This window comes from Mesocricetus auratus, unplaced genomic scaffold (assembly GCF_017639785.1).
Source record: "Mesocricetus auratus isolate SY011 unplaced genomic scaffold, BCM_Maur_2.0 Super-Scaffold_100047, whole genome shotgun sequence".
NCBI classification, from domain to species: domain Eukaryota; kingdom Metazoa; phylum Chordata; class Mammalia; order Rodentia; family Cricetidae; genus Mesocricetus; species Mesocricetus auratus.
This window is the reverse complement of record NW_024429224.1, coordinates 72,450-144,538: the sequence shown is the minus strand read 5'-3', so window position 1 is coordinate 144,538 and position 72,089 is coordinate 72,450. Positions and strand designations below refer to the sequence as shown.

The following is a 72,089-nucleotide window of genomic DNA, read 5'->3' as shown; positions in this document are numbered from 1 at the left end:
ATTTTGTATCGTTAGCTTTAGTGAAGTTAAGCACGTAGTTTCACAAACAGTGTTCTAGTGTTCGTGTTCATGAAGATAAGCACGTAGGTTCTCACACAGTGTTGTATCATTAGTTTTCATGATTTTAAGCACCTAGTTTCTCACAGGGAGATGCATCATTTGTTTTCTTGAAGTTAAGCACGTAGTTTCACAAACTGTGTTGTGTCTTTAGTTTTAATGAAGTTAAGCACGTAGTTTCACAATCAGTGTTGTATTGTTCGTTTTCATAAAGTTAAGCATGTAGTTTCTCACCGAGTGTTGTATCATTAGTTTTCATGACGTTAAGCACGTAGTTTCACAAACAGTGTTCTGTCCTTAGTTTAAATGAACTTAAGCAACTATATTCGCACACAGTGCTGTATCATTAGTTTTCATGAAGTTAAGCAGATATTTTCTCAGAGAGTGTTGTATCATTAGAGTTCATGAACATAAGAATGCAGATTATCACACAGTGTTATAACGTTACTTTTCATGTCGTTAAGCACATAGATTCTCACACAGTTTTGTATCGTTAGTTTTCATGAAGTAACACACATATTTTCACAGATTGTAATGTTAGTTTTCATAATGTTAAGCACGAAGTTTCTCAAAGAGTGTTGTATCATTTGTTTTCATGAAGTTTTCATGAAGGTAGATTATCACACAGTGTTGTGTCATTATTTTTCATGAAGTTAAGCACGTAATTGCAAAAACAGAGTTATATCGTTAGTGTTCATGAAGTTAAGTACGTGGTTTCTCACCGAGTCTTGTATCATGGTTTTTCATGAAGTTAAGCACGCAGTTTCACAAACAGTGTTGTAGTGTTAGTGTTCATGAAGGCAAGAACTTAGTTACTCACAGAGTGTTGTATCATTAGATTTCATGATGTTAAGCACCTAGTTTCTCACAGAGTGATGCATCATTAGTTTTCTTGAAGATTAGCACGTAGTTTCACAAACAGTGTTATATCTTTAGTTTTATTGAAGTTAAGCATATTGTTTCACAATCCGTGTCGTCTTGTTCGTTTTCATGAAGTTAAGCAGGAAGTTTCTCACTGAGTGTTTTATCATTAGTTTTCATGACGTTAAGGACATAGTTTCACAGTGTTGTGACCTTAGTTTAAATGAATTTTAGCAAGTATATTCTCACACAGAGTTGTATCATTTGTTTTCATGAATTAACCAGGTAGATTATCACACAGTGTTGTGTCATTCTTTTTCATGAAGTTAAGCATGCAATTTCAAAAACAGTATTTTATCATTAGTGTTCTTGAAGTTAAGCACGTGGTTTCTCACAGAGTGTAGTTTCATGGTTTTTCATGAAGTTAATCATGCAGTTTAACAAACAGTGTTGTAGTGTTAGTTTTCATGAAGGTATGAACGTAGTTTCTCACAGAGTGTTGTATCCTTAGTTTCATGAAGTTAAGCATGTAGATTCTCCCACAATGTTGTATCGTTAGTTTTAATGAAGTTAAGCATGGAGATTATCACACAGTGTTGTATTGTTAGTTTTCATAAAGTTAAGCTTGTAATTTCAAAAACAGTGTTGTATCGTTTATTTTTCATGAAGTTAAGTATGTGGTTTCTCACAGAGTGTTGAAATATGAGTTTTCAGGACGTTAAGCATGTAGTTTCACAAACAGTGTTGTATCTTTAGTTTTCCTGATGTTAAGCACGTAGATTCTCACACAGTGTGGTATTGTTTGTTTTATTGAAGGTACGTACGTAGTTTCACAAACAGTGTTGTAGTGTTAGTTTTCATGAAGTTAAGCACATAGGTTCACTAACAGTGTTGTGTCTTTAGTTTTCCTGAAGTTAAGCACGTAGTTTCACAATCAGTGTTGTATCCACAGTTTTCATGAAGGTAAGTACGATGTTTCCCAAAGAGTGTTGTATCATTAGTGTGCATGAAGCTAAGCACCTAGTTTCTCATAGAGTGTTTTATCATTTGTTTTCTTGAAGTTAAGCACGTAGTTTCACAATCAGTTTTGTAACCCCAGTTTTCATGAAGATAAGCACGAAGTTTCTCAATTAGTGTTGTATCATTAGCGTTCATGAAGATAAGAATGCAGATTATCACACAGTGTTGTATCGTTAGTTTTCATGTCGTTAAGCACATAGATTCTCACACAGTGTTGTATTGTTTGTTTTCATGAAGTTAAGCACGTAGGTTCACAAACAGTGTTGTGTCTTTAGTTTTCATGAAATTAAGCACGTAGTTTCCCACAGAGTGATGCATCATTAGTTTTCTTGAATTTAAGCACGAAGTTTCACAAACTGTGTTGTATCTTTAGTTTTAATGATGTTAACCACGTAGTTTCACATTCAGTGTTGTATTGTTCGTTTTCATGAAGTTAAGCAGGTAGTTTCTCCCCGAGTGTTGTATCAATAGTTTTTATGACATTAAGCACGTAGTTTCACAAACAGTGTTCTGTCCTCAGTTTAAATGTACTTAAGCAAGTATACTCTCACACAGTGCTGTATCGTTAGTTTTCATGAAGTTAAGCTCAAAGTTTCTCAAAGAGTGTTGTGCCATTAGTGTTTATGAAGTTAAGCATGCAAATTATCAAACACCATTGTATCACTAGTTTTCATGAAGTTCAGCACGTATTTTGAAAAATAGTGTTATATCTTTAGTTATCATGAAGTTAAGTACGTGGTTTCTCATATACTGTTATATAGTTAGATTTCATGTAGTTATGCACATGGATTCACACACCGTGTTATATCGTTACTTTTGAAGAAGTAAAGCATGTAGTTTCACACACAGTGTTGTATCGTTCGTTTTGAAGAAGTTAAGCATGTAGATTCACACACAGTGTTATATCGTTAATTTTGAAGAAGTTAAGCATGTAGTTTCACACACAGTGTTGTATTGTTAGTTTTCATGAAGTTAAGTACGTAGTTTCTCATATACTGTTATATAGTTAGATTTCATGAAGTTATGCACATAGTTTCACACACAGAGTTGTATCGTTAGTTTTGAAGAAGTTAAGCATGTAGTTTCACACACCTTGTTGTATTGTTAGTTTTGAAGAAGTTAAGTATGGAGTTTCTAATAGAGTGTTATATGACAAGTTCTCATGTAGTCATGCACATAGTTTCACACAAAGTGTTGTATCATTAGTTTTGAAGAAGTTAAGCATGTACTTTCACACAGTTTTGTATCGTTAGTTTTGCAGAAGTTAAGCATGTAGTTTCACACACAGTGTTGTATCGTTAGTTATGAAGAAATTGAGCACATCGTTTCACACACAGAGTTGTATACTTAATTTCGAAGAAGATAAGCACATAATTTCTAATACATTGTTATATGGTAAGTTCTCATGAAGTTAATCACATAGTTTCACACACAGTGTTGTATCGTTATTTTTGCAGAAGTTAAGCATGTAGTTTCACTCACCGTGTTTTATCGTTAGTTTTGAAGAAGTTAAGCACGTAGTTTCTAAAAAAGTGTTATATGGTAAGTTCTTATGTAGTTAAGCACATAGTTTCACACTCAGTGTTGTATCGTTAATTTTGAAGAAGTTAAGCATGTAGTTTCTAATACAGTGTTATAACGTAAGTTCTCATGTAGTTAAGCACATAGTTTCACACACGATGTTGTATAGTTAGTTTTGAAGAAGTGAAGCATGCAGTTTAACCCACATTGTTGCATCATTACTTTTGACGAAGTTAAGCATGTAGTTTCACACACAGTGTTGTATCATTACTTTTGACGAAGTTAAGCATGTTGTTTCACACACAGTCTTGTATCGTTAGTTTTGAAGAAGAAAAGCACCTAGTGTCTAATACACTGTTATATGGTACGTTTTCATGAAGTAGTTTCTAATACAGTGTTATATGGTAAGTTCTCATGTAGTTAAGCACATAGTTTCATGCACGGTGTTTTATCGTTACTTTTGAAGAAGTTAAGCATGTAGTTTCACACACAGTGTTGTATACTTAGTTTTGAAGAAGATAAGCACGTAGTGTCTAAAAGAGCATCATATGGTAAGTTCTCATGAATTTAAACACATAGTTTTACACAAGGTGTTGTATCATTACATTTGAAGAAGTTAAGCATGTAGTTTCACACACAGTGTTGTATCATTAGTTTTGCAGAAGTTAAGCATGTAGTTTCACACACCGTGTTGTATCGCTAATTTTGAAGAAGTTAAGTATGTAGTTTCAAATAGAGTGTTATATGGTAAGTTCTAATGTAGTTCTGCACATAGTTTCACACACAGTGTTGTATCGCTAGTTTTGAATAAGTTAAGCATGTACTTTCACACAGTTTTGTATTGATAGTTTTGAAAGTTAAGCATGTAGTTTCACACATGTGTTGTATATTAGTTTTGAAGAAGTTAAGCATGTAGTTTCACACACAGTTTTATCGTTAGTTTTGAAGAAGTTAAACTTGTAGTTTCACACACAGTGTTCTATCGTTATTTTTGAAGAGGGTAAGCATGTAGTTTCACACACAGTTTGTATCGTTAGTTTTGAAGGAGTTATGCACGTAGATTCTAATACTGTGTTATATGGTACGTTCTCATGTAGTTAAACACATAGTTTCACACACAGTGTTGTTTTGTTGGTTTTGAAGAAGTTAAGCATGTATTTTCATACACAGTGTTGTGTTGTTAGTTTTGAACAATTTAAGCATGTAGTTTCATACACAGTGTTGTATCATTAGCTTCCATGAAGTTGAGCACATAGTTTCACACACAGTGTTGTATTGTTAGTTTCGAGGCAGATAAGCACATAGTTTCTAATACAGTGTTATATGGTAAGTTCTCATGAATTCAACCTCATAGTTTCACACACAGTGTTGTATCGTTAGTTTTGAAGAAGTTAAGCATGTAGTTTCACACTCAGTTTTGCATCATTAGTTTTCAAGAAGTTAAGCATGTAGTTTTACACACAGTGTTGTGTCGTTAGTTTTGAAGAAGTTAAGCATGTAGTTTCACACACAGTGTTTTGTCGTTAGTTTTGAAGAAGTTAAGCACATAGTTTCACACACAGTGTTTATCGTTAGTTTCCAGGATGATAACCACGTAGTTTCTAGGACAGTGTTATAGGGTAAGTTGTGATGAAGTTATGCACATAGTTTCTCACACAGTGTTGTAACCTTAGTTTCGAAGAAGAAAAGCACCTAGTTTCTAATACACTGTTATATGGTTCATTCTCATGAAGTGAAGCTCATAGTTTCACACACAGTGTTTTATGGTTAGTTCTGAAGAAGTTAAGCATGTAGTTTCACAAACAGTGTTCTATCGTTAGTTTGAAGAAGTTAAACATGTATTTTCACACACAGTGTTGTATCGTTTGTTTTGAAGAAGTTAAGCACCTAATTTCTAATACAGTGTTATATGGTAAGTTCTCATGTAGTTAAGCACATAGTTCCATGCACGGTGTTTTATCGTTACTTTTGAAGAAGTTAAGCATGTAGTTTCACACACAGTGTTGTATCCTCAGTTGTCAAGAAGATAAGCACGTAGTGTCTAAAAGAGCATCATATGGTAAGTTCTCATGAATTTAAACACATATTTTCACACAAGGTGTTGTATCACTACATTTGAAGAAGTTAAGCATGTAGTTTCACATACAGTGTTGTATCGATAGTTTTGAAGAAGTTAAGCATGTAGTTTCACACACCGTGTTGTATCGTTAATTTTGAAGAAGTTAAGCATGTAGTTTCAAATAGAGTGTTATATGGTAAGTTCTAATGTAGTTCTGCACATAGTTTCACACACAGTGTTGTATCATTAGTTTGGAAGAAGTTAAGCATGTACTTTCACACAGTTTTGTATCGTTAGTTTTGAAAGTTAAGCATGTAGTTTCACACATGTGTTGTATGTTAGTTTTGAAGAAGTTAAGCATGTAGTTTCACACACAGTTTTGTATCGTTAGTTTTGAAGAAGTTAAACTTGTAGATTCACACACAGTGTTCTATCGTTATTTTTGAAGAGGGTAAGCATGTAGTTTCACACACAGTTTGTATCGTTAGTTTTGAAGAAGTTATGCACGTAGTTTCTAACACTGTGTTATATGGTACGTTCTCATGTAATTAAACACATAGTTTCACACACAGTGTTGTTTTGTTAGTTTTGAAGAAGTTAAGCATGTAGTTTCCCACACAGTGTTGTATCGTTGGTTTTGAAGAAGTTAAGCATGTACTTTCATACACAGTGTTGTAATGTTAGTTTTGAACAATTTAAGCATGTAGTTTCATACACAGTGTTGTATCATTAGCTTCCATGAAGTTGAGCACATAGTTTCACACACAGTGTTGTATTGTTAGTTTCGAGGCAGATAAGCACATAGTTTCTAATACAGTGTTATATGGTAAGTTCTCATGAATTCAACCTCATAGTTTCACACACAGTGTTGTATCGTTAGTTTTGAAGAAGTTAAGCATGTAGTTTCACACTCAGTTTTGCATCATTAGTTTTGAAGAAGTTAAGCATGTAGTTTTACACACAGGGTTGTGTCGTTAGTTTTGAAGAAGTTAAGCATGTAGTTTCACACACAGTGTTGTGTCGTTAGTTTTGAAGAAGTTAAGCACATAGTTTCACACAGTGTTTATCGTTAGTTTCGAGGATGATAACCATGTAGTTTCTAGGACAGTGTTATAGGGTAAGTTGTCATGAAGTTATGCACATGGTTTCACACACAGTGTTGTAACCTTAGTTTCGAAGAAGAAAAGCACCTAGTTTCTAATACACTGTTATATGGTTCATTCTCATGAAGTGAAGCTCATAGTTTCACACACAGTGTTTTATGGTTAGTTCTGAAGAAGTTAAGCATGTACTTTTACAAACAGTGTTCTATCGTTAGTTTGAAGAAGTTAAACATGTTTTTTCACACACAGTGTTGTATCGTTTGTTTTGAAGAAGTTAAGCACCTAGTTTCTAATACAGTGTTATATGGTAAGTTCTCATGTAGTTAAGCACATAGTTTCATGCACGGTGTTTTATCATTACTTTTGAAGAAGTTAAGCATGTAGTTTCACACACAGTGTTGTATCCTTAGTTTTGAAGAAGATAAGCACGTAGTGTCTAAAAGAGCATCATATGGTAAGTTCTCATGAATTTAAACACATAGTTTCACATTCGGTGTTGTATCATTCCATTTGAAGAAGTTAAGCATGTAGTTTCCCACACAGTGTTGTATCGTTAGTTTTGAAGAAGTTAAGCATGTAGTTTCACACACAGTTTTGTATCGTTAGTTTTGAAGAAGTTAAACTTGTAGTTTCACACACAGTGTTCTATAGTTATTTTTGAAGAGGTTAAGCATGTAGTTTCACATACAGTTTTGTATCGTTAGTTTTGAAGAAGTTATGCACGTAGTTTCTAATACTGTGTTATATGATACGTTCTCATGTAGTTAAACACATAGTTTCACACACAGTGTTGTATCGTTAGTTTTGAAGAAGTTAAGCATGTAGTTTCCCACACAGTGTTGTATCGTTGGTTTTGAAGAAGTTAAGCATGTAGTTTCATACACAGTGTTGTATTGTTAGTTTTGAACAATTTAAGCATGTAGTTTCATAAACAGTGTTGTATCATTAGCTTCCATGAAGTTGAGCACATAGTTTCACACACAGTGTTGTATTGTTAGTTTCGAGGCAGATAAGCACATAGTTTCTAATGCAGTGTTATGTGGTAAGTTCTCATGAATTCAACCTCATAGTTTCACACACAGTGTTTTATGGTTAGTTCTGAAGAAGTTAAGCATGTAGTTTCACAAACAGTGTTCTATCGTTAGTTTGAAGAAGTTAAACATGTTTTTTCACACACAGTGTGGTATCGTTTGTTTGAAGAAGCTAATCACCTAGTTTCTAATACAGTGTTATATGGTAAGTTCTCATGTAGTTAAGCACATAGTTTCATGCATGGTGTTTTATCATTACTTTTGAAGTAGTTAAGCATGTAGTTTCACACAAAGTGTTGTATCCTCAGTTTTCAAGAAGATAAGCACGTAGTGTCTAAAAGAGCATCATATGGTAAATTCTCATGAATTTAAACACATAGTTTCACACACGGTGTTGTATCATTCCATTTGGAGAAGTTAAGCATGTAGTTTCACACACAGTGTTGTATCGTTAGTTTTGAAAAAGTTAAGCATGTAGTTTCACACACAGTTTTGTATTGTTAGTTTTGAAGAAGTTAAACTTGTAGTTTCACACACAGTGTTCTATCGTTATTTTTGAAGAGGTTAAGCATGTAGTTTCACACACAGTTTTGTATCGTTAGTTTTGAAGAAGTTATGCACGTAGTTTCTAATACTGTGTTATATGGTACGTTCTCATGTAGTTAAACACATAGTTTCACACACAGTGTTGTATCGTTAGTTTTGAAGAAGTTAAGCATGTAGTTTCCCACACAGTGTTGTATCGTTGGTTTTGAACAATTTAAGCATGTAGTTTCATACACAGTGTTGTATCATTAGCTTCCATGAAGTTGAGCACATAGTTTCACACACAGTGTTGTATTGTTAGTTTCGAGGCAGATAAGCACATAGTTTCTAATACAGTGTTATGTGGTAAGTTCTCATGAATTCAACCTCATAGTTTCACACACAGTGTGTATCGTTAGTTTTGAAGAAGTTAAGCATGTAGTTTCACACTCAGTTTTGCATCATTAGTTTTGAAGAAGTTAAGCATGTAGTTTTACACACAGTGTTGTGTCGTTAGTTTTGAAGAAGTTAAGCATGTAGTTTCACACACAGTGTTGTGTCGTTAGTTTTGAAGAAGTTAAGCACATAGTTTCACACACAGTGTTTATCGTTAGTTTCGAGGATGATAACGACGTAGTTTCTAGGACAGTGTTATAGGGTAAGTTGTCATGAAGTTATGCACATAGTTTCACACACAGTGTTGTAACCTTAGTTTCGAAGAAGAAAAGCACCTAGTTTCTAATACACTGTTATATGGTTCATTCTCATGAAGTGAAGCTCATAGTTTCACACACAGTGTTTTATGGTTAGTTCTGAAGAAGTTAAGCATGTAGTTTCACAAACAGTGTTCTATCGTTAGTTTGAAGAAGTTAAACATGTTTTTTCACACACAGTGTTGTATCGTTTGTTTTGAAGAAGTTAAGCACCTAGTTTCTAATACAGTGTTATATGGTAAGTTCTCATGTAGTTAAGCACATAGATTCATGCACGGTGTTTTATCATTACTTTTGAAGAAGTTAAGCATGTAGTTTCACACACAGTGTTGTATCCTTAGTTTTGAAGAAGATAAGCACTTAGTGTCTAAAAGAGCATCATATGGTAACTTCTCATGAATTTAAACACAAAGTTTCACACATGGTGTTGTATCATTCCATTTGAAGAAATTAAGCATGTAGTTTCCCACACAGTGTTGTATCGTTAGTTTTGAAGAAGTTAAGCATGTAGTTTCACACACAGTTTTGTATTGTTAGTTTTGAAGACGTTAAACTTGTAGTTTCACACACAGTGTTCTATCATTATTTTTGAAGAGGGTAAGCATGTAGTTTCACACACAGTTTTGTATCGTTAGTTTTGAAGAAGTTATGCACGTAGTTTCTAATACTGTGTTATATGATACGTTCTCATGTAGTTAAACACATAGTTTCACACACAGTGTTGTATCGTTAGTTTTGAAGAAGTTAAGCATGTAGTTTCCCACACAGTGTTGTATCGTTGGTTTTGAAGAAGTTAAGCATGTAGTTTCATACACAGTGTTGTATTGTTAGTTTTGAACAATTTAAGCATGTAGTTTCATACACAGTGTTGTATCATTAGCTTCCATGAAGTTGAGCACATAGTTTCACACACAGTGTTGTATTGTTAGTTTCGAGGCAGATAAGCACATAGTTTCTAATACAGTGTTATGTGGTAAGTTCTCATGAATTCAACCTCATAGTTTCACACACAGTGTTGTATCGTTAGTTTTGAAGAAGTTAAGCATGTAGTTTCACACTCAGTTTTGCATCATTAGTTGTGAAGATGTTAAGCATGTAGTTTTACACACAGTGTTGTGTCGTTAGTTTTGAATAAGTTAAGCATGTAGTTTCAAACACAGTATTGTGTCGTTAGTTTTGATGAAGTTAAGCATATAGATTCACACACAGTGTTGTATCCTTAGTTTTCATGAAGGTAAGTACATAGTTTCTCATATAGTGTTATATAGTTAGATTTCCTGAAATTAAGCACATAGTTTCACACACAGTGTAGTATCGTTAGTTTCGAAGAAGATAAGTACGTAGTTTCACACACAGTGTTGTATCATTAGTTTTCATGTTGTTAAGCACATAGTTTCACACACATTGTTTTATCCTTAGTTTAGAAGAAGAAAAGCAGCTAGTTTCTAATACACTGTTACATGGTACATTCTCAAGAAGTTAAGCACATAGTTTCACACACAGTGTTGTATCGTTAGTTTTGAAAAAGTTAACCATGTAGTTTCTAATACTGTGTTATATGGTAAGTTCTCATGTAGTTAATCACATAGTTTCACACAGTGTTTATCGTTAGTTTTGAAGAAGTTAAGCATGTAGTTTCACACACCGTGTTGTATCACGAGTTTTGAAGAAGATAAGTACGTAGTTTCTCATAGAGTGTTATATGTTAAGTTCTCTTGTAGTTATGCACATAGTTTCACACTCAGTGTCATATCGTTAGTTTTGAAGAAGTTGAGCACATAGTTTCACACACAGGGTTGTATCCTTAGTTTCGAAGTAGATCAGCACGTTGTTTCCAATACAGATTTATATGGTAAGTTCTCATAAAGTTAAGCACATAGTTTCACACACAGTGTTGTATCATTATTTTTGAAGAGGTTAATCATGTAGTTTCACAGACAGTTTTGTATGGTTAGTTTTGAAGAAGTTAAGCACGTAGTTTCTAATACTGTGTTATATGGTAAGTTCACATGTAGTTAAACACATAGTTACACACACTGTTGTATCATTAGTTTTGAAAAATTTAAGCATGTAGTTTCACACACAGTGTTGTGTCGTTAGTTTTGAAGAAGTTAAGCACCTAGTTTCAAACACAGTGTTGTATCGTTATGTTTGAAGAAGTTAAGCACCTAGTTTCAAACACAGTGTTGTTTCGTTAGTTTTGAGGAAGTTAAGCATGTAGTTTCACACACTGTGTTGTATCATTGGTTTTGAAGAAGTTAAGCATGTAGTTTCACACATAGTGGTGTACTGTTAGTTTTGAAGAATTTAAGCATGTAATTTCATACACAGTGCTGTATCGTTAGCTTCCATGAAGTTAAGCACATAGTTTCACACACAGTGTTGTATTGTTAGTTTCGAGGCAGATAAGCACATAGTTTCTAACACAGTGTTATATGGTAAGTTCTCATAAATTCAACCTCATAGTTTCACACACAGTGTTGGATCGTTTGTTTTGAAGAGGTTAAGCATGTAGGTTCATACACCGTGTTGTATTGTTAGTTTTGAAAAGTTAAGTATGTAGTTTCTAATAGATTGTTATATGGTAAGTTCTAATGTAATTTTGCAATTACTTTCACACACAGTATTGTATCGTTAGTTTTGATGAAGTTAAGCATGTAGTTTCACACACAGTGTTGTAACAACTCTGCTCTGCCAAGGAAGGTTTAGCCTTTTGCCTCCAATTTTAGGGCCAGGGTACATTTTCACTGACTCTGATTCCAGGGACAAAGTGTGTTCCTTTGGCACTGGTTTTAGGGTCAGGGTACATTTCTTTGGTTCTGGTTGCAGGGCCAAAGTGGCTCTGCTCAGGGTGTGTTTCTTTGACTGGTCCCTTTTCCCTACAGGCACCCCCCTGGCCACGGGCAGGCCTCTTGATGACCACCTCCTCGATGATACCGTACTTCTCGAAGGCCCGTCGGAGCTCCACCTCAGACACACTGTGGTCCAGGTTCCCGATGAAGAGCTTTTGAGTGGCTCTCTGGTGCATCCTCCGCCTCAGGGTGCGCCCGGTGCTAGCCCGGTGATTCGCATCCCCGGCAGCATGACAGTCGCGAGTCCCGCCGCTGCCACTGCCGCGGGGCTTGTCACGCGTCCACGCTGGAACTGGGTGCTTGGTGCTGCCTGAGGCCTCGTGTGCTGCTGGCCGCCCGCCCGCCTCTGCCTCCCCTTCGTGCTCCCGCGGCCCCTTTGCTGAAAAGAGCAAGCCAAGCCCGCTCGGGCTGGAGTCTAGCTCGTTCTGCCACATCATGGCCCAGGTGCAGTGGGCAGGCAGCCTGCAGGCCACTCACGGAGGCAGCAGCTGCAGCCCAGGAGGCAGCACACCCGGCGCCTTGGACAAAAGACCTCGGCCTGTGCTGTCAGTTTTAAAGAAGTTACTCAGGTAGATCTCACACAGTGTTTTATCGTTAGTTTTCATGAAGTTCAGCATGTAATTGCTCCAAAGTCTTGCATGGTTAGTTTTCATAAATTTAGGCACATAGTTTCTTACACTGTGTTGTATCGTTAGTTTTGAAGAAGTTAAGCATGTAGTTTCACACACAGTGTTGTATCGTTAGTTTTGAAGAAGTTAGGCATGTAGTTTCACACACAGTGTAGTGTCGTTAGTTTTGAAGAAGTTAAGCATGCAATTTCACACACAGAGTTGTATCGTTCGTTTTCATGATGTTAAGTACATAGTTTCTCATGTAGTGTTATATAGTTAGATTTCATGAAGTTAAGCACATAGTTTCACACACAGAGTTGTATCGTTCGTTTTCATGATGTTAAGTACGTAGTTTCTCATATAGTGTTATATAGTTAGATTTCATGAAGTTAAGCACATAGTTTCACGCACAGTGTTGTATCGTTAGTTTCAAAGAAGATAAGCACTTAGTTTCTAATACAGTGTTATATGGTAAGTTCTCATGAAGTTAAGCACATAGTTAAACACATAGTGTTGTATCGTTATTTTTGAAGAAGTTAAGCATGTAGTTTCACACACAGTGTTGTATCGTTAGTTTTGAAGAAGTTAAGCATGTAGTTTCTAACACAGTGTTATATGGTAAGTTCTCATGAAGTTAAGCACAAAGTTTAACACACAGTGTTGTATCGTTAATGCTGAAGAGATTAATCACGTAGTCTTACATACTGTGTTGTATAGTTAGTTTTCATGAAGTTAAGTATGTAGTTTCTCATATAGTGTTATATAGTTAGATTTCATGAATTTAAGCACATAGTTTCACACACAGTGTTGTATCCTAAATTTGGAAGAAGAATGGCACCTAGTTTCTAATACAGTGCTATATGGTAAGTTCTCATGTAGTTAAGCACATAGTTTCACACACGGTGTTGTATCGTTAGTTTTGAAGATGTGAAGCATGTAGTTTCATACACAGTGTTGTATCGTTAGTTTTGAAGAAGTAAAGCATGTAGTTTCACACACAGTGTTGTATCGTTAGTTTTCATGAAGTTAAATACGTAGTTTCTCATATAGTGTTATATAGTATGATTTCATGATGTTAAGCACATAGTTTCACACACAGTGTTGTATCATTAGTTTTGAAGATGTTAAGCATGTAGTTTCACTCACAGTTTTGTAACATTTGTTTTGAAAAAGTTAAGCATGTAGTTTTCCACACCGTGTTGTATGGTTAGTTTTGATGAAGTTAAGTACGTAGTTTCTAATTGAGTGTTATATGATAAGTTCTCATGTCGTTATGCACATAGTTTCACCACAGTGTTGTATCATTAGTTTTGAAGAAGTTAAGCATATAGTTTCCCACACAGTTTTGTAATATAGGTTTGAAGAAGTTAAGCATGTGGTTTCACACACAGTGTTTTATCGTTAGTTTTGAAGAAGTTAAGCACATAGTGTCACACGGTATTGTATCATTAGTTTCGAAGAAGATAAGCACGTAGTTTCTAAAACAGCGTTACATGGTAAGTTCTCATGAAGTTAACTCACAGTTTCACACACAGTGTTGTGTCGTTAGTTTTGAAGAAGTTAAGCATATACTTTCAAACACAGTGTTGTATCATTAGTTTTCATGAAGGTAAGTACGTTGTTTCTCATATAGTGTTATATAGTTAGATTTCATGAAGTAATACAGTGTTATATGATACGTTCTCATGTAATTAAGCACATAGTTTCACACACGGTGTAGTGTCGTTGGTTTTGAAGAAGTTAAGCATGTAGTTTTACGCACAGAGGTGTATCGTTAGTTTTCATGATGTTAAGTATGTAAATTCTCATATAGTGTTATATAGTTAGATTTCATGAAGTTAAGCACATAGTTTCACACACAGTGTTGTATTCTTAGTTTCGTAGAAGACAAGTACATAGTTTTTAATACAGTGTTATATGGTAAGTTCTCATGAAGTAAAGCACATAGTTTCACACACAGTGTTGTATCTTTAGTTTTGAAGAAGTTAAGCACGTAGTTTCTAATAAAGTGTTATATGGTAAGTTCTCATGTAGTTAAGCACATAGTTTCACACACAGTGTTGTATCATTAGTTTTGAAGAAGTTAAGCATGTAGTTTCACACACAGTGTTGTATCTTTAGTTTTGAAGAAGTTAAGCACGTAGTTTCTAATAAAGTATTATATGGTAAGTTCTCATGTAGTTAAGCACATAGTTTCACAGACAGTGTTGTATCGTTAGTTTTGAAGAAGTTAAGCATGTAGTTTCACACACAGTATTGCATCGTGATTTTTGAAGAATTTAAGCATGTAATTTCACACACAGTGTTGTGTCGTTAGTTTTGAAGAAGTTAAGCATGTAGTTTCACACACAGTGTTGTATCATTGGTTTTGAAGAAGTTAAGCATGTAGTTTCACACACAGTGTTGTATTGTTAGTTTTGAAGAATTTAAGCATGTAATTTCATACACAGTGCTGTATCGTTAGCTTCCATGAAGTTGAGCACATAGTTTCACACACAGTGTTGTACTGTTAGTTTCGAAGGCAGATAAGCACATAGTTTCTAATACAGTGTTATATGGTAAGTTCTCCTTAAGTTAACCACATAGTTTCACACACAGTGTCTGGATCGTTAGTTTTGAAGAAGTTAAGCATGTAGTTTCATACACCGTGTTGTATCATTAGTTTTGAAAAAGTTAAGTATCTAGTTTCAAATAGAGTGTTATATGGTAAGTTCTAATGTAGTTATGCAGTTACTTTCACACACAGTGTTGTATCATTAATTTTGATGAAGTTAAGCATGTAGTTTCACACACAGTTTTGTATCATTAGTTTTGAAGAAGTTAAGCATTTAGTTTCACACACAGTATTGTATCGTTAGTTTTGAAGTAGTTATGCACATAGTTTCACACACAGTGTTTATCGTTAGTTTCGAATATGATAACCACGTTGTTTCTAGGACAGTGTTATATGGTAAGTTGTCATGAAGTTAACCACATAGTTTCTCACTCAGAGTTGGATCGTTAGTTTTGAAGAAGTTAAGCATGTAGTTCCATACACGGTTTTGTATCGTTATTTTGAAAAAGTTAAGTATGCAGTTTCACACAGAGTGTTGTATCGTTAGTTTTTATGAGGTTAAGCATGTAGTTTCACACACAGAGTTGTATCGTTAGTTTTCATGATGTTAAGTACGTAGGTTCTCATATAGTGTTATATAGTTAGATTTCATGAAGGTAAGCACATAGTTTCACACAATGTTGTATCGTTACTATTGAAGAAGATAAGCACGTATTTCTAATACAGTGTTATATGCTGAGTTGTCATGTAGTTAAGCACATAGTTTCACACACGGTGTTGTATCGTTAGTTATGAAGAAGAGAAGCATGTAGTTTCCACACAGTTTTGTGTCGTTAGTTTTGAAGAAGTTAAGCATGTAGTTTCACACCCAGTGTTGTATCGTTAGTTTTGAAGAAGTTAAGCATGTAGTTTCACACACAGTGTTGTATCGTTAGTTTTGAAGAAGTTAAGAATGTAGTTTCACACACAGTGTTGTATCGTTAGTTTTCATGAGGTTAAGCATGTAGTTTCACACACAAAGTTGTATCGTTAGTTTTCATGATGTTTAGTACAAAGTTTCTCATATAGTGTTATATAGTTAGATTTCATGAAGTTAAGCACAAAGTTTCACACACAGTGTTGTGTCATTCGTTTCGAAGAAGATAAGCACGTAGGTTCTAATACAGTGTTATATGGTAAGTTGTAATGAAGTTAAGCACATGGTTTCACACACGGTGTTGTATCGTTATTTTTGAAGAAGTGAAGCATGTAGTTTCACACACAGAGTTGTATCGTTAGATTTGAAGAAGTTAAGTATGCAGTTTCACACACAGTGTTGTATCCTTAGTTTTGAAGAAGTTAAGCATGTAGTTTCACACAGAGTGTTGTATCGTTAGGTTTGAAGAAGATAGGCATGTAGTTTCACACAGAGTGTAGTGTCGTCAGTTTTGAGGAAGTTAAGCATGTAGTTTCACACACAGAGTTGTATCATTAGTTTTCATGATGTTAAGTACGTAGGTTCTCATATACTGTTATATACTTAGATTTCATGAAGTTAAGCATATAGTTTCCCACACAGTGTTGTATCATTAGTTTCAAAGAAGATAAGCACGTATTTCTAATACAGTGTTGTATGCTGAGTTCTCATGTAGTTAAGCACATAGTTTCACACACGGTGTTGTATCGTTAGTTTTGAAGAAGTGAAGCATGTAGTTTCACACTCAGAGTTGTATCGTTAGTTTTCATGATGTTTAGTATAATGTTTCTCATATAGTGTTATATATTTAGATTTCAAGAAATTAAGCACAGAGTTTCACACACAGAGTAGTATCATTAGTTTCGAAGAAGATAAGCACGTAGGTTCTAATACAGTATTATATGGTAAGTTCTAATGAAGTTAAACACATAGTTTCACACACGATGTTGTATCGTTAGTTTTGAAGAAGTGAAGCATATAGTTTTACACACGGTGTTGTAGCGTTAGTTTGAAGAACTTAAGCATGTAGTTTCACACACCGTGTTGTATCATTAGTTTTGAAGAAGATAAGTACGTAATTTCTCATAGAGTGTTATAATGTAAGTTCTCATGTAGTTTTGCACATAGTTTCACACACAGTGTTGTATCGTTACTTTTGAAGAAGTTAGGCATGTAGATTCACAGAGAGTGTAGAGTCGTTAGTTTTGAAGAAGTTAAGCATGTAGTTTCACACACAGGGTTTTATTGTTAGTTTTCATGATGTTAAGTACGTAGTTTCTCATATAGTGTTATATACTTAGATTTCATGAAGTTAAGCACATAGTTTCACAAACGGTTTTGTATCGTTAGTTTCGAAGAAGATAAGCAAGTATTTCTAATACAGTGTTATATGCTGAGTTCTCATGTAGTTAAGCACATAGTTTCACACACGGTGTTGTATCATTAGTTTTGAAGAAGAGAAGCATGTAGTTTCACAGACAGTGTTGTATCGTTAGTTTTGAAGAAGTTAAGCATGTAGTTTCACACACAGAGTTGTATCGTTAGTTTTCATGATGTTTTGTACAAAGTTTCTCATATAGTGTTACATAGTTAGATATCATGAAGTTAAGCACATAGTTTCACACACAGTGTTGTGTCGTTAGTTTCGAAGAAGATAAGCACGTAGGTTCTAATACAGTGTTATATGGTAAGTTCTAATGAAGTTAAGCACATAGTTTCACTCACAGTGTTGTATCGTTAGTTTGAAGAAATTAAGCATGTAGTTTCACAACCCGTTTTGTATCGTTAGTTTTGAAGAAGGTAAGTACGTAGTTTCTCGTAGAGTGTTATAATGTAAGTTCTCATGTAGTCATGTACATAGTTTCACACAGAGTGTTGTATCCTTAGTTTTGAAGAATTTAAGTATGCAGTTTCACACACAGTGTTGTATCGTTAGTTTTGAAGAAGTTAAGCATGTAGTTTCACACACAGTGTTGTATCGTTAGGTTTGAAGAAGTTAGGCATGTAGTTTCACACAGAGTGTAGTGTCGTTAGTTTTGAAGAAGTTAAGCATGTAGTTTCACGCACAGAGTTGTATCGTTAGTTTTCATGATGTTTAGTATAAAATTTCTCATGTAGTGTTATATATTTAGACTTCATGAAGTTAAGCACATAGTTTCACACACAGAGTTGTATCGTTAGTTTCGAAGAAGATAAGCACATAGGTTCTAATACAGTGTTATATGGTAAGTTCTAATGTAGTTAAGCACAGAGTTTCACACACGGTGTTGTATCGTTTTTTTGAACAAGTGAAGCATGTAGTTTCACACTCAGAGTTGTATTGTTAGTTGTCATGATGTTTAGTACAAAGTTTCTCATATAGTGTTATATGGTTAGATTTCTTGAAGTTAAGCACATAGTTTCACACACAGTGTTGTATCGTTATTTTTAAGAACTTAAGCATGTAGTTTGAAAAACCATGTTGTATCGTTAATTTTCAAGAAGATATGTACGTAGTTTCTCATAGAGTGTTATAATGTAAGTTCTCATGTAGTTATGCACATAGTTTCACACATAGTGTTGTATCGTTAGTTTTGAAGAAGTTAAACATGCAGTTTCACACACTGATTTGTAGCGTTAGTTTTGAAGAAGTTAAGCACAAGTTTCACACACAGTGTTGTATCGTTAGTCCTGAAGAAGGTAAGCAAGTAGTTTCACACAAAGTGTTCTATCGTTAGTTTTCATGAAGATAAATACGTAGTTTCTCCTATAGTGTTATATAGTTAGATTTCATGAAGTTAAGCACATTGTTTCACACAGTGTTGTATCGTTAGTTTTGAAGAAGTTAAGTATGCAGTTTCACAGACAGTGTTGTAACATTAGTTTGAAGAAGTTAAGCAGGAAGTTTCACACACAGTGTTGTATCATTAGTTTTGAAGAAGTTAGGCATGTAGTTTCACACAGAGTGTAGTGTCGTTAGTTTTGAAGAAGTTAAGCATGTAGTTTCACACACAGGTTTGAATCGTTAGTTTTCATGATGTTAAGTACGTAGGTTCTCATATAGTGTTATATACTTAGATTTCATGAAGTTAAGCACATAGTTTCACACACGGTGATGTATCGTTAGTTTCGAAGAAGATGAGCACGTATTTCTAATACAGTTTTATATGCTGAGTTCTCATGTAGTTAAGCACATAGTTTCACACACAGTGTTGTATCGTTAGTTTTGAAGAAGTTAAGTATGCATTTTAACACACAGTGTTATATCGTTAGTTTTGAAGAAGTTAAGCATGTAGTTTCACACACAGTGTTATATCGTTAGGTTTGAAGAAGTTAGGCATGTAGTTTCACACAGAGTGTAGTATCATTAGTTTTGAAGAAGTTAAGCATGTAGTTTCTCACACGGAGTTGTACGTTAGTTTTCATGATGTTTATTACAAAGTTTCTCATATAGTGTTATATAGTTAGATTTCATGAAGTTAAGCACATAGTTTCTCACACAGTGTTGTATCGTTAGTTTGAAGAATTTAAGCATGTAGTTTCACACACCGTTTTGTATTGTTAGTTTTGAAGAAGGTAAGTACGTAGTTTCTCATAGAGTGTTATAATATAAGTTCTCATGTAGTCATGCACATAGTTTCACACAGAGTGTTGTATCGTTAGGTTTGAAGAAGTTAGACATGTAGTTTCACACAGAGTGTAGTGTCGTTAGTTTTGAAGAAGTTAAGCATGTAGTTTCACGCACAGAGTTGTATCGTTAGTTTTCATGATGTTTAGTATAAAATTTCTCATGTAGTGTTATATATTTAGACTTCATGAAGTTAAGCACATAGTTTCACACACAGAGTTGTATCGTTAGTTTCGAAGAAGATAAGCACATAGGTTCTAATACAGTGTTATATGGTAAGTTCTAATGTAGTTAAGCACAGAGTTTCACACACGGTGTTGTATCGTTTTTTTGAACAAGTGAAGCATGTAGTTTCACACTCAGAGTTGTATTGTTAGTTGTCATGATGTTTAGTACAAAGTTTCTCATATAGTGTTATATGGTTAGATTTCTTGAAGTTAAGCACATAGTTTCACACACAGTGTTGTATCGTTATTTTTAAGAACTTAAGCATGTAGTTTGAAACACCATGTTGTATCGTTAATTTTCAAGAAGATATGTACGTAGTTTCTCATAGAGTGTTATAATGTAAGTTCTCATGTAGTTATGCACATAGTTTCACACATAGTGTTGTATCGTTAGTTTTGAAGAAGTTAAACATGCAGTTTCACACACTGATTTGTAGCGTTAGTTTTGAAGAAGTTAAGCACAAGTTTCACACACAGTGTTGTATCGTTAGTCCTGAAGAAGGTAAGCAAGTAGTTTCACACAAAGTGTTCTATCGTTAGTTTTCATGAAGATAAATACGTAGTTTCTCCTATAGTGTTATATAGTTAGATTTCATGAAGTTAAGCACATTGTTTCACACAGTGTTGTATCGTTAGTTTTGAAGAAGTTAAGTATGCAGTTTCACAGACAGTGTTGTAACATTAGTTTGAAGAAGTTAAGCAGGAAGTTTCACACACAGTGTTGTATCATTAGTTTTGAAGAAGTTAGGCATGTAGTTTCACACAGAGTGTAGTGTCGTTAGTTTTGAAGAAGTTAAGCATGTAGTTTCACACACAGGTTTGAATCGTTAGTTTTCATGATGTTAAGTACGTAGGTTCTCATATAGTGTTATATACTTAGATTTCATGAAGTTAAGCACATAGTTTCACACACGGTGATGTATCGTTAGTTTCGAAGAAGATGAGCACGTATTTCTAATACAGTTTTATATGCTGAGTTCTCATGTAGTTAAGCACATAGTTTCACACACAGTGTTGTATCGTTAGTTTTGAAGAAGTTAAGTATGCATTTTAACACACAGTGTTATATCGTTAGTTTTGAAGAAGTTAAGCATGTAGTTTCACACACAGTGTTATATCGTTAGGTTTGAAGAAGTTAGGCATGTAGTTTCACACAGAGTGTAGTATCATTAGTTTTGAAGAAGTTAAGCATGTAGTTTCTCACACGGAGTTGTACGTTAGTTTTCATGATGTTTATTACAAAGTTTCTCATATAGTGTTATATAGTTAGATTTCATGAAGTTAAGCACATAGTTTCTCACACAGTGTTGTATCGTTAGTTTCGAAGACGATAAGCACGTATTTCTAATACAGTGTTATATGCTGAGTTCTCATGTAGTTAAGCACATAGTTTCACACACGGTGTTGTATCGTTAGTTTTGAAGAAGATAAGCATGTAGTTTGACACCCAGTGTTGTATTGTTAGTTTTGAAGAAGAGAAGCATGTAGTTTCACACACAGTTTTGTATCATTAGTTTTGAAGAAGTTAAGCATGTAGTTTCACTGGCAGTGCTGTATTGTTAGTTTCGAAGAAGATAAGCATGTATTTCTAATACAGTGTTATATGCTGAGTTCTCATGTAGTTAAGCACATAGTTTCACACACTGTGTTGTATCGTTAATTTTGAAGAAGTGAAGCATGTCATTTCACACACAGTTTTGTATCGTTAGTTTTGAAGAAATTAAGTATGCAGTTTCACACACAATGTTGTATCGTTAGTTTTGAAGAAGTTAAGCATGTAGTTTCATACACGGTTTTGTATCGTTATTTTGAAAAAGTTAAGTATGCAGTTTCACACACAGTGTTGTATCGTTAGTTTTCATGAGGTTAAGCATGTAGTTTCACACACAGAATTGTATCGTTAGTTTTCATGATGTTAAGTACGTAGGTTCTCATATAGTGTTATATAGTTAGATTTCATGAAGGTAAGCACATAGTTTCATACAATGTTGTATCGTTACTATTGAAGAAGATAAGCACGTATTTCTAATACAGTGTTATATGCTGAGTTGTCATGTAGTTAAGCACATAGTTTCACACACGGTGTTGTATCGTTAGTTATGAAGAAGAGAAGCATGTACTTTCCACACAGTTTTGTATCGTTAGTTTTGAATAAGTTAAGCATGTAGTTTCCACCCAGTGTTGTATCGTTAGTTTTGAAGAAGTTAAGCATGTAGTTTCACACACAGTGTTGTATCGTTAGTTTTGAAGAAGTTAAGAATGTAGTTTCACACACAGTGTTGTATCGTTAGTTTTCATGAGGTTAAGCATGTAGTTTCACACACAAAGTTGTATCGTTAGTTTTCATGATGTTTAGTACAAAGTTTCTCATATAGTGTTATATAGTTAGATTTCATGAAGTTAAGCACAAAGTTTCACACACAGTATTGTGTCATTCGTTTCGAAGAAGCTAAGCACGTAGGTTCTAATACTGTGTTATATGGTAAGTTGTAATGAAGTTAAGCACATGGTTTCACACACGGTGTTGTATCGTTATTTTTGAAGAAGTGAAGCATGTAGTTTCACACACAGAGTTGTATCGTTAGATTTGAAGAAGTTAAGTATGCAGTTTCACACACAGTGTTGTATCCTTAGTTTTGAAGAAGTTAAGCATGTAGTTTCACACAGGGTGTTGTATCGTTAGGTTTGAAGAAGATAGGCATGTAGTTTCACACAGAGTGTAGTGTCATTAGTTTTGAGGAAGTTAAGCATGTAGTTTCACACACAGAGTTGTATCATTAGTTTTCATGATGTTAAGTACGTAGGTTCTCATATACTGTTATATACTTAGATTTCATGAAGTTAAGCATATAGTTTCCCACACAGTGTTGTATCATTAGTTTCAAAGAAGATAAGCACGTATTTCTAATACAGTGTTGTATGCTGAGTTCTCATGTAGTTAAGCACATAGTTTCACACACGGTGTTGTATCGTTAGTTTTGAAGAAGTGAAGCATGTAGTTTCACACTCAGAGTTGTATCGTTAGTTTTCATGATGTTTAGTATAATGTTTCTCATATAGTGTTATATATTTAGATTTCAAGAAATTAAGCACAGAGTTTCACACACAGAGTAGTATCATTAGTTTCGAAGAAGATAAGCACGTAGGTTCTAATACAGTATTATATGGTAAGTTCTAATGAAGTTAAACATATAGTTTCACACACGATGTTGTATCATTAGTTTTGAAGAAGTGAAGCATATAGTTTTACACACGGTGTTGTAGCGTTAGTTTGAAGAACTTAAGCATGTAGTTTCACACACCGTGTTGTATCATTAGTTTTGAAGAAGATAAGTACGTAATTTCTCATAGAGTGTTATAATGTAAGTTCTCATGTAGTTTTGCACATAGTTTCACACACAGTGTTGTATCGTTACTTTTGAAGAAGTTAGGCATGTAGATTCACACAGAGTGTAGAGTCGTTAGTTTTGAAGAAGTTAAGCATGTAGTTTCACACACAGGGTTTTATTGTTAGTTTTCATGATGTTAAGTACGTAGTTTCTCATATAGTGTTATATACTTAGATTTCATGAAGTTAAGCACATAGTTTCACAAACGGTTTTGTATCGTTAGTTTCGAAGAAGATAAGCAAGTATTTCTAATACAGTGTTATATGCTGAGTTCTCATGTAGTTAAGCACATAGTTTCACACACGGTGTTGTATCATTAGTTTTGAAGAAGAGAAGCATGTAGTTTCACAGACAGTGTTGTATCGTTAGTTTTGAAGAAGTTAAGCATGTAGTTTCACACACAGAGTTGTATCGTTAGTTTTCATGATGTTTTGTACAAAGTTTCTCATATAGTGTTATATAGTTAGATATCATGAAGTTAAGCACATAGTTTCACACACAGTGTTGTATCGTTAGTTTCGAAGAAGATAAGCACGTAGGTTCTAATACAGTGTTATATGGTAAGTTCTAATGAAGTTAAGCACATAGTTTCACTCACAGTGTTGTATCGTTAGTTTGAAGAATTTAAGCATGTAGTTTCACACACCGTTTTGTATTGTTAGTTTTGAAGAAGGTAAGTACGTAGTTTCTCATAGAGTGTTATAATATAAGTTCTCATGTAGTCATGCACATAGTTTCACACAGAGTGTTGTATCGTTAGGTTTGAAGAAGTTAGACATGTAGTTTCACACAGAGTGTAGTGTCGTTAGTTTTGAAGAAGTTAAGCATGTAGTTTCACGCACAGAGTTGTATCGTTAGTTTTCATGATGTTTAGTATAAAATTTCTCATGTAGTGTTATATATTTAGACTTCATGAAGTTAAGCACATAGTTTCACACACAGAGTTGTATCGTTAGTTTCGAAGAAGATAAGCACATAGGTTCTAATACAGTGTTATATGGTAAGTTCTAATGTAGTTAAGCACAGAGTTTCACACACGGTGTTGTATCGTTAGTTTTGAAGAAGTGAAGCATGTAGTTTCACACTCAGAGTTGTATCATTAGTTGTCATGATGTTTAGTACAAAGTTTCTCATATAGTGTTATATGGTTAGATTTCTTGAAGTTAAGCACATATTTTCACACACGGTTTTGTATCGTTATTTTTAAGAACTTAAGCATGTAGTTTGAAACACCATGTTGTATCGTTAATTTTCAAGAAGATATGTACGTAGTTTCTCATAGAGTGTTATAATGTAAGTTCTCATGTAGTTATGCACATAGTTTCACACATAGTGTTGTATCGTTAGTTTTGAAGAAGTTAAACATGCAGTTTCACACACTGATTTGTAGCGTTAGTTTTGAAGAAGTTAAGCACAAGTTTCACACACAGTGTTGTATCGTTAGTCCTGAAGATGGTAAGCAATAGTTTCACACACAGTGTTCTATCGTTAGTTTTCATGAAGATAAATACGTAGTTTCTCCTATAGTGTTATATAGTTAGATTTCATGAAGTTAAGCACATTGTTTCACACAGTGTTGTATCGTTAGTTTTGAAGAAGTTAAGTATGCAGTTTCACAGACAGTGTTGTAACATTAGTTTTGAAGAAGTTAGGCATGTAGTTTCACACAGAGTGTAGTGTCGTTAGTTTTGAAGAAGTTAAGCATGTAGTTTCACACACAGTGTTGAATCGTTAGTTTTCATGATGTTAAGTACGTAGGTTCTCATATAGTGTTATATACTTAGATTTCATGAAGTTAAGCACAGAGTTTCACACAAGGTGATGTATTGTTAGTTTCGAAGAAGATGAGCACGTATTTCTAATACAGTTTTATATGCTGAGTTCTCATGTAGTTAAGCACATAGTTTCACACACAGTGTTGTATCGTTAGTTTTGAAGAAGTTAAGTATGCATTTTAACACACAGTGTTATATCGTTAGTTTTGAAGAAGTTAAGCATGTAGTTTGACACCCAGTGTTGTATTGTTAGTTTTGAAGAAGAGAAGCATGTAGTTTCACACACAGTTTTGTATCATTAGTTTTGAAGAAGTTAAGCATCTAGTTTCACTGGCAGTGCTGAATTGTTAGTTTCGAAGAAGATAAGCATGTATTTCTAATACAGTGTTATATGCTGAGTTCTCATGTAGTTAAGCACATAGTTTCACACACTGTGTTGTATCGTTAATTTTGAAGAAGTTAAGAATGTAGTTTCACACACAGTGTTGTATCGTTAGTTTTGAAGAAGTGAAGCATGTAGTTTCACACACAAAGTTGTATCGTTAGTTTTCATGATGTTTAGTACAAAGTTTCTCATATAGTGCTATATAGTTAGATTTCATGATGTTAAGCACATAGTTTCACACACAGTGTTGTGTCATTCCTTTCGAAGAAGATAACACGTAGGTTCTAATACAGTGTTATATGGTAAGTTCTAATGAAGTTAAGCACATGGTTTCACACACGGTGTTGTATCGTTAGTTTTTAAGAAGTGAAGCATGTCATTTCACACACAGTTTGGTATCGTCAGTTTTGAAGAAATTAAGTATGTAGTTTCACACACAATGTTGTATCGTTAGTTTTGAAGAAGTTAAGCATGTAGTTTCACACACAGTGTTGTATCGTTAGTTTCGATGAAGATAAGCACGTATTTCTAACACAGTGTTATATGCTGAGTTGTCATGTAGTTAAGCACATAGTTTCACACACGGTGTTGTATCGTTAGTTTTGAAGAAGAGAAGCATGTAGTTTCCACACAGTTTTGTATCGTTAGTTTTGAAGAAGTTAAGCATGTAGTTTCACACCCAGTGTTGTATCGTTAGTTTTGAAGAAGTTAAGCATGTAGTTTCACACACAGTGTTGTATCGTTAGTTTTGAAGAAGTTAAGAATGTAGTTTCACACACAGTGTTGTATCGTTAGTTTTGAAGAAGTGAAGTATGTAGTTTCACACACAAAGTTGTATCGTTAGTTTTCATGATGTTTAGTACAAAGTTTCTCATATAGTGCTATATAGTTAGATTTCATGAAGTTAAGCACATAGTTTCACACACAGTGTTGTGTCATTCGTTTCGAAGAATATAAGCACGTAGGTTCTAATACAGTGTTATATGGTAAGTTCCAATGAAGTTAAGCACATGGTTTCACACACGGTGTTGTATCGTTAGTTTTGAAGAAGTGAAGCATGTAGTTTCACACACAGAGTTGTATCATTAGATTTGAAGAAGTTAAGTATGCAGTTTCACACACAGTGTTGTATCGTTAGTTTTGAAGAAGTTAAGCATGTAGTTTCACACAGAGTGTTGTATCGTTAGGTTTGAAGAAGATAGGCATGTAGTTTCACACAGAGTGTAGTGTCGTTACTTTTGAAGAAGGTAAGAATGTAGTTTCACACACAGAGTTGTATCATTAGTTTTCATGATGTTAAGTACGTACGTTCTCATATTCTGTTATATACTTAAATTTCATGAAGTTAAGCATATAGTTTCCCACACAGTGTTGTATCGTTAGTTTCAAACAAGATAAGCACGTATTTCTAATACAGTGTTGTATGATGAGTTCTCATGTAGTTAAGCACATAGTTTCACGCACGGTGTTGTATCGTTAGTTTTGAAGAAGTGAAGCATGTATTTTCACACACTGTGTTGTAGCGTTAGTTTCGAAGAAGATAAGCATGTATTTCTAATACAGTGGTATATCCTGAGTTCTCATGTAGTTAAGAACATAGTTTCACACATGGTGTTATATCATTAGTTTTGAAGAAGTGAAGCATGTAGTTTCACACCCAGAGTTGTATCATTAGTTTTCATGATGTTTAGTACAAAGTTTCTCATATAGTGTTATATAGTTAGATTTCATGAAGTTAAGCACATAGTTTCACACACGGTGTTGTATCGTTTGTCCTGAAGACGGTAAGCATGTAGTTTCACACACAGTGTTGTATCGTTAGTTTTGAAGAAGTTAAGCATGTAGTTTCACACACAGTGTTGTATTGTTAGTTTTGAACAAGTTAAACACATAGTTTCACACACAGTGTTGTATCGTTAGTTTTGGAGAAGTGAAGCATGTATTTTCACACACAGAGTTGTATCGTTAGTTTTGAAGAAGTTAAGCATGTAGTTTCACACACAGTTTTGTATCGTTAGTTTTGAAGAAGTTAGGCATGTAGTTTCACACACAGTGTAGTGTCGTTAGTTTTGAAGAAGTAAAGCATGTAGTTTCACACAGAGATTTGTATCGTTAGTTTTCTTGATGTTAAGTATGAACGTTCTCATATAGTGTTATATACTTAGATTTCATGAAGTTAAGCACATAGTTTCACACACAGTGTTGTATCGTTAGTATCGAAGAAGATAAGCACGTATCTAATACAGTGTTATATGCTGAGTTCTCATGGTGTTAAGCACATAGTTTAACACACGGTGTTGTTTCGTCAGTTTTGAAGAAGTAAAGCATGTAGTTTCACACACAGTTTTGTAACGTTAGTTTTGAAGACGTTAAGCATATAGTTTCACACACAGTGTTGTATCGTTAGTTTTGAAGAAGTTAAGCATGTAGTTTCACACAAAGGGTTGTATCATTAGTTTTCAAGATGTTAAGTACCTAGGTTCTCATATAGAGTTATATACTTAGATTTCATTTAGTTAAGCACATAGTTTCACACATGGTGTTGTATAGTTTGTTTCGAAGAAGACAAGCACGTATTTCTAATACAGTGTTACATGCTGAGTTCTCATGTAGATAAGCACATAGTTTCACACAGGGTGTTGTATCGTTAGTTTTGAAGAAGCTAAGCATGTAGTTTCACACACAGTGTTGTATCATTAGTGTCGAAGAAGATAAGCACGTATTTCTAATACAATATTATATGCTGAGTTCTCATGTAGTTAAGCACATAGTTTCACACACGGTGTTGTATCGTTAGTTTTGAAGAAGTTAAGTATGCAGTTTCACACACAGCGTTTTATCGTTAGTTTTGAAGAAGTTAAGCATGAAGTTTCACACACAGTGTTGTATCGTTAGTTTTGAAGAAGTTGGGCATGTAGTTTCACACAAAGGGTTGTATCATTAGTTTTCAAGGTGTTAAGTACCTAGGTTCTCATATAGAGTTATATACTTAGATTTCATTTAGTTAAGCACATAGTTTCACACATGGTGTTGTATAGTTTGTTTCGAAGAAGACAAGCACGTATTTCTAATACAGTGTTACATGCTGAGTTCTCATGTAGATAAGCACATAGTTTCACACAGGGTGTTTTATCGTTAGTTTTGAAGAAGCTAAGCATGTAGTTTCACACACAGTGTTGTATCATTAGTGTCGAAGAAGATAAGCACGTATTTCTAATACAATGTTATATGCTGAGTTCTCATGTAGTTAAGCACATAGTTTCACACACGGTGTTGTATCGTTAGTTTTGAAGAAGTTAAGTATGCAGTTTCACACACAGCGTTTTATCGTTAGTTTTGAAGAAGTTAAGCATGAAGTTTCACACACAGTGTTGTATCGTTAGTTTTGAAGAAGTTGGGCATGTAGTTTCACACAGAGAGTAGTGTCGTTAGTTTTGAAGAAGTTAAGCATGTAGTTTCACACAAAGGGTTGTATCATTTGTTTTCATGATGTTAAGTACCTAGGTTCTCATATAGTGTTATATACTTATATTTCATTTAGTTAAGCATATAGATTCACACACAGTGTTGTATCTTTAGTTTCGAAGAAGATAAGCACGTATTTCTAATACAGTGTTATATACTGAGTTCTCATGTAGTTAAGCACATAGTTTCACACACGGTGTTGTATCGTTAGTTTTGAAGAAGTTAAGCATGTAGTTTCACACACAGGGTTGTATCATTAGCTTTGAAGAAGTTAAGCATGTAGTTTCACACACAGTGTTGTATCGTTATTTTTGAAGAAGTTAAGCATGTAGTTTCACACACAGGGTTGTATTGTTAGTATTGAACAAGTTAAACACATATTTTCACACACAGTGTTGTATCGTGAGTTTTGGAGAAGTGAAGCATGTAGTTTCACACACAGAGTTGTATCGTTAGTTTTGAAGAAGTTAAGCATGTAGTTTCACACACAGTGTTATATCGTTAGTTTTGAAGAAGTTGGGCATGTAGTTTCACACAGAGTGTAGTGTATTTAGTTTTGAAGAAGTAAAGCATGTAGTTTCACACACAGAGTGGTATCGTTAGTTTTCTTGATGTTAAGTACGAAAGTTCTCATATAGTGTTATATACTAAGATTTCTTGAATTAAGCACATAGTTTCACACACAGTGTTCTATCGTTAGTTTTCATGAAGATAAGTACGTAGTTTCTCCTATAGTGTTATATAGTTAGATTTCATGAAGTTAAGCACCTTGTTTCACACACAGTGTTGTATTGTTAGTTTTGAACAAGTTAAACACATATTTTCACACACAGTGTTGTATCATTAGTTTTGGAGAAGTGAAGCATGTAGTTTCACACACAGATTTGTATTGTCAGTTTTGAAGAAGTAAAGCATGTAGTTTCACACACAGTGTTGTATCGTTAGTTTTGAAGAAGTTGGGCATGTAGTTTCACACAGAGTGTAGTGTCGTTAGTTTTGAAGAAGTAAAGCATGTAGTTTCACACACAGAGTTGTATCATTAGTTTTCTTGATGTTAAGTACGAAAGTTCTCATATAGTGTTATATACTTCGATTTCATGAAGTTAAGCACATAGTTTCACACACAGTGTTGTATCGTTAGTATCGAAGAAGATAAGCACGTAATTCTAATACAGTGTTATATGCTGGGTTCTCATGTAGTTAAGCATATAGTTTCACACACGGTGTTGTTTCGTGAGTTTTGAAGAAGAGAAGCATTTAGTTTCACACACAGTTTTGTATCGTTAGTTTTGAAGAAGTTAAGCATATAGATTCACATACAGTGTTGTATCGTTAGTTTTGAAGAAGTTAAGCATGTAGTTTCACACACAGTGTTGTATCGTTAGTTTTGAAGAAGTTGGGCATGTAGTTTCACACAGAGTGTAGTGTATTTAGTTTTGAAGAAGTAAAGCATGTAGTTTCACACACAGAGTGGTATCGTTAGTTTTCTTGATGTTAAGTACGAAAGTTCTCATATAGTGTTATATACTAAGATTTCTTGAATTAAGCACATAGTTTCACACACAGTGTTCTATCGTTAGTTTTCATGAAGATAAGTATGTAGTTTCTCCTATAGTGTTATATAGTTATATTTCATGAAGTTAAGCACCTTGTTTCACACACAGTGTTGTATCGTTAGTTTTGAAGAAGTTAGGCATGTAGTTTCACACACAGAGTTGTATCGTTAGTTTTCTTGATGTTAAGTACGAAAGTTCGCATATAGTGTTATATAGTTAGATTTCATGAAGTTAAGCACCTAGTTTCACACACAGTGTTATATTGTTAGTATCGAAGAAGATAAGCACGTATTTCTAACACAGTGTTATATGCTGAATTCTCATGAAGTTAAGCACATAGTTTCACACACGGTGTTGTTCGTTAGTTTTGAAGAAGAGAAGCATGTATTTTCACACACAGTTTTGTATCGTTAGTTTTGAAGAAGTTAAGCATATAGTTTCACACACAGTGTTGTGTCGTTAGTTTTGAAGAATTTATGCATGTAGTTTGACACACAGTGTTGTATCGTTAATTTTGAAGAAGTTAAGCATGTAGTTTCACACACAGTGTTGTATCGTTAGTTTTGAAGGGGTTAACCACATAGTTTCACACATGGTGTTGTTTCGTTAGATTTGAAGAAGAGAAACATGTAGTTTCACCACAGTTTTGTATCGTTAGTTTTGAAGAAGGTAAGCACATAGTTTCACACACAGTGTTGTATAGTTAGTTTTGAAGAAGTTAAGCATGTAGTTTCACACACCGTGTTGTATCGTTAGTTTTGAAGGTGTTAACCACGTAGTTTCACACACGGTGTTGAATCGTTGGTTATGAAGAAGTGAAGCAGGTACTTTCACACACAGAGTTGTATCGTTAGTTTTCATGATGTTTAGTACAAAGTTTCTCATATAGTGTTATATAGTTTGATTTCATTAAAAAAGCCCATAGTTTCACACACAGTGTTGTATCGGTCGTTTCGATGAAGATAAGCACGTAGGTTCTAATACAGTGTTATATGGTAAATTCTAATGAATTAAGCACTTAGTTTCACAAACGGTGTTGTATCGTTAGTTTTGAAGAAGTGAAGCATGTAGTTTCACACACAGAGTTGTATCATTAGTTTTAATGATGTTTAGTACAAAGTTTCTCATTTATTGTTATATAGTTAGATTTCATGAAGTTAAGCACACAGTTTCACACACGGTGTTGTATCGTTAGTTTTAAGAACTGAGGCATGTAGTTTCACACACCATGTTGTATCGTTAATTTTGAAGAAGATAAGTATGTAGTTTCTCATAGAGTGTTAAAATGTAAGTTCTCATGTAGTTATGCACATGGTTTCACACATAGTGTTGTGTTGTTAGTTTTGAAGAAGTTAAACATGCAGTTACACACACTGATTTGTAGCATTAGTTTTGAAGAAGTTAAGCACACAGTTTCACACACAGTGTTGTATCGTTAGTCCTAAAGAAGGTAGGCAAGTATTTTCACACACAGTGTTGTATCGTTAGTTTTGAAGGAGTTAACCACATAGTTTCACACATGGTGTTGTATCGTGGGTTATGAAGAAGTGAAGCAGGTACTTTCACACACAGAGTTGTTTCGTTACTTTTCATGATGTTTAGTACAAAGTTTCTCATTTAGTGTTATATAGTTAGATTTCATTAAGTTAAGCACATTATTTCACACACAGTGTTGTATCGTTAGTTATGAAGAAGTTAAGTATGCAGTTTCACACACAGTGTTTTACCGTTAGTTTTGAAGAAGTTAAGCATGAAGTTTCACACACAGTGTTGTATCGTTAGTCCTGAAGAAGGTAAGCAAGTAGTTTCACACACAGTGTTCTATTCTTAGTTTTCATGAAGATATGTACGTAGTTTCTCATATAGTGTTATATAGTTAGATTTCATGATGTTAAGCACATTGTTTCACACACAGTGTTGTATCATTAGTTTTGAAGAAGTTAAGCATGCAGTTTTACACACAGCGTTGTATCGTTAGTTTTGAAGAAGTTAAGCATGAAGTTTCACACACAGTGTTGTATCATTAGTTTTAAAGAAGTTAGGCATGTAGTTGAACACAGAGTGTAGTGTCATTAGTTTTGAAGATGTAAAGCATGTAGTTTCACACACAGAGTTGTATCGGTAGTTTTCTTGATGTTATGTACGAAAGTTCTCATATAGTGTTATATACTTAGATTTCATGAAGTTAAGCACCTAGTTTCACACATAGTGTTGTTTCGTTAGTATCGAAGAAGATAAGCACGTATTTCTAATACAGTGTTACATGCTGAGTTCTCCTGTAGTTAAGCACATAGTTTCACACACGGTGTTGTTTCGTTAGTTTTGAAGAAGAGAAGCATATAGTTTCACACACAGTGTTGTATAGTTAGTTTTGAAGAAGTTAAGCATGAAGTTTCACACACAGTGTTGTATCATTAGTTTTGAAGAAGTTAGGCATGTAGTTTCACACAGAGTGTAGTGTCGTTAGTTTTGAAGAAGTTAAGCATGTAGTTTCACACAAAGGGTTGTATCATTAGTTTTCATGATGTTAAGTACCTAGGTTCCCATATAGTGTTATATACTTAGATTTCAATTAGTTAAGCACATAGTGTCACACACGGTGTTGTATCGTTAGTTTCGAAGAAGATAATCATGTATTTCTAATACAGTGTTATATGCTGAGTTCTCATGTAGATAAGCACATAGTTTCACACACAGTGTTGTATCGTTAGTTTTGAAGAAGAGAAGCATGTACTTTCACACACAGTTTTGTGTCATTAGTTTTGAAGAAGCTAAGCATGTAGTTTCACAAACAGTGTTGTATCGTTAGTTTCGAAGAAGATAATCACGTATTTCTAATACAGTGTTATATGCTGAGTTCTCATGTAGTTAAGCACATAGTTTCACACACGGTGTTGTATCGTTAGTTTTGAAGAAGTGAAGCATGTAATTTCACACACAGTGTTGAATCGTTAGTTTTTAAGGAGTTAAGCATGTAGTTTCACACACAGTGTTGTATCGTTAGTCTTGAAGAAGTTAAGCATGTAGTTTCACACACAGTGTTGTATCGTTATTTTTGAAGAAGTTAAGCGTGTAGTTTCACACACAGTGTTGTATTGTTAGTTTTGAACAAGTTAAACACATATTTTCACACACAGTGTTGTATCATTAGTTTTGGAGAAGTGAAGCATGTAGTGTCACACACAGATTTGTATCGTCAGTTTTGAAGAAGTAAAGCATGTAGTTTCACACACAGTGTTGTATCGTTAGTTTTGAAGAAGTTGGGCATGTAGTTTCACACAGAGTGTAGTGTCGTTAGTTTTGAAGAAGTAAAGCATGTAGTTTCACACACAGAATTGTATCGTTAGTTTTCTTGATGTTAAGTACGAAAGTTCTCATATAGTGTTATATACTTAGATTTCATGAAGTTAAGCACATAGTTTCACACACAGTGTTGTATCGTTAGTATCGAAGAAGATAAGCACGTAATTCTAATACAGTGTTATATGCTGAGTTCTCATGTAGTTAAGCATATAGTTTCACACACGGTGTTGTTTCGTTAGTTTTGAAGAAGAGAAGCATGTAGTTTCACACACAGTTTTGTATCGTTAGTTTTGAAGAAGTTAAGCATATAGATTCACATACAGTGTTGTATCGTTAGTTTTGAAGAAGTTAAGCATGTAGTTTCACACACCGTGTTGTATCGTTAGTTTTGAAGGAGTTAACCACATAGTTTCACACACGGTGTTGTATCGTTGGTTTTGAAGAAGTGAAGCAGGTACATTCACACACAGAGTTGTATCGTTACTTTTCATGATGTTTAGTACAAAGTTTCTCATTTAGTGTTATATAGTTAGATTTCATGAATTAAGCACACATTTTCACACACGGTGTTGTATCGTAAGTTTTAAGAACTGAGGCATGTAGTTTCACACACCGTGTTGTATTGTTAATTTTGAAGAAGATAAGTATGTAGTTTCTCATAGAATGTTATAATGTAATTTCTCATGTAGTTATGCACATGGTTTCTACATAGTGTTGTGTCATTAGTTTTGAAGAAGTTAAACATGCAGTTTCCCACACTGATTTGTAGCGTTAGTTTTGAAGAAGTTAAGCACAAGTTTCACACACAGTGTTGTATCGTTAGTCCTGAAGAAGGTAAGCAAGTAGTTTCACACACAGTGTTCTATCGTTAGTTTTCATGAAGATAAATACGTAGTTTCTCCTATAGTGTTATATAGTTAGATTTCATGAAGTTAAGCACCTAGTTTCACACACAGTGTTGTATCGTTAGTTTTGAAGAAGTTAGGCATGTAGTTTCACACAGAGTGTAGTGTCGTTAGTTTTGAAGAAGTAAAGCATGTATTTTCACACACAGAGTTGTATCGTTAGTTTTGAAGAAGTTAAGCATGTAGTTTCACACACGGTGTTGTATCGTTGGTTATGAAGAAGTGAAGCAGGTACTTTCACACACAGAGTTGTATCGTTACTTTTCATGATGTTTAGTAAAAAGTTTCTCATTTAGTGTTATATAGTTAGATTTCATGAAGTTAAGCACACAGTTTCACACATGGTGTTGTATCGTTGGTTATGAAGATGTGAAGCAGGTACTTTCACACACAGAGTTGTATCGTTACTTTTCATGATGTTTAGTACAAAGTTTCTCATTTAGTGTTATATAGTTAGATTTCATGAATTAAGCACACAGTTTCACACACGGTGTTGTATCGTTAGTTTTGAAGAAGAGAAGCATGTATTTTCACACACAGTTTTGTATCCTTAGTTTTGAAGAAGTTAAGCATATAGTTTCACACACAGTGTTGTATCGTTAGTTTTGAAGAATTTAAGCATGTAGTTTGACACACAGTGTTGTATCGTTAGTTTTGAAGAAGTTAAGCATGTAGTTTCACACACAGTGTTGTATCGTTAGTTTTGAAGGAGTTAACCACATAGTTTCACACACGGTGTTGTTTCGTTAGTTTTGAAGAAGAGAAGCATGTAGTATCACCACAGTTTTGTATCGTTAGTTTTGAAGAAGGTAAGCACATAGTTTCACACACAGTGTTGTATAGTTAGTTTTGAAGAAGTTAAGCATGTAGTTTCACACACAGTGTTGTATCTTTATATTTAATGAGTTAACCACGTAGTTTCACACACGGTGTTGTATCGTTGGGTATGAAGAAGTGAAGCAGGTACTTTCACACACAGATTTGTATCGTTAGTTTTCATGATGTTTAGTACAAAGTTTCTCATATAGTTTTAAATAGTTAGATTTCATGAAATTAAGCACATAGTTTCACACACAGTGTTGTATCGTTCGTTTCGAAGAAGAAAAGCACATAGGTTCTAATACAGTGTTATATGGTAAGTTCTAATGAATTAAGCACTTAGTTTCACACACGGTGTTGTATCGTTAGTTTTGAAGAAGTGAAGCATGTAGTTTCACACACAGAGTTGTATCGTTATTTTTCATGATGTTTAGTACAAAGTTTCTCATTTAGTGTTATATAGTTAGATTTCATGAAGTTAAGCACACAGTTTCAAACCGGTGTTGTATGGTTAGTTTTAAGAACTGAGGCATGTAGTTTCACACACCGTGTTGTATCGTTAATTTTGAAGAAGATAAGTATGTAGTTTCTCATAGAGTGTTTTAATGTAAGTTCTCATGTAGTTATGCACATGGTTTCACACATACTGTTGTGTCATTAGTTTTGAAGAAGTTAAACATGCAGTTTCACACACTGATTTTTAGCATTAGTTTTGAAGAATTTAAGCACACAGTTTCACACACAGTGTTGTATCGTTAGTCCTGTAGAAGGTAAGCAAGTAGTTTCACACACAGTGTTCTATCGTTAGTTTTCATGAAGATAAGTATGCAGTTTCTCATATAGGGTTATATAGTTAGATTTCATGAAGTTAAGCACATTGTTTCACACATAGTGTTGTGTCGTTAGTTTTGAAGAAGTTAAGTATGCAGTTTCACACACAGCATTGTATCATTAGTTTTGAAGAAGTTAAGCATGAAGTTTCACACACAGTGTTGTATCGTTAGTTTTGAAGAAGTTAGGCATGTAGTTTCACACAGAGTGTACGGTCGTTAGTTTTGAAGAAGTTATGCATGTAGTTTCACACAAAGGGTTGTATCATTAGTTTTCATGATGTTAAGTACCTAGGTTCTCATATAGTGTTATATACTTAGATTTCATTTAGTTAAGCACATAGTGTCACACACGGTGTTGTATAGTTAGTTTCGAAGAAGATAAGCACGTATTTCTAATACAGGTTATATGCTGAGTTCTCATGTAGATAAGCACATAGTTTCACACAGTGTTGTATCGTTAGTTTTGAAGAAGTGAAGCATGTAGTTTCACACACAGTTTTGTGTCGTTAGTTTTGACGAAGCTAAGCATGTAGTTTCACACACAGTGTTGTATCGTTAGTTTCGAAGAAGATAAGCACGCATTTCTAATACAGTGTTATATGCTGAGTTCTCATGTAGTTAAGCACATAGTTTCACACACGGTGTTGTATCATTAGTTTTGCAGATGTGAAGCATGTAGTTTCACACACAGAGTTGTATCTTTAGTGTAAATGATGTTTAGTACAAAGTTTCTCATATAGTTTTATATAGTTAGATTTCATGAAGTTAAGCACATATTTTCACACAGGGTTTGGTATCGTTTGTCCTGAAGACGGTAACCATGTAGTTTCACATACAGTGTTCTATTGTTAGTTTTCATGAAGATAAGTACGTAGTTTCTCATAGAGTGTTATATAGTTAGATTTCATGAAGTTAAGCATGAAGTTTCACACTCAGTGTTGTATCGTTAATTTTGAAGAAGTTAAGTATGCAGTTTCACACACAGTGTTGTATAGTTAGTTTTGAAGAAGTTAAGCATGAAGTTTCACACACAGTGTTGTATCATTATTTTTGAAGAAATTAAGCGTGTAGTTTCACACACAGTGGTGTATTGTTAGTTTTGAACAAGTTAAACACATATTTTCACACACAGTGTTGTATCGTTAGTTTTGGAGAATTGAAGCATGTAGTTTCACACACAGTGTTGTATCGTTAGTTTTGAAGAAGTTAAGCATGTAGTTTCACACACAGTGTTGTATCGGTAGTTTTGAAGAAGTTGGGCATGTAGTTTCACACAGAGTGTAGTGTCGTTAGTTTTGAAGAAGTAAAGCATGTATTTTCACACACAGAGTTGTATCGTTAGTTTTCTTCATGTTAAGTACGAAAGTTCACATATAGTGTTATATACTTAGATTTCTTGAAGTTAAGCACATAGTTTCACACACAGTGTTGTATCGTTAGTATCGAAGAAGATAAGCACGTAATTCTAATACAGTGTTATATGCTGAGTTCTCATGTAGTTAAGCACGTAGTTTCACACACGGTGTTGTTTCGTTAGTTTTGAAGAAGAGAAGCATGTAGTTTCACACACAATTTTGTATTGTTAGTTTTGAAGAAGTTAAGCATATAGTTTCACACACAGTGTTGTATCGTTAGTTTTGAAGAATTTAAGCATGTAGTTTCACACACAGTGTTGTATCGTTAGTTTTGAAGAAGTTAAGCATGTAGTTTCACACACAGTGTTGTATCGTTAGTTTTGAAGGAGTTAACCACATATTTTCACGCACGGTGTTGTAACGTTGGTTATGAAGAAGTGAAGCAGGTACTTTCACACACAGACTTCTATCGTTAGATTTCATGATGTTTAGTACAAAGTTTCTCATTTACCGTTATATAGTATGATTTCATGAAGTTAAGGACATAATTTCACACACAGTGTTGTATCGTTAGTTTTGAAGATGTTAAGCATGTAGTTTCACTCACAGTTTTGTAACATTTGTTTTGAAAAAGTTAGCATGTAGTTTCCCACACTGTGTTGTATCGTTAGTTTTGATGAAGTTAAGTATGTAGTTTCTAATTGTGTGTTATATGATAAGTTCTCATGTCGTTATGCACATAGTCTCACCACAGTGTTGTATCGTTAGTTTTGAAGAAGTTAAGCACGTAGTTTCTAATACAGTGTTATATGGTAAGTTCTCATGTAGTTAAGCACATAGTTTCACATACAGTGTTGTATCGTTAGTTGTGAAGAAGTTAAGCATGTAGTTTCACACACAGTGTTGTATCGTGAGTTTTGAATAATTTAAGCATGTAGTTTCACACACAGTGTTGTGTCGTTAGTTTTGAAGAAGTTAAGCATGTAGTTTCACACACAGTGTTGTATCGTTGGTTTTGAAGAAGTTAAGCATGTAGTTTCACACACAGTGTGGCATTGTTAGTTTTGAAGAATTTAAGCATGTAATTTCATACACAGTGTTGTATCATTAGCTTCCATGAAGTTGAGCACATAGTTTCACACACAGTGTTGTATCTTTAGTTTTGAAGAAGTTAAGCACGTAGTTTCTAATACAGTGTTATATGATAAGTTCTCATGTAGTTAAGCACATAGTTTCACATAAAGTGTTGTATCGTTAGTTTTCAATAAGTTAAGCATGTACTTTCACACACAGTGTTGTATCGTGAGTTTTGAAAAATTTCAGCATGTAGTTTCACACACAGTGTTGTGTCGTTAGTTTTGAAGAAGTTAAGCATGTAGTTTCACACACAGTGTTGTATCGTGAGTTTTGAAGAATTTAAGCATGTAGTTTCACACACAGTGTTGTGTCGTTAGTTTTGAAGAAGTTAAGCATGTAGTTTCACACACAGTGTTGTATTGTTAGTTTTGAAGAATTTAAGCATGTAATTTCATACACAGTGTTGTATCGTTAGCTTCCATGAAGTTGAGCACATAGTTTCACACACAGTGTTGTATTGTTAGTTTTGAGGCAGATAAGCACATAGTTTCTAATACAGTGTTATATGGTAAGTTCTCATGATGTTAACCACATAGTTTCACACACAGTGTTGGATCGTTAGTGTTGAAGAAGTTAAGCATGTAGTTTCATACACCGTGTTGTATCATTTGTTTTAAAAGTTAAGTATCTAGTTTCTAATAGAGTGTTATATGGTAAGTTCAAATGTTGTTATGCAATTACTTTCACACACAGTGTTGTATCGTTAATTTTGATGAAGTTAAGCATGTAGTATCACACACAGTTTTGTATCGTTAGTTTTGAAGAAGTTAAGCATTTAGTTTCACACACAGTATTGTATCATTAGTTTTGAAGAAGTTAAGCACATAATTTCACACACAGTGTTTATCGTTCATTTCGAAGATGATAACCACGTAGTTTCTAGGACAGTGTTATATGATAAGTTCTCATGAAGTTATGCACATAGATTCCCACACAGTGTTGTAACCTTAGTTTCGAAGAAGATAAGCACGTAGTGTCTAAAACAGCATTATTTGGAATGTTCGCTTGAATTTAAGCACATAGTTTCACACACAGTGGTGTATCCTAAGTTTAGAGGAAGAAAATCACCTAGTTTCTAATACACTGTTATATGGTTCATTCTCATGAAGTTAAGCTCATAGTTTCACACACATTGTTGTATCGTTAGTTTTCATGAAGTTGAGCTTGTAGTTTCACACACAGTTTTGTATCCTTAATTTTGAAGAAGTTAAGCATGTAGTTTCACACACAGTGTTGTATCAATAGTTTTGAAGAAGTTAAACACATAGTTTCACACACAGTGTTGTATCCCTAGTTTCGAAGAAGATAACCACGTTGTTTCTAATACAGTTTTATATGGTAATTTCTCATGTAGTTAATCACATAGTTTCACACACAGTATTTTATGGTTAGTTCTGAAGAAGTTAAGCATGTAGTTTCACAAACAGTGTTCTATCGTTAGTTTGAAGAAGTTAAACATGTATTTTCACACAGTGTTGTATCGTTTGTTTTGAAGAAGTTAAGCACCTAGTTTCTAATACCGTGTTATATGGTAAGTTCTCATGTAGTTAAGCACATAGTTTCACACACAGTGTTTTATGGTTAGTTCTGAAGAAGTTAAACATGTAGTTTCACAAACAGTGTTCTATCGTTAGTTTGAAGAAGTTAAACATGTATTTTCACACAGTGTTCTCTGGTTATTTTTGAAGAGGTTAAGCATGTAGTTTCACACACAGTTTTGTATCGTTAGTTTTGAAGAAGTTATGCACGTAGTTTCTAATACTGTGTCAATGGTACGTTCTCATGTAGTCAAACACATCGTTTCACACACAGTGTTGTATCGTTATTTTTGAAAAGGTTACGCATATAGTTTCCCACACAGTGTTGTATCGTTGGTTTTGAAGAAGTTAAGCATGTAGTTTCACACACAGTGTTGTATTGTTAGTTTTGAACAATTTAACCATGTAATTTCATACACAGTGTTGTATCATTAGCTTCCATGAAGTTGAGCACATAGTTTCACACACAGTGTTGTATTGTTAGTTTCGAGGCAGATAAGCACATAGTTTCTAATACAGTGTTATATGGTGCGTTCTCATGAAGTTAACCACATAGTTTCACACTCAGAGTTGGATCGTTAGTTTTGAAGAAGTTTAGCATGTAGTTTCATACACCGTGTTGTATTGTTAATTTTGAAAAAGTTAAGTATGTAGTTTCTAATAGAGTGTTATATGGTAAGTTCTAATGAAGTTTTGCAGTTACTTTCACACACAGTGTTTTATCTTTAGTTTTGAAGAAGTTAAGCACATAATTTCACACACAGTGTTGTATCCTTAGTTTCGAGGAAGATAACCACGTTGTTTCTAGTACAGTGTTATATGGTAAGTTCTCATGTAGTTAAGCACATAGTTTCACACACGGTGTTGTATCATTAGTTTTGATGAAGTGAAGCATGTAGTTTCACACACAGTGTTGCATCGTTATTTTTGAATAAGTTAAGCACATAGTTTCACACACAGTGTTGTATCCTTAGTTTTCATGAAGTTAAGTACGTAGTTTCTCTTATACTCTTATACATTTAGATTTCATGAAGTTAAGTACATAGTTTCACCAACAGTGTGGTATCGTTAGTTTCGAAGAAGATAAGCAAGTATTTTCTAATACAGTGTTAAATGGTATGTTCTCATGAATTAAAGCACATAGTTTCACACACAGTGTTGTATCCTTAGTTTTGAATAACTTAAGCATGTAGTTTCTAATACAGTGTTATATGGTAAGTTCTCATGTAGTTAATCACATAGTTTCACACACAGTGTTGTATCGTTAGTTTTGAAGAAGTTAAGCATGTAGTTTCACACTCAGTTTTGCATCATTAGTTTTGAAGAAGTTAAGCATGTAGTTTTACACACAGTGTTGTGTCGTTAGTTTTGAAGAAGTTAAGCATGTAGTTTCACACACAGTGTTGTGTCGTTAGTTTTGATGAAGTTAAGAATGTAGATTCACACACAGTGTTGTATCCTTAGTTTTCATGAAGGTAAGAACATAGTTTCTCATATAGTGTTATATAGTTAGATTTCATGAAATTAAGCACATAGTTTCACAAACAGTGTAGTATCGTTAGTTTCGAAGAAGATAAGCAAGTAGTTTCACACAGAGTGTTGTATCATTAGTTTTCATGTTGTTAAGCACATAGTTTCACACACATTGTTTTATCCTTAGTTTAGAAGAAGAAAAGCACCTAGTTTCTAATACACTCTTACATGGTACATTCTCATGAAGTTAAGCACATAGTTTCACACACAGTGTTGTATCGATAGTTTTGAAGAAGTTAACCATGTAGTTTCTCATAGAGTGTTATATGGTAAGTTCTCATGTATTTAATCACATAGTTTCAAACGGTGTTTTATCATTAGTTTTGAAGATGTTAAGCATGTAGTTTCACACACCGCGTTGTATCACGAGTTTTGAAGAAGATAAGTACGAAGTTTCTCATAGAGTGTTATATGTTAAGTTCTCTTGTAGTTATGCACATAGTTTCACACACAGTGTTGTTACATTGTTTTTGAAGAGGTTAAGCATGTAGTTTCACACACAGTTTTGTATGGTTAGTTTTGAAGAAGTTAAGCACGTAGTTTCTAATACTGTGTTATATGCTAAGTTCTCATGTAGTTAAAAACATATTTTCACACACAGTGTTGTATCCTTAGTTTCGAAGAAGAAAAGCACCTAGTGTCTAATACACTGTTATATGGTACGTTCTCATGAAGTTAAGCACTTAGTTTCACACACAGTGTTGTATCGTTAGTTTGAGGAAGTTAAGCATGTAGTTTCACACACAGTGTTGTATCGGTAGTTTTGAATAAGTTAAGCATGTAGTTTCTAATACAGTGTTATATGGTAAGTTCTCATGTAGTTAATTTCACACACAGTGTTGTATCATTAGTTTTGAAGAAGTTAAGCTCGTAGTTTCTAATACAGTGTTGTACCGTATGTTCTCATGTAGTTAAGCACATAGATTCACACACGGTGTTGTATCGTTAGTTTTGAAGAAGTGAAGCATGCAGTTTAACACACAGTGTTCTATAGTTAGTTTTGAAGAAGTTAAGCATGTAGTTTCACACAGAGTGTTGTATCATTAGTTTTCATGAAGTTATGTACGTAGTTTCTCATATAGTTTAATGTAGTTAGATTTCATGAAGTTAAGCACATAGTTTCAAACACAGTGTGGTGTCGTTATTTTCGAAGTATATATGCATATAGTTTCTAATACAGTATTATATGGTAAGTTTTCATGAAGTTATGCACATAGATTCACATAGAGTGTTGTATATGTAGTTTTGAAGAAGTTAAGCAAGTAGTTTCACACACAGTTTTGTATCATTAGTTTTGAAGAAGATAAGCATGTAGTTTCAAACACAGTGTTGTATCCTTATTTAAGAAGAAGATAAGCAAGTAGTTTCTAATTCAGTGTTATGTGGTAAGTTCTCATGAAGTTAACCACATAGTTTCACACACGGTGTTGTATCGTTAGTTTTGAAGAAGTGAAGCATGTAGTTTCACACACAGTGTTGTATCGTTAGTTTTGAAGAAGTTGCACATGTAGTTTCACACACAGTGTAGTGTCATTAGTCTTGAAGTAGTTAAGCATGTAGTTTCAAACACAGTGTTGTATCGTTAGTTTTCATGATGTTAAGTACGTAGTTTCTCATATAATGTTATATAGTTAGATTTCTTGGAGTTAAGCACATAGTTTCACACTCAGTGTTTTATCGTTAGTTTCGAAGAAGATAAGCACGTAGTTTCTTTTTTTTTTTCTTTTTCTTTTTAATTTTATTTCCAGTTTAAATTTATATAAGAAACAAGGTTGCTTCACAAGTCAGTTCCAGGTCCCTCTCCATTCCCTCCATTCCTCCCGTGTCCTCCCCCCCCCCATTATCCCCTCATTTGCCCAGGGAGGGTGAGGCCCTCCATGGGGGTGTGCATAATCTGTCATTTCATATAGGGCAGGGCCTATACCCTTCTCCAAGTGTTCAGGGTGAGAGTGCACCTCACATTGTTCTATGGGAGTCCAAAGTCCGTGTGTATACTTGGGATGGGTACTGATCTGCTGCCCAAGGCTCAATAGATTACCTAGGCCTCTTCACTGACACCCAGATTCAGGGGGTCTTGATCAGTCCCATGCTGGCTTCCCAGGCTAATGCCTGGGATTCAAGAGTTAACCTTTGTCTGGTCAGCTGTTTCTGGGGGTTAAACCAGCCCAGTCTTAATCCCTTTGATCATCAGTCCTCCCTCTCTGAGTTCAGCTCAGTACTTAACCAAGGGAGTCTGCCTCTTCTTCGATCAGCCACTAAATAAAGTTTCTGTTTCCCAGACTCTCTGGCCATAGGATTGTAGGCTGGCACTCCCCAGATCTATGTCTAAAATCCATATATGAGAGAGTACATGCCATGTTTCTCTTTTTGTGACTGGGTTACCTCACTCAGGATGGTTTCTTCTAGTGTCATCCATTTGCCTGCGAATCTCATGATTCCATTGTTTTTTTCTGCTGAATAGTACTCCATTGTGTAGATGTACCACATTTTCTCTATCCACTCTTCAGGTGAGGGACATCTAGGTTGCTTCCAAGTTCTGGCAATTACAAATAAAGCTGCTATGAACATAGTGGAACAGACATCTTTGTTGTATGAATGGGCATCTTTTGGATATATGCCTATGAGTGGAGTTGCTGGGTCTTGTGGTAGGTTTGTTCCCATTTTTCTGAGGAATCTCCACAATGATTTCCAAAGTGGCTGAACCAGTTGGCACTCCCACCAGCAATGGAGGAGTGTCCCCCTTTCACCACATCCTCTCCAGCATGAATTGTCATTGGTGTTTTTGATTTTAGCCATTCTGACAGGAGTGAGATTGTATCTGAGAGTTGTTTTGATTTGCATTTCCCGGATGGCTAAGGATGTTGAGCACTTTCTCATGTGCATCTCAGCCATTTTAGACTCCTCTATTGAAAACTCTCTATTTAGTTCTGCAGCCCACTTTTTAATAGGGTCCTTTGGTGTTTTGGAGACTTGCTTCTTTAGTTCTTTGTAAATTTTGGAGATCAACCCTCTGTCAGATGTGGGATTAGTGAATATTTTTTCCCATTCTGTGGGCTGCCTTTTTGTCTTGCTGACTGTGTCCTTTGCCTTACAGAAGCTTCTCAGTTTCAGTAGGCCCCATTTATGAATTGTTGATCTCACTGCCTGTGCTACTGGTGTTATGCTCAGGAAGCTGTCTCCTGTACCAATCCGTTCAAGGGTACCACCCACTTTCTCTTCTAAGAGGTTCAGTGTGGCTGGATTTATGTTGAGGTCTTTGATCCATTTGGACTTAAGTTTTGTGCATGGTGATAGACATGGATCGATCTGCATTCTTCTACATGCCAGTCTCCAATTATGCCAGCACCATTTGTTGAAGATGCTTTCTTTATTCCATTGTATATTTTTAGCTTCTTTGTCAAAGATCAGATATTCGTACGTGTGTGGGTTAATACCCGGGTTTTCAATTCGATTCCATTGGTCTACCTGTCTATTTTTGTGCCAATACCAAGCTGTTTTCAGGACTATAGCTCTATAATAGAGCTTGAGGTCAGGGATGGTGATGCCTCCGGACATTGCCTTGTTGAACAGGGTTGTTTTGGCTATCCTGGGTCTTTTGTTTTTCCATACAAAATTGATTATTGTTCTTTCAAGGTCTGTGAAGAACTGTGCTGGGATTTTAATGGGGATTGCATTGAGTCTGTAGATTGCTTTTGGCAGAATTGCCATTTTTACTACATTGATCCTACCTATCCAAGAGCATGGGAGATCTTTCATTTTCTGAGGGCTTCTTTAATTTCTTTATTTAAAGCTTCAATGTTCTTACGATACAGGTCTTTCACTTGTTTGGTTTGCATTACCCCAAGGTATTTTATGTTGTTCGTGGCAATTGTAAAGGGTGATGTTTCTCTGATTTCTCTTTCAGCCCTTTTATCATCTGTATATAATAGGGCTACTGATTTTCTTGAGTTGATCTTGTAGCCTGCCACTTTGCTGAAGGTGTTAATCAGCTGTAAGAGTTCCCTGGTAGAGTTCTTTGGGTCATTGATGTAAACTATCATATCGTCTGCAAACAGTGAAAGTTTGACCTCTTCCTTCCCAATTTGTATCCCCTTGATCCCCCTTTGTTGTCGTATGGCAATAGCTAGAACTTCAAGTACCATGCTGAAAAGGTATGGAGAGAGTGGACAGCCTTGTTTTGTTCCTGATTTTAGAGGAATTGCGTTGAGTTTCTGTCCATTTAGTTTGATGTTGGCTGTTGGTTTACTGTATATAGCTTTTATTATGTTTAAGTATGTCCCTGTTATCCCAGATCTCTCCAAGACCTTTATCATGAAGGGGTGTTCGATTTTGTCAAAGGCTTTTTCAGCATCTAGTGAGATGATCATGTGATTTTTGTTTTTCAGCTTCTTTATATGGTGGATTACGTTGATGAATTTTCGTATGTTGAACCATCCCTGCATTCCTGGGATGAAACCTACTTGATCGTGGTGAATGATTGTTTTGATGTGTTCTTGGATCCGATTTGCCAGTATTTTATTGAGTATTTTTGCATCAATGTTCATGAGGGATATTGGTCTGAAGTTCTCTTTCTTAGTTGTATCTTTGTGTGGCTTGGGGATCAAGGTTATTGAAGCCTCATAGAAAGAGTTTGGCAAAGACCCTTCTGCTTCTATTGTGTGGAACACTTTGAGAAGAATTGGTATAAGCTGTTCTTTGAATTTCTGGTAGAATTCTGCATTGAGGCCATCTGGACCTGGGCTTTTTTTGGTTGGGAGACTTGTGATGACAGCTTCTATTTCCATAGGGGTTATAGGTCTATTTAAATTGCTTATCTGTTCTTGATTTAGTTTTGGCAATTGATAGCTGTCCAGGAAGTCATCCATTTCCTTTAAATTTTCGAATTTTGTGGAGTACACGTTTTCAAAGTATGACCTAATGACTCTCTGGATTTCCTCAGAGTCTGTTGTTATGTCCCCCTTTTCATTTCTAATTTTGTTAATTTGCGTGTTCACTCTCTGCTGTTTGGTAAGTTTGGACAAAGGTTTGTCTATCTTGTTGATTTTCTCAAAGAACCAACTCTTCGTTGCGTTGATTCTTTGTATTGTTTTCCTGGTTTCTACTTTATTGATTTCAGCCCTCAATTTGATTATTTCCTGGTGTCTACTCCTCCTGGGGGAGTGTGCTTCTTTGTGCTCTAGAGCTTTCAGCTGTGATGTTAATTCTCTGGTGTAACTGTTCTCCTGTTTCTTCATGTGAGCACTTAGCGCTATGAACTTCCCCCGTAGCACTGCTTTCAAAGTGTTCCATAGGTTTGGGTACGTTGTGTCTTCATTCTCATTGAATTCGAGGAAGTCTTTAATTTCTTTTTTTATTTCCTCTTTGACCCAGGGATGGTACAGTTGAGCATTTCATTAGGGGTTATAGGTGTGTTTAGATTGTTTATCTGTTCTTGATTTAGTTTTGGCAAGTGATATCTATCCAGGAAATTGTGCATTTCCTTTAAATTTCCAAATTTTGTGGAGTACAGATTTTCAAGGTATGCCCTGATGATTCTCTGGATTTCCTCAGAGTCTGTTGTTATGTCCCCTTTTGCATCCCTGATTTTGTTAATCAGCATGCTCTCCCTCTGTCTTTTGGATAGTTTGGACAGAGGTTTATCTATTTTGTTGATTTTCTCAAAGAACCAACTCTTTGTTTCATTGATTCTTCTCAGTGTTTTTCTGGTTTCTACTTGATTGATTTCAGCTCTCAATTTGATTATTTCCTGGCGTCTGCTCCTCCTGGGGGAGTTTGCTTCTTTTTGTTCTAGAACATTCAGCTGTGCTATTAATTCTCTAGTATGACTGTTCTCCAGTTTTTTCATGTGGGCACTTAGTTCTATAAACTGTCCTCTCAGCACTGCTTTCAAAGTGTCCCATAAGTTTGTGTATGTTGTGTCTTCATTCTCATTGAAATCGAGAAAGTCTTTAATTTCTTTTTTATTTGTTCCTTTACCCAGGGATGGTGCAATTGTGAATTGTTCAATCTCCATGAGTTTGTAGGGTTTCTGCGATTTGTGTTATTGTTGAATTCTAATGTTAATGCATGGTGGTCTGATAAGATGCAGGGGGTTATTCCAATTTTTTTGTATCTGTGGAGATTTGCTATGTTTCCTATTATGAGGTCAGTTTTAGAGAAGGTTCCATGTGGTGCCGAGAAGAAGGTATATCCCTTTGTATTTGGGTGGAATGTTCTATAGATGTCTGTTAAACCCAGTTGGGTCATAACTTCGATTAGTTCTTTTGTTTCTTTGTTAAGTTTCTGTCTGGAGGTCCTGTCTAGTGGTGAGAGCAGAGTGTTGAAGTCTTCTACTATTAGTGTGTGAGATTTTATGTGCATTTTGAGCTTTAGTAATGTTTCTTTCACGAATGTAGGTGCCTTTGTATTTGGGGTGTAGATGTTTAAAATTGAGACTTCGTCTTGATGTATTTTTCCTTTGATGAATATGAAGTGTCCTTCTTCATCTCTTTTGATTGATTTTAATTTGAAGTCTAATTTGTTAGATATTAGGATTGCTACACCCACTTGTTTCTTGGGACCGTTTGATTGGAAGATCTTTTCCCAACCCTTTACTCTGAGATAACGTCTGTCTTTGATGTTGAGATGTGTTTCTTGTATGCAACAGAAGGAAGGGTTCTGTCTTCGTATCCATTCTGCTAGTCTGTGTCTTTTTATAGGCCATTGACATTGAGGGATATTAATGACCATTGATTGGTGATCCTTGCTTGTGCTTGATTTATTGTTAGTGAAGTTATTTTGTGTAGTTTCTCCTCCCTTTTTCTTTTGGTGTTTTGTAAAGTGTGATTATATATTGCCTGTGTCTTTGTGAATGTAGTTATCTTCCTTGGCTCTAGGTTTTCCTTCTAGCATTTTTTGTAGAGCTGGATTCATGGATACGTATTGTTTAAATCTGGCTTTGTCATGGAATATTTTGTTTTCTCTATCTATGGTAATTGAGAGCTTTGCTGGATATAGTAGTCTGGGCTGGCATCCTTGTTCCCTTAGCGTTTGTAGGACATCTGTCCAGGATCTTCTGGCTTTCATCGTTTCCATTGAGAAGTCAGGTGTAATTCGGATAGGTCTGCCTTTGTATGTTACTTGGCCTTTTTCTTTAGCTGCTCTTAATATTTTCTCTTTACTCTGTAGGTTTGATGTTTTGATTATTATATGGCGAGGTGACTTCTTTTTCTGGTCGAGCCTATTTGGTGTTCTGTAAGATTCTTGTACTTTCATAGGCATATCTTTCTTTAGGTTAGGGAAGTTTTCTTCTATGATTTTGTTGAATATGTTTTCTGTACCTTTAAGTTGAATTTCTTCACCTTCTTCTATACCTATTATTCTCAGGTTTGGCTTCTTCACGGTGTCCCATATTTCCTGGATATTTTGTGTTAAGGATTTGTTGGTTTTGAGATTTTCTTTGGTTGACAACTCTATATCCTCTAATGAGTCTTCAACACCTGAGATTCTCTCTTCTATCTCTTGTATTCTATTGGTGATACTTGCATCTGTAGTTCCTGATCGTTTACCCAGCTTTTCTATTTCCAGCATCCCTTCATTCTGTGTTTTCTTTATCGCTTCTATTCCAGTTTTCAATCCTTCAACTGTTTGAGTTGTTTCCTTCATTTTTTGGTTGTTCTTTCTTGGTGTTCTTTAGATTCTTTGAAAGATTTGTTTATTTCTTGAAATTTTCCCCCATTTCATGGATTTTTTGTTTGTTTTTTCTTCTATTTCTTTAATGGATTTCCTCGTTTCTTCTTTGAGGGTCTCCATCATCTTCATGAAATAATTTTTAAGGTCTGTCTCCTCTTCTTCGTCTATGTAGTGCTTTTCGGGTCTTGCTGGTGTTGGATCCCTGGATTCTGGTGGGGTCATGTTGGTGTTTCTGTTGCTGAGTGATCTCTTATCCTGTCTTCTTCCCATCTCTTCTTTCAGTGGGTGCTGGTGGGGTCTTTCCGTCTCCACTGGTCTCCTTCCTTCCTGCAGCTGAAGCTGGGGATGCTGACACGGAATTTGGGTCTTGGTAGGCCTGATGTCTTTCCTGAAGCTGGTCTCACTGGGGTTGGGGTCTTGGAATTGTTGACTTCTTTGTGGGGTTTGGGTCTTGGAAGGGCTTATGTCTCTCCTGAAGCTGGACTCGCTGGGGTTGGGGTCTTGGAGGGGCTGATGTCTTTCCTGTGTGGGCGGGTCTTCTCGATGCCAGAGAGGCCCCGAAGATCAAGGGGGATGGGGGAAGGGCGGGCGGTCCCAGCTGGAGACCCAATCTCACCTGAAGCTGGGCTCGCTGGGGTTGGGGTCTTGGAGGGGCTGATGTCTTTCCTGTGTGGGCCGCGTTGTGTCTCTAACAGGACCAGTAAGGACAACCTCCATAAATCTTTGGCCAACGTTGACAATAATCTCTAGTCTGGTCATAGAGAAAACAGGCATAGGGGGCAGATGTTTTAGAAATGGATTTAGGTGCTATAGGGATAAGTATCTCCTTTTTGCAACCAGCTAGTGGACAATCTCTAGATCCTGCCATATGAGTGGTTCATTTGGACTGTTGAGTATAGGTTTCTTGAACCTTAAATCTCCATATATAGGGCTTGCTACTGATGGGGTTGAGCAAAGCGAGTAGAAGAAAAGGCATGACCCAATAGGGTCCTTGAGTCTTGGAAGATGTGTAATGTCTCATTCTTCTGAGACCAGAGGCAGGCTGGTCAACCTTGGTATCTTCTGAAACTTAAGAGAACAAGGTCCTGTTGGGGTTGAAATGTAAGAAGGATTATCTTGGGCTGATATAAAAGGTTTGAGATGAGAAAAATGAATCCAATGAGGGAATCCCTTGAGCTTGGCAGCAGTTGGGGTAGTAAGGATGACCCTGAAAGGACCTGTCCATTTTGGAGAAACAGGAGGGAGACTGTGACCTGGAGGAGAGAGCAGAACTAAGTCTCCTACATTGACTGGAGGGGGGCAGGGATTAGGATGGGGCTGAGGTAGGTGATGGTGGGTGAAGTTCCAAAGAAGAGTGCAAAGGTAGTGTAACAGAGGGGTAAGGAGGTGATCTGGGAGGGGTGACTGCTGAGACATAAGGCCAGGTGGCATTATCGGCCGTCCATACATGAGCTCAAAAGGGGAAATAAGGAGGGGTTTCTTTGGAAGGGCTCTTAGTCGCAATAGGGCCAATGGTAGGATTTGATCCAATCTGTATGTAGCTCTTGGGAGAGTTTTATAAGAATATTTTTGAGAGAACGATTAGTTCGTTCAACTTTGCCTGAAGACTGGGGATGGTAGGGGATATGGAAATGCCATGGGATGTTAAGGGCCTTTGCCAATGTCTGAGAGATTTGAGAAGTAAATTCAGGGCCATTATCTGATTGAAGGGAGGATGGAACCCCAAAACGGGGGATGATCTCCCTGAAAAGGAGATCAGAAACTGTCTGTGATCTTTTATTAGTGGTGGGGAAGGCTTCTACCCATACTGAGAATGTGTCCACTATCTGAAACGTCTAACTGTGGGCATGTGGGTGAAGTCACGCTGCCAGTCTGATCCAGGGAGGGATCCCCTGGCTTGATGAGTGGGGAAGGGGAGATTTCAATGTCCAGAGGTAGGGTTAGAGGTTTGACAGATGTTACAAGAAGCAGTGATAGACTTTAGATAGGACAGGTCTTCAGAGGTAGGCTGTAAATAAGTTTTAACAAAATGAGAAAGAGCCTGACTATTAGGGTGACTGTTGAGTATTGGGAGGTGGTGATGAAGTTGTGGGTTGTAAAATGAGAGTGCCCTGAGGCTTGTAAGGGGAACTTAGGCCCCTGAGAGCCGCAGCTCTAGCTGCCTCATCAGCTCGGTTATTCCCCTTGGAAATAATGGAATTGTTTGCTTGGTGTGAGCGGCAGTGGACAATTCCTATGGCTGTGGGAAGGTGAGAAGCCTCTAGCAAGTCCATGATTTGTTTTGAATTGGTTATAGAACCTCCTTTTGTCGTTAGTAGCCCACGTTCCTTCCAGATAGCTGCATGTGACAAGAGAATGTGAAAGGCATATTTAGAATCTGTATATAGGTTTATGGACTGTCCTTTTGCTAGTTGAAAGGCACGAGTAAGAGCCACTAATTCGGGTGTGATGTTTGCTATAGAGGGATCTTGGGTGTCCCATACCTGAGGATCTACCTGAGAGGATGGTAAGGGAAGAAGTGTGTCAGACTGTGTGGTTTGTAGGAGGAGGAGAAGGGGAACAGCTGGCACACCTGAGGCCAAACGGATAGGAGGAGCAAAAGAAATGGAGGCTCCCACTTTGGCTAAAAGGTCTCTTCCCAGCAATGGGATGGGACAGGTTGGTATCACTAGGAAGGAATGAGTAAGGGGAATACCCTTAAAGATACAGTTAAGTGGTGGGGTTTGTTGGGCCTGATAGGGCTGTCCTCCTACTCCGACAATAGAGGAACAAGAAAGAGTGGTTGGTCCCCAAAAATTTGTCAAGACTGAAAAAGTGGCTCCAGTGTCCAGGAGGAAGGAGATAGGCCTCCCTGATACTATGATAACTACCCGAGGCTCCCTGTCGTAGATGGCGGTGGTCAGGCCAAGGGAGCCCGGGCCCCGTCAGTCATCAATGGCCAGGCCAAGGAGGTCAGTTGAAGGACGATCTGGGATTGATGTCCCCATGCTGTCAGGAACATGGGGGCAATCAATGCCCCAGTGTCCCTCTTGATGGCACCTTGGACATGGTCCTGGTGGTTTACGAGGGTTTGGACAGGCCCGGGCCCAGTGGCCTTCCTGACCGCATTTGAAACAAGGACGTAGGAACCTTTGTCCTTTGGGAGCCTGGGCCTTTGTTTTGGCTGGCCAAGAGGTTTTAGCCATCATAAGATATTTTTGTTTTTGGGCCTTTTCATCCCTTCCATGGTACACCTTGAATGACACATTTAGGGCTTCTGACTGTGGAGTTAGGTGGCCCTTTTCTAGACGTCTGAGTTTGGCCCTAATATCAGGGTAACTTTGGGAAAAAAAGTAGGTCATAAGGAGTTGGTTTCCATCTTGAGTCTCAGGATCCACATTGGTGTATTGTAAGAGGGCCTTTGTAAGACGGTCTAGGAATTGGGATGGGTTTTCATCCTTGTCCTGGATGACCCTTAGGATCCTTTCATAATTTACTGCTTTAAGAGCAGCCTTACGGAGACCAGCCAGGAGACAAGTTAAAAACCGCTTCCTAGCTAGGATGCCCCCTGGGGTATTGTAATCCCAGTCAGGCTCCTGGTCAGGAACCGCCATAGATCCAACTGGGTAGGTATCATCAGTTTGATGGATGTCATCTGCATAGATTGTAGCCTGTTCCCAAACTCGCCTGCGTTCCTCAGGGAGGAGATTGTTGGTAAGAATCATATAAACATCATGGAAGGTAAGGTTATAGGACTGGGTAATATACTGGAATTCTTTAATAAAGGTGGAAGGGTTGGCACTATAGGATCCCAATCTTTTGTCTATTTGGGAGAGTTCAGTTAGTGAGAAGGGGACATGAACTTTGACTAAGCCATCCACCCCGGCAACCTCTCGCAAGGGGAGAACTGGAGCTGGTTTAGGTTGGGGAGGTAAAGGGGGTGGTCCCTTAGTGGAGCAGGACCGAGTAGTGGGAGGACTAGGGGCTGTTGGTGGTGAGTTGAAGGAGGGTGCCAGTGAATACTGACTAGGGTGACTTGTCACTGAAGAGGGAGAAAGGGAAATCAGAGGGGCCAGTGTAAGAGGGGGAGCTGAGGGTTTTGTTCGACGGGGAGAAGGCTCATTGGCTGGATCAAAAGTAGTGGAGGGATCATCTTGTTCAGACTTCCTAGCCAAAAGGAGTTGAGTGGGAGAGCATGAGGTACAGAGAGAAGGCTTGGAGCGTAGCAGAGAGAAAGCCTGGACATAGAAAATCTCCTTCCATTTCTCCAATCGCTCACAGTAGTTGTAAAGGTCCCGAATAATAGTGGGATCGAGGGTGCCATTACGTGGCCATTTGGACTGATTATCTAAATGGTATTTAGGCCAAATTTTATTGCAAAAGCGAATAAGTTTAGAACCCTTTAGTTCAGGTGGCAGGTGTAGAGACTTGAGGTTTTCTAGGAGGCATCCCAAGGGGGAATGGGAGGGTACGGATGACACGGTTCCCATGGATGAGAAGGTAAAGGTCACTGCAGCCTGTAGTCAAGGGCATCCCCAGGACTCAGGGAGGACCACCGAAAGAGGACCAAGCCGCTCAGAGGGTCGTCACCCAACTCAACGGGGGTCAGGCTTAGCCCAGCTAAGCCAGAAGAGACTCGGCGCCTGGTACCAGGGCTTTTCTAGAGGCCAGAAGACGTAGACGGAAACCGAGCTCTGAGAGTCTCATCCACAGGAAAGGGTCAGGAATGGAATCGTAGAAGCCGCAAGGGCCTAGAGGAGCTGTGAAATGACAGCCAGCTCCAAGGGAGGAGGTCAGGAAGGGACGCAATGACACTGTGGGGCCTAAGGAAACTGCAGGATTGCAATTTCAAGGATGGTAGGATGGGGTACGGTGAGGAGGGTCAGCTGTAGCCTTAAGGGCCTTGGCTGGGGTACCTCCGCCTCTACAAGTATCCCTGACTTAGGGAGCTGAAACACCAAATGAAGGGGAGACTTATCCAATCGTTGATGGTGGATGGAGTGTCAAGCGATTGGTGAGTTGGAAGGCGAGTCTGCTGCAGGCCAACTGGAGATGAGAGATAGGGTCCCAGTGCGGCTCAGACCACGAAGGGGAGCATAGGCACCAGGAGAGCCTATCCCGGGTTTCGGCACCAAATGTAAGCGTTTCGTCGGGATGGGTCAGGTATTCTGGCACTCGGGAGTCACAGAATACTCAGTGTTACACAGCTCAGGTGGAAAGGTATCCTGGAGCTCGGGAGCCAAGGACCACCACAGGTTGCAGTAAGCTTGGCAGCTTACAGCCTTGCCTCAGAGAAAGGCTTCTCCGGTGTATCAGTGTATCAGCTCCGCTCCGGCAGGACGGGGTCTTCCAGCTGGGGATGTTCGCCTAGTGTAGCAGTTTTGCTCCACAGGAGGTTTCTCGGGCGAAGTTGCTACAGTTCAGCTCTGCTCCTGGAGAGCGGAGAGCAGGGAGCCTGGAGCCTGGAGCAGAGTGTAACAACTGTGCTCTGCCAAGGAAGGTTTCCCGGGCAAGTGTTACAGAGGTGCTTGCTCTGCTCTGCTCTGCTCTGCCCAGGGTCGCCTCTGCTCTGTCGCCGCCACAAAAGAAGATCTTCACCCGAAGCTCATCCAAAGGGGTTTATTGGAAGACAGCTGGACCAGCCAAGTTGAACATACACAGGGTTTATATAGGGATTGGGGAAGTTTTTCCAGAGTAGGGATTGGTCCGATTTCAGTGCTGAGCTCAGATTGGCTAGAGCTCTGCTCCGGGATTGGTTACTTTTTTACACAGGATTAGGGTCAGATTTGGCTCTGCTTTCAGGGCCAAAGTGTGTTTCTTTCTCTGGTCCTTTTTAGCCTTTTGCCTCCAATTTTAGGGCCAGGGTACATTTTCACTAACTCTGATTCCAGGGTCAAAGTGTGTTCCTTTGGCACTGGTTTTAGGGTCAGGGTACATTTCTTTGGTTCTGGTTGCAGGGCCAAAGTGTGTTTCTTTGGCTCTGCTCAGGGTGTGTTTCTTTGACTGGTCCCTTTTCCCTACAGGCACCCCCCTGGCCACGGGCAGGCCTCTTGATAACCACCTCCTCGATGATACCTTACTTCTCGAAGGCCAGGCAGAGCACCACCTCAGACACACTGTGGTCCAGGTTCCCGATGAAGAGCTTTTGAGTGGCTCTCTGGTCATCCTCCGGCATCAGGTCCTCCTGGCACTCAGCCGGGTAGCCGTAGGGGCGCCCAAGGTCGTCGTACAACCCGTAGTAGTCCAAGGCCCCAGTCCCATGGCCTTGGCGGCCACAGCATCCAGGGAGAAGGCTGCCTCGGCGTGCTGGGCACAGGGCTTCCTCAGGGGCGGGGCGGCCACAGGTGACAGTGAGCACTGCTTGTACTGGTAGCCCCAGTGCGGCGGAAAGTAGCCCAGCAGATCTGCGGGCCTGGGAGACCCTGGGGGCGGTGTGGAGGCGGCAGAGCTGCTACTGCTATTGAGCCTGCTGCTCCCGCTGGCGCCGCCATGCAGGTAGACCGGCTCCACCTTGAGCGGCCGGTCGTACAGCAGTAGCTGCCGGGCCAGGGCATGCTGCCGGGCCTCGCGCGTCCTGTGGGTGCAGGAAGTTCACGTAGGCCACGCGGCCCAGCTCCGGGGGGTGGGAAAGGCACAGGCTGATCTCTGTGAAGCGCTTGAACTGGTGGAAGAGCCAGTCCTCCAGGTGCTCGGCCGGCAGCGGGGGGGGGGACTCAGGCTAATGATGAGGAGCTTCTTGTATTCCAGAGCCGCCAAGGAGCCAGGACCCTCAGGTTCCGCCCCGGGGGGCGGCGGGGGCGGCGGGGGCGGCGGGAGTGGAGATGCAAGGGGCAACGCGCCGCCGGCCCCGGGGCCCCCCGAGGCCTTGCAGGTGCGTCCTCCACCTCCGGGCGCGCCAGGTGCTCTCCCTGTGATTCGCATCCCCGGCAACATGACCTTCGCGAGTCCCGCTGCTGCCACTGCCGAGGGCTTGTCACGCGTCTGCGCTGGAACTGGGTGCTTGGTGCCGCCTGAGGCCTCGTGTGCTGCTGGCCACCAGCCCGCCTCTGCCTCCCCTTCGCGCTACCGTGGCCCCTGTGCAGACAATGACAAGCCACGCCCGCTCGGGCTGGAGTCTAGCTCGTTCTGCCACTTCATGGCCCAGGCACAGTGGGCAGGCAGCCCGGAGGCCCCTCACGGAGGCAGCGGCTGCAGCCCAGGAGGCAGAGCCCCCAGCGCTGCCATCTTGGACAAAAGGACTCGGCCTGTGCTGTCAGTTTTAAAGAAGTTACTCAGGTAGATCTCACACAGTGTTTTATTGTTAGTTTTCATGAACTTCAGCATGTAATTTCTCCAAAGTCTTGCATGGTTAGTTTTCATAAATTTAGGCACATAGATTCTTACACTGTGTTGTATCGTTAGTTTTGAAGAAGTTAAGCATGTAGTTTCACACACAGTGTTGTATCATTAGTTTTGAAGAAGTTAGGCATGTAGTTTCACACACAGTGTAGTGTCGTTAGTTTTGAAGAAGTTAAGCATGTAGTTTCACACACAGAGTTGTATCGTTGGTTTTCATGATGTTAAGTACGTAGTTTCTCATATAGTGTTATATAGTTAGATTTCATGAAGTTAAGCACATAGTTTCACACACAGTGTTGTATCGTTAGTTTCGAAGAAGATAAGCACTTAGTTTCTAATACAGTGTTATATGGTAAGTTCTCATGAAGTTAACCACATAGTTTCACGCACAGTGTTGGATCGTTAGTTTTGAAGAAGTTAAGCATGTAGTTTCATACACCGTGTTGTATCATTAGTTTTGAAAAAGTTAAGTATCTAGTTTCTAATAGAGTGTTATATGGTAAGTTATAATGTAGTTATGAAGTTACTTTCACACACAGTGTTGTATCATTAATTTTGATGAAGTTAAGCATGTAGTTTCACAAACAGTGTTCTACCGTTAGTTTGAAGAAGTTAAACATGTATTTTCACACACAGTGTTGTATCGTTTGTTTTGAAGAAGTTAAGCACCTGGTTTCTAATACAGTGTTATATGGTAAGTTCTCATGTAGTTAAGCACATCGTTTCATGCACGGTGTTTTATCGTTACTTTTGAAGAAGTTAAGCATGTAGTTTCACACACAGTGTTGTATCCTTAGTTTTGAAGAAGATAAGCACGTAGTGTCTAAAGGAGCATCATATGGTAAGTTCTCATGAATTTAAACACATAGTTTTACACAAGGTGTTGTATCATTACATTTGAAGAAGTTAAGCACGTAGTTTCACACACAGTGTTGTATCGTTAGTTTTGAAGAAGTTAAGCATGTAGTTTCACACACCGTGTTGTATCGCTAATTTTGAAGAAGTTAAGTATGTAGTTTCAAATAGAGTGTTATATGGTAAGTTCTAATGTAGTTCTGCACATAGTTTCACACACAGTGTTGTATCGCTAGTTTTGAATAAGTTAAGCATGTACTTTCACACAGTTTTGTATTGTTAGTTTTGAAAGTTAAGCATGTAGTTTCACACATGTGCTGTAAGGTAGTTTTGAAGAAGTTAAGCATGTAGTTTCACTCACAGTTTTTTATCGTTAGTTTTGAAGAAGTTAAACTTGTAGTTTCACACGCAGTGTTCTATCGTTATTTTTGAAGAGGGTAAGCATGTAGTTTCACACACAGTTTTGTATCGTTAGTTTTGAAGAAGTTATGCACCTAGTTTCTAATACTGTGTTATATGGTACGTTCTCATGTAGTTAAACACATAGTTTCACACACAGTGTTGTTTTGTTAGTTTGGAAGAAGTTAAGCATGTAGTTTCCCACACAGTGTTGTATCGTTGGTTTTGAAGAAGTTAAGCATGTAGTTTCATACACAGTGTTGTATTGTTGGTTTTGAACAATTTAAGCATGTAGTTTCATACACAGTGTTGTATCATTAGCTTCCATGAAGTTGAGCACATAGTTTCACACACAGTGTTGTATTGTTAGTTTCGAGGCAGATAAGCACATAGTTTCTAATACAGTGTTATGTGGTAAGTTCTCATGAATTCAACCTCATAGTTTCACACACAGTGTTGTATCGTTAGTTTTGAAGAAGTTAAGCATGTAGTTTCACACTCAGTTTTGCATCATTAGTTTTGAAGAAGTTAAGCATGTAGTTTTACACACAGTGTTGTGTCGTTAGTTTTGAAGAAGTTAAGCATGTAGCTTCACACACAGTGTTTTGTCGTTAGTTTTGAAGAAGTTAAGCACATAGTTTCACACACAGTGTTTATCGTTAGTTTCGAGGATGATAACCACGTAGTTTCTAGGACAGTGTTATAGGGTAAGTTGTGATGAAGTTATGCACATAGTGTCACACACAGTGTTGTAACCTTAGTTTCGAAGAAGAAAAGCACCTAGTTTCTAATACACTGTTATATGGTTCATTCTCATGAAGTGAAGCTCATAGTTTCACACACAGTGTTTAAGGTTAGTTCTGAAGAAGTTAAGCATGTAGTTTCACAAACAGTGTTCTATCGTTAGTTTGAAGAAGTTAAACATGTATTTTCACACACAGTGTTGTATCGTTTGTTTTGAAGAAGTTAAGCACCTAATTTCTAATACAGTGTTATATGGTAAGTTCTCATGTAGTTAAGCACATAGTTCCATGCACGGTGTTTTATCGTTACTTTTGAAGAAGTTAAGCATGTAGTTTCACACACAGTGTTGTATCCTCAGTTTCCAAGAAGATAAGCACGTAGTGTCTAAAAGAGCATCATATGGTAAGTTCTCATGAATTTAAACACATAGTTTCACACACGGTGTTGTATCATTCCATTTGAAGAAGTTAAGCATGTAGTTTCACACACAGTGTTGTATCGTTAGTTTTGAAGAAGTTAAGCATGTAGTTTCACACACAGTTTTGTATCGTTAGTTTTGAAGAAGTTAAACTTGTAGTTTCACACACAGTGTTCTATCGTTATTTTTGAAGAGGTTAAGCATGTAGTTTCACACACAGTTTTGTATCGTTAGTTTTGAAGAAGTTATGCACGTAGATTCTAACACTGTGTTATATGGTACGTTCTCATGTAGTTAAACACATAGTTTCACACACAGTGTTGTATCGTTAGTTTTGAAAAAGTTAAGCATGTAGTTTCCCACACAGTGTTGTATCGTTGGTTTTGAAGAAGTTAAGCATGTAGTTTCATACACAGTGTTGTATTGTTAGTTTTGAACAATTTAAGCATGTAGTTTCATACACAGTGTTGTATCATTAGCTTCCATGAAGTTGAGCACATAGTTTCACACACAGTGTTGTATTGTTAGTTTCGAGGCAGATAAGCACATAGTTTCTAATACAGTGTTATGTGGTAAGTTCTCATGAATTCAACCTCATTGTTTCACACAGAGTGTTGTATCGTTAGTTTTGAAGAAGTTAAGCATGTAGTTTCACACTCAGTTTTGCATCATTAGTTTTGAAGAAGTTAAGCATGTAGTTTCACACTCAGTTTTGCATCATTAGTTTTGAAGAAGTTAAGCATGTAGTTTTACACACAGGGTTGTGTCGTTAGTTTTGAAGAAGTTAAGCATGTAGTTTCACACACAGTGTTGTGTCGTTAGTTTTGATGAAGTTAAGCATATAGATTCACACACAGTGTTGTATCCTTAGTTTTCATGAAGGTAAGTACATAGTTTCTCATATAGTGTTATATAGTTAGATTTCCTGAAATTAAGCACATAGTTTCACACACAGTGTAGAATCGTTAGTTTCGAAGAAGATAAGTACGTAGTTTCACACACAGTGTTGTATCATTAGTTTTCATGTTGTGAAGCACATAGTTTCACACACATTGTTTTATCCTTAGTTTAGAAGAAGAAAAGCACCTAGTTTCTAATACACTGTTACATGGTACATTCTCCTGAAGTTAAGCACATAGTTTCACACACAGTGTTGTATCGATAGTTTTGAAGAAGTTAACCATGTAGTTTCTAATACTGTGTTATATGGTAAGTTCTCGTGTAGTTAATCACATAGTTTCACACAGTGTTTATCGTTAGTTTTGAGGAAGTTAAGCATGTAGTTTCACACACCGTGTTGTATCACGAGTTTTGAAGACGATAAGTACGTAGTTTCTCATAGAGTGTTATATGTTAAGTTCTCTTGTAGTTATGCACATAGTTTCACACACAGTGTCGTATCGTTAGTTTTGAAGAAGTTGAGCACATAGTTTCACACACAGGGTTGTATCCTTAGTTTCGAAGAAGATAAGCACGTTGTTTCTAATACAGATTTATATGGTAAGTTCTCATAAAGTTAAGCACATAGTTTCACACACAGTGTTGTATTATTATTTTTGAAGAGGTTAATCATGTAGTTTCACAGACAGTTTTGTATGGTTAGTTTTGAAGAAGTTAAGCACGTAGTTTCTAATACTGTGTTATATGGTAAGTTCTCATGTAGTTAAACACATAGTTACACACACAGTGTTGTTTTGTTAGTTTGGAAGAAGTTAAGCATGTAGTTTCCCACACAGTGTTGTATCGTTGGTTTTGAAGAAGTTAAGCATGTAGTTTCATACACAGTGTTGTATTGTTAGTTTTGAACAATTTAAGCATGTAGTTTCATACACAGTGTTGTATCATTAGCTTCCATGAAGTTGAGCACATAGTTTCACACACAGTGTTGTATTGTTAGTTTCGAGGCAGATAAGCACATAGTTTCTAATACAGTGTTATATGGTAAGTTCTCATGAATTCAACCTCATAGTTTCACACACAGTGTTGTATCGTTAGTTTTGAAGAAGTTAAGCATGTAGTTTCACACTCAGTTTTGCATCATTAGTTTTGAAGAAGTTAAGCATGTAATTTTACACACAGTGTTGTGTCGTTAGTTTTGAAGAAGTTAAGCATGTAGCTTCACACACAGTGTTTTGTCGTTAGTTTTGAAGAAGTTAAGCACATAGTTTCACACACAGTGTTTATCGTTAGTTTCGAGGATGATAACCACGTAGTTTCTAGGACAGTGTTATAGGGTAAGTTGTGATGAAGTTATGCACATAGTGTCACACACAGTGTTGTAACCTTAGTTTCGAAGAAGAAAAGCACCTAGTTTCTAATACACTGTTATATGGTTCATTCTCATGAAGTGAAGCTCATAGTTTCACACACAGTGTTTAAGGTTAGTTCTGAAGAAGTTAAGCATGTAGTTTCACAAACAGTGTTCTATCGTTAGTTTGAAGAAGTTAAACATGTATTTTCACACACAGTGTTGTATCGTTTGTTTTGAAGAAGTTAAGCACCTAATTTCTAATACAGTGTTATATGGTAAGTTCTCATGTAGTTAAGCACATAGTTCCATGCACGGTGTTTTATCGTTACTTTTGAAGAAGTTAAGCATGTAGTTTCACACACAGTGTTGTATCCTCAGTTTCCAAGAAGATAAGCACGTAGTGTCTAAAAGAGCATCATATGGTAAGTTCTCATGAATTTAAACACATAGTTTCACACACGGTGTTGTATCATTCCATTTGAAGAAGTTAAGCATGTAGTTTCACACACAGTGTTGTATCGTTAGTTTTGAAGAAGTTAAGCATGTAGTTTCACACACAGTTTTGTATCGTTAGTTTTGAAGAAGTTAAACTTGTAGTTTCACACACAGTGTTCTATCGTTATTTTTGAAGAGGTTAAGCATGTAGTTTCACACACAGTTTTGTATCGTTAGTTTTGAAGAAGTTATGCACGTAGATTCTAACACTGTGTTATATGGTACGTTCTCATGTAGTTAAACACATAGTTTCACACACAGTGTTGTATCGTTAGTTTTGAAAAAGTTAAGCATGTAGTTTCCCACACAGTGTTGTATCGTTGGTTTTGAAGAAGTTAAGCATGTAGTTTCATACACAGTGTTGTATTGTTAGTTTTGAACAATTTAAGCATGTAGTTTCATACACAGTGTTGTATCATTAGCTTCCATGAAGTTGAGCACATAGTTTCACACACAGTGTTGTATTGTTAGTTTCGAGGCAGATAAGCACATAGTTTCTAATACAGTGTTATGTGGTAAGTTCTCATGAATTCAACCTCATTGTTTCACACAGAGTGTTGTATCGTTAGTTTTGAAGAAGTTAAGCATGTAGTTTCACACTCAGTTTTGCATCATTAGTTTTGAAGAAGTTAAGCATGTAGTTTCACACTCAGTTTTGCATCATTAGTTTTGAAGAAGTTAAGCATGTAGTTTTACACACAGGGTTGTGTCGTTAGTTTTGAAGAAGTTAAGCATGTAGTTTCACACACAGTGTTGTGTCGTTAGTTTTGATGAAGTTAAGCATATAGATTCACACACAGTGTTGTATCCTTAGTTTTCATGAAGGTAAGTACATAGTTTCTCATATAGTGTTATATAGTTAGATTTCCTGAAATTAAGCACATAGTTTCACACACAGTGTAGAATCGTTAGTTTCGAAGAAGATAAGTACGTAGTTTCACACACAGTGTTGTATCATTAGTTTTCATGTTGTGAAGCACATAGTTTCACACACATTGTTTTATCCTTAGTTTAGAAGAAGAAAAGCACCTAGTTTCTAATACACTGTTACATGGTACATTCTCCTGAAGTTAAGCACATAGTTTCACACACAGTGTTGTATCGATAGTTTTGAAGAAGTTAACCATGTAGTTTCTAATACTGTGTTATATGGTAAGTTCTCGTGTAGTTAATCACATAGTTTCACACAGTGTTTATCGTTAGTTTTGAGGAAGTTAAGCATGTAGTTTCACACACCGTGTTGTATCACGAGTTTTGAAGACGATAAGTACGTAGTTTCTCATAGAGTGTTATATGTTAAGTTCTCTTGTAGTTATGCACATAGTTTCACACACAGTGTCGTATCGTTAGTTTTGAAGAAGTTGAGCACATAGTTTCACACACAGGGTTGTATCCTTAGTTTCGAAGAAGATAAGCACGTTGTTTCTAATACAGATTTATATGGTAAGTTCTCATAAAGTTAAGCACATAGTTTCACAAACAGTGTTGTATTATTATTTTTGAAGAGGTTAATCATGTAGTTTCACAGACAGTTTTGTATGGTTAGTTTTGAAGAAGTTAAGCACGTAGTTTCTAATACTGTGTTATATGGTAAGTTCTCATGTAGTTAAACACATAGTTACACACACTGTTGTATCATTAGTTTTGAAGAATTTAAGCATGTAGTTTCACACAGTGTTGTGTCGTTAGTTTTGAAGAAGGTAAGCACCTAGTTTCAAACACAGTGTTGTATCGTTAGGTTTGAAGAAATTAAGCACCTAGTTTCAAACACAGTGTTGTTTCGTTAGTTTTGAGGAAGTTAAGCATGTAGTTTCACACACAGTGTTGTATCGTTGGTTTTGAAGAAGTTAAGCATGTAGTTTCACACATAGTGGTGTATTGTTAGTTTTGAAGAATTTAAGCATGTAATTTCATACACAGTGCTGTATCGTTAGCTTCCATGAAGTTAAGCACATAGTTTCACACACAGTGTTGTATTGTTAGTTTCGAGGCAGATAAGCACATAGTTTCTAATACAGTGTTATATCGTAAGTTCTCATGAATTCAACCTCATAGTTTCACACACAGTGTTGGATCGTTTGTTTTGAAGAGGTTAAGCATGTAGGTTCATACACCGTGTTGTATTGTTAGTTTTGAAAAGTTAAGTATGTAGTTTCTAATAGATTGTTATATGGTCAGTTCTAATGTAGTTTTGCAATTACTTTCACACACAGTATTGTATCGTTAGTTTTGATGAAGTTAAGCATGTAGTTTCACACACAGTGTTGTAACAACTGTGCTCTGCCAAGGAAGGTTTCCCGGGCAAGTGTTACAGAGTTGCTTGCTCTGCTCTGCTCTGCTCTGCCCAGGGTCGCCTCTGCTCTGTCGCCGCCACAAAAGAAGATCTTCACCCGAAGCTCATCCAAAGGGGTTTATTGGAAGACAGCTGGACCAGCCACGTTGAACATACACAGGGTTTATATAGGGATTGGGGAAGTTTTTCCAGAGTAGGGATTGGTCTGATTTCAGTGCTGAGCTCAGATTGGCTAGAGCTCTACTCCGGGATTGGTTACTTTTTTACACAGGATTAGGGTCAGATTTGGCTCTGCTTTCATGGCCAAAGTGTGTTTCTTTCTCTGGTCCTTTTTAGCCTTTTGCCTCCAATTTTAGGGCCAGGGTACATTTTCACTGACTCTGATTCCAGGGACAAAGTGTGTTACTTTGGCACTGGTTTTAGGGTCAGGGTACATTTCTTTGATTCTGGTTGCAGGGCCAAAGTGTGTTTCTTTGGCTCTGCTCAGGGTGTGTTTCTTTGACTGGTCCCTTTTCCCTACAGGCACCCCCCTGGCCACGGGTAGGCCTCTTGATGACCGCCTCCTCGATGATACCATACTTCTTGAAGGCCAGGCAGAGCACCACCTCAGAAACACTGTGGTCCAGGTTCCCGATGAAGAGCTTTTGAGTGGCTCTCTGGTCATCCTGCGGCATCAGGTCCTCCTCGCACACAGCCGGGTAGCCGTAGGGGCGCCTAAGGTTGTCGTACAACCCATAGTAGTCTAAGGCCCCAGTCCCATGGCATTGGCGGCCACAGTGTCCAGGGCGAAGGCTGCCTCGGCGAGCCGGCACAGGGCTTCGTCAGGGGCGGGGCGGCCACAGGAAACAGCTAGCACTGCTTGTCCTGGTAGCCCCAGTGCAGTGGCAAGTAGTCCAGGGGATCAGCGGGCGTGGGAGGCCCTGGGGGCGGTGTGGAGGCGGCGGCGCTGCTACTGCTACTGAGCCTGCTGCTCCCGCTGGCGCCGCCATGCAGGTAGACCGGCTCCACCTTGAGCGGCCGGTCTTACAGCAGCAGCTGCCGGGCCAGGGCATGCTGCCGGGCCTCGCGCATCCTGTGGGTGCGGGAAGTTCACGTAGGCCACGCGGCCCAGCTTCGGGGGGTGGGAAAGGCACAGGCTGATCTCTGTGAAGCTCTTGAACTGGTGGAAGAGCCAGTCCTCCAGGTGCTAGGTCGGCAGCGGGGGGCTCAGGCTAATGATGAGGAGCTTCTTGTATTCCAGAGCCGCCAAGGAGCCGGGACCCTCAGGTTCCGCCCTGGGGGGCGGCGGGGCCGGCGGGGGCGGCGGGAGTGGAGATGCGCGGGGCAACGCGCCGCCGGCCCCGGGGCCCCCCCGAGGCCTTGCAGGTGCGTCCTCCACCTCCGGGCGCGCCAGGTGCTCGCCCTGTGATTTGCATCCCCGGCAACATGACCTTCGAGAGTCCCGCTGCTGCCACTGCCAAGGGCTTGTCACGCGTCTGCGCTGGAACTGGGTGCTTGGTGCCGCCTGAGGCCTCGTGTGCTGCTGGCCACCAGCCCGCCTCTGCCTCCCCTTCGCGCTACCGTGGCCCCTGTGCAGACAATGACAAGCCACGCCCGCTCGGGCTGGAGTCTAGCTCGTTCTGCCACTTCATGGCCCAGGCGCAGTGGGCAGGCAGCCTGGAGGCCCCTCACGGAGGCAGCGGCTGCAGCCCAGGAGGCAGAGCCCCCAGCGCTGCCATCTTGGACAAAAGGACTCGGCCTGTGCTGTCAGTTTTAAAGAAGTTACTCAGGTAGATCTCACACAGTGTTTTATTGTTAGTTTTCATGAACTTCAGCATGTAATTTCTCCAAAGTCTTGCATGGTTAGTTTTCATAAATTCAGGCACATAGATTCTTACACTGTGTTGTATCGTTAGTTTTGAAGAAGTTAAGCATGTAGTTTCACACACAGTGTTGTATCGTTAGTTTTGAAGAAGTTAGGCATGTAGTTTCACACACAGTGTTGTATCCTTAGTTTTGAAGAAGTTAAGCATGTAGTTTCACACACAGTGTTGTATCCTTAGTTTTGAAGAAGATAAGCACGTAGTGTCTAAAAGAGCATCATATGGTAAGTTCTCATGAATTTAAACACATAGTTTCACACACGGTGTTGTATCATTCCATTTGAAGAAGTTAAGCATGTAGTTTCACACATAGTGTTGTATCGTTAGTTTTGAAAAAGTTAAGCATGTAGTTTCACACACAGTTTTGTATCGTTAGTTTTGAAGAAGTTAAACTTGTAGTTTCACACACAGTGTTCTATCGTTATTTTTGAAGAGGTTAAGCATGTAGTTTCACACACAGTTTTGTATCGTTTGTTTTGAAGAAGTTATGCACGTAGTTTCTAATACTGTGTTATATGGTACGTTCTCATGTAGTTAAACACATAGTTTCACACACAGTGTTGTATCGTTAGTTTTGAAGAAGTTAAGCATGTAGTTTCACACACAGTGTTGTATCATTAGTTTTGAAGAAGTTAGGCATGTAGTTTCACACACAGTGTAGTGTCGTTAGTTTTGAAGAAGTTAGGCATGTAATTTCACACACAGAGTTGTATCGTTCGTTTTCATGATGTTAAGTACATAGTTTCTCATATAGTGTTATATAGTTAGATTTCATGAAGTTAAGCACATAGTTTCACACACAGAGTTGTATCGTTCGTTTTCATGATGTTAAGTACATAGTTTCTCATATAGTGTTATATAGTTAGATTTCATGAAGTTAAGCACATAGTTTCACACACAGTGTTTTATCGTTTGTTTCGAAGAAGATAAGCACTTAGTTTCTAATACAGTGTTATATGGTAAGTTCTCATGAAGTTAAGCACATAGTTAAACACAGAGTGTTGTATCGTTATTTTTGAAGAAGTTAAGCATGTAGTTTCACACACAGTGTTGTATCGTTAGTTTTGAAGAAGTTAAGCATGTAGTTTCTAACACAGTGTTATATGGTAAGTTCTCATGAAGATAAGCACATAGTTTAACACACAGTGTTGTATCTTATTCCTGAAGAGGTTAATCACGTAGTTTTACATACTGTGTTGTATAGTTAGTTTTCATGAAGTTAAGTACATAGTTTCTCATATAGTGTTATATAGTTAGATTTCATGAACTTAAGCACATAGTTTCACACACAGTGTTGTATCCTAAATTTGGAAGAAGAATGGCACCTAGTTTCTAATACAGTGTGATATGGTAAGTTCTCATGAAGTTAAGCACATAGTTAAACACACAGTGTTGTATCGTTAGTTTTGAAGAAGTGAAGCATGTAGTTTCACACACAGTGATGTTTCATTAGTTTTGAAGAAGTTAAGCACGTAGTTTCTAACACAGTTATATGGTAAGTTCTCATGAAGTTAAGCACATAGTTTAACACACAGTGTTGTATCATTAGTGCTGAAGAGATTAATCACCTAGTCTTACATACTGTGTTGTATAGTTAGTTTTCATGAAGTTAAGTACGTAGTTTCTCATATAGTGTTATATATTTAGATTTCATGAATTTAAGCACATAGTTTCACACACAGTGTTGTATCCTAAATTTGGAAGAAGAATGGCACCTAGTTTCTAATACAGTGTTATATGGTAAGTTCTCATGTAGTTAAGCACATAGATTCACACACGGTGTTGTATCGTTAGTTTTGAAGATGTGAAGCATGTAGTTTCATACACAGTGTTGTATCGTTAGTTTTGAAGAAGTAAAGCATGTAGTTTCACACACAGTGTTGTATCGTTAGTTTTCATGAAGTTAAATACGTAGTTTCTCATATAGTGTTATATAGTATGATTTCATGATGTTAAGCACATAGTTTAACACACAGTGTTGTATCATTAGTTTTGAAGATGTTAAGCATGTAGTTTCACTCACAGTTTTGTAACATTTGTTTTGAAAAAGTTAAGCATGTAGTTTCCCACACCGTGTTGTATCGTTAGTTTTGATGAAGTTAAGTACGTAGTTTCTAATTGAGTGTTATATGATAAGTTCTCATGTCGTTATGCACATAGTTTCACCACAGTGTTGTATCATTTGTTTTGAAGAATTTAAGCATGTAGTTTCCCACACAGTTTTGTAATATAGGTTTGAAGAAGTTAAGCATGTAGTTTCACACACAGTGTTTTATCGTTAGTTTTGAAGAAGTTAAGCACATAGTGTCACACAGTATTGTATCATTAGTTTCGAAGAAGATAAGCACGTAGTTTCTAAAACAGCGTTACATTGTAAGTTCTCATGAAGTTAACTCACAGTTTCACACACAGTGTTGTGTCGTTAGTTTTGAAGAAGTTAAGCATATACTTTCAAACACAGTGTTGTATCGTTAGTTTTCATGAAGGTAAGTACGTAGTTTCTCATATAGTGTTATATAGTTAGATTTCATGAAGTAATACAGTGTTATATTATAAGTTCTCATGTAATTAAGCACATAGTTTCACACACGGTGTAGTGTCGTTGGTTTTGAAGAAGTTAAGCATGTAGTTTTACGCACAGAGGTGTATCGTTAGTTTTCATGATGTTAAGTATGTAAATTCTCATATAGTGTTATATAGTTAGATTTCATGAAGTTAAGCACATAGTTTCACACACAGTGTTGTATTCTTAGTTTCTTAGAAGACAAACACGTAGTTTTTAATACAGTGTTATATGGTAAGTTCTCATGAAGTAAAGCACATAGTTTCACACACAGTGTTGTATCTTTAGTTTTGAAGAAGTTAAGCATGTAGTTTCACACACAGTGTTGTATCGTGAGTTTTAAAGAATTTAAGCATGTAATTACACACAGAGTGTTGTGTCGTTAGTTTTGAAGAAGTTAAGCATGTAGTTTCACACACAGTGTTGTATCGTTGGTTTTGAAGAAGTTAAGCATGTAGTTTCACACACAGTGTTGTATCTTTAGTTTTGAAGAAGTTAAGCACGTAGTTTCTAATAAAGTATTATATGGTAAGTTCTCATGTAGTTAAGCACATAGTTTCACAGACAGTGTTGTATCGTTAGTTTTGAAGAAGTTAAGCATGTAGTTTCACACACAGTGTTGTATCGTTGGTTTTGAAGAAGTTAAGCATGTAGTTTCACACACAGTGTTGTATTGTTAGTTTTGAAGAATTTAAGCATGTAATTTCATACACAGTGCTGTATCGTTAGCTTCCATGAAGTTGAGCACATAGTTTCACACACAGTGTTGTATTGTTAGTTTCGAGGCAGATAAGCACATAGTTTCTAATACAGTGTTATATGGTAAGTTCTCATGAAGTTAACCACATAGTTTCACACACAGTGTCTGGATCGTTAGTTTTGAAGAAGTTAAGCATGTAGTTTCATACACCGTGTTGTATCATTAGTTTTGAAAAAGTTAAGTATCTAGTTTCCAATAGAGTGTTATATGGTAACTTCTAATGTAGTTATGCAATTACTTTCACACGCAGTGTTGCATCATTAATTTTGATGAAGTTAAGCATGTAGTTTCACACACAGTTTTGTATCATTAGTTTTGAAGAAGTTAAGCATTTAGTTTCACACACAGTATTGTATCCTTTGTTTTGAAGAAGTTAAGCACATAGTTTCACACACAGTGTTTATCGTTAGTTTCGAATATGATAACCACGTAGTTTCTAGGACAGTGTTATATGGTAAGTTGTCATGAAGTTATGCACATACTCTCACACACAGTGTTGTAACCTTAGTTTCGAAAGAGAAAAGCACCTAGTTTCTAATACACTGTTATATGGTTCATTCTCATGAAGTTAAGCTCATAGTTTCACACACAGTGTTTTATGGTTAGTTCTGAAGAAGTTAAGCATGTAGTTTCAAAAACAGTGTTCTATCGTTAGTTTGAAGAAGTTAAACACGTATTTTCACACACAGTGTTGTATTGTTTGTTTTGAAGAATTTAAGCACCTTGTTTCTAATACAGTGTTATATGGTAAGTTCTCATGTAGTTAAGCACACAGTTTCATGCACGGTGTTTTATCGTTACTTTTGAAGAAGTTAAGCATGTAGTTTCACACACAGTGTTGTATCCTTAGTTTTGAAGAAGATAAGCACGTAATGTCTAAAAGAGCATCATATGGTAAGTTATCATGAATTTAAGCACATAGTTTCACACACAGTGTTGTATCATTGCATTTGAAGAAGTTAAGCATGTAGTTTCATACACAGTGTTGTACCGTTAGTTTTGAAGAAGTTAAGCATGTAGTTTCACACACAGTTTTGTATCGTTAGTTTTAAAGAAGTTAAACTTGTAGTTTCACACACAGTGTTCTATCGTTATTTTTGAAGAGGTTAAGCATGTAGTTTCACACACAGTTTTGTATCGTTAGTTTTGAAGAAGTTATGAACGTAATTTCTAATACTGTGTTATATGGTACGTTCTCATGTAGTTAAACACATAGTTTCCCACACAGTGTTGTTTCGTTAGTTTTGAAGAAGTTAAGCATGTAGTTTCCCACACAGTGTTGTATCATTGGTTTTGAAGAAGTTAAACATGTAGTTTCATACACAGTGTTGTATTGTTAGTTTTGAACAATTTAAGCATGTAGTTTCATACACAGTGTTGTAACATTAGCTTCCATGAAGTTGAGCACATAGTTTCACACACAGTGTTGTATTGTTAGTTTCGAGGCAGATAAGCACATAGTTTCTAATACAGTGTTATATGGTGCGTTCTCATGAAGTTAACCACATAGTTTCTCACTCAGAGTTGGATCGTTAGTTTTGAAGAAGTTAAGCATGTAGTTTCATACACGGTTTTGTATCGTTATTTTGAAAAAGTTAAGTATGCAGTTTCACACACAGTGTTGTATCGTTAGTTTTCATGAGGTTAAGCATGTAGTTTCACACACAGAGTTGTATCGTTAGTTTTCATGATGTTAAGTACGTAGGTTCTCATATAGTGTTATATAGTTAGATTTCATGAAGGTAAGCACATAGTTTCACAAAACGTTGTATCGTTACTATTGAAGAAGATAAGCACGTATTTCTAATACAGTGTTATATGCTGAGTTGTCATATAGTTAAGCACATAGTTTCACACACGGTGTTGTATCGTTAGTTATGAAGAAGAGAAGCATGTAGTTTCCACACAGTTTTGTATCGTTAGTTTTGAAGAAATTAAGCATGTAGTTTCACACCCAGTGTTGTATCGTTAGTTTTGAAGAAGTTAAGCATGTAGTTTCACACCCAGTGTTGTATCGTTAGTTTTAAAGAAGTTAAGAATGTAGTTTCACTCACAGTGTTGTATCGTTAGTTTTCATGAGGTTAAGCATGTAGTTTCACACACAAAGTTGTATCGTTAGTTTTCATGATGTTTAGTACAATGTTTCTCATATAGTGTTATATAGTTAGATTTCATGAAGTTAAGCACAAAGTTTCACACACAGTGTTGTGTCATTCGTTTCGAAGAAGATAAGCATGCAGGTTCTAATACAGTGTTATATGGTAAGTTCTAATGAAGTTAAGCACACGGTTTCACACACGGTGTTGTATCATTAGATTTGAAGAAGTTAAGTATGCAGTTTCACACACAGTGTTGTATCCTTAATTTTGAAGAAGTTAAGCATGTAGTTTCACACAGAGTGTTGTATCGTTAGGTTTGAAGAAGATAGGCATGTAGTTTCACACAGAGTGTAGTGTCGTTAGTTTTGAGGAAGTTAAGCATGTAGTTTCACACACAGAGTTGTATCATTAGTTTTCATGATGTTAAGTACGTAGGTTCTCATATACTGTTATATACTTAGATTTCTTGAAGTTAAGCATACAGTTTCCCACACAGTGTTGTATCATTAGTTTCAAAGAAGATAAGCACGTATTTCTAATACAGTGTTGTATGCTGAGTTCTCATGTAGTTAAGCACATAGTTTCACACACGGTGTTGTATCGTTAGTTTTGAAGAAGTGAAGCATGTAGTTTCACACTCAGAGTTGTATCGTTAGTTTTCATGATGTTTAGT

At 37.0% G+C, this 72,089-nt stretch overlaps 3 pseudogenes; all 3 read right to left on the bottom strand.

Annotated features, from left to right (window-relative positions):
- Positions 1-12,176, bottom strand: part of LOC121136042 — a 201,459-nt pseudogene extending 189,283 nt beyond the window's left edge.
- Positions 12,177-51,408: 39,232 nt separating this feature from the next.
- LOC121136041 lies at positions 51,409-56,476 on the bottom strand (annotated as a pseudogene).
- A 36-nt stretch (positions 56,477-56,512) lies between these two features.
- LOC121136040 lies at positions 56,513-65,763 on the bottom strand (annotated as a pseudogene).
- Positions 65,764-72,089: the final 6,326 nt, after the last annotated feature.